General features: G+C 39.5%; 1 protein-coding gene across 3 annotated transcripts; it reads right to left on the bottom strand.

Moving 5' to 3' along the window:
• Positions 1-23,456: 23,456 nt before the first annotated feature.
• LRIG3 (leucine rich repeats and immunoglobulin like domains 3) lies at positions 23,457-69,391 on the bottom strand. Of its 3 annotated transcripts, none has more exons than XM_025883064.2 (19): positions 68,869-69,391; positions 63,163-63,234; positions 62,888-62,962; positions 41,182-41,313; positions 40,491-40,634; positions 39,347-39,490; positions 38,889-39,032; positions 38,340-38,483; positions 37,356-37,436; positions 36,375-36,446; positions 34,127-34,198; positions 33,481-33,644; positions 31,200-31,520; positions 29,779-30,060; positions 28,397-28,849; positions 27,446-27,604; positions 25,686-25,829; positions 25,312-25,587; positions 23,457-24,109 (listed from the first exon to the last, which is right to left on the bottom strand). In XM_025883064.2, exons 1-19 carry the CDS (start codon positions 69,111-69,113, stop codon positions 23,865-23,867), a joined length of 3,369 nt encoding a protein of 1,122 aa, XP_025738849.1. In that variant the 5' UTR covers positions 69,114-69,391; the 3' UTR covers positions 23,457-23,864. The 3 variants fall into 3 exon arrangements, with proteins under 3 accessions (XP_025738849.1, XP_073756853.1, XP_073756852.1); XM_073900752.1 differs by lacking the exon at positions 68,869-69,391 and adding an exon at positions 68,383-68,755; XM_073900751.1 differs by lacking the exon at positions 68,869-69,391 and adding an exon at positions 68,492-68,755.
• Positions 69,392-72,089: the final 2,698 nt, after the last annotated feature.

The raw sequence follows: 72,089 nt of genomic DNA, 5'->3' as shown, positions 1-72,089 counted from the left end.
ATTAGTGGTTTCTGGGGGCTAGGTTATAGAGGGAAAGGATTGGCTGTAAAGACACATGATGGGATTTTTTTTTTTTTTGAGTGATGAATAGGTTCTATGTCATGATTGTGATGATGATTATGCTACTGTGTACATTGGTAAAAATTCATCAAATTATACACTTAAATTGCTGAATTTTATTATATGTGAATTATACTTCACTAAAGCTGACCAAATGAAAAAAGAAATAGCAAATATTCTAAGAGTTGATCAGATATGAACTTGCTTGAATTTTGTTTTTCTCACAAACGTACTTTCATCTGTTCTCCTTCTTCCTTTCTTTCCTCAGACCATAATGTGACCCTTCTCATATTTAAGACCAAACTCTATCTTGACTTGACTTTATTCCTTCTGCTACATTGATTCTCTCCATTTCCTTCAGTATACTGTCTCTGTTCACTTTCTACACCCTTGGATCTTCCCCGGTTCCTCCCTCTTAGCCTTTAAACATGATAAAGCAACACGGAAACATACATCGGCCATAGTTTCAGGCAATCCTTGGAAAACAGGTCATTCTGTGTGTCTCGACTCACGCTCTTTCCTTGCCTAGAATTCCTTTCCTCATCCCTTCATCCGGCACCCTCCATTTTTACCTGATCAACACCACCTAAACAGTCAATGTTCTCAGTTCCTCTGGAATCTTTCCCTTATATCTTCTGCACCTTTGGCCCTGAATATTCCATTTTCTGTTCTCTGATTTGCTTATTCCACATTGCTTTAAAATCAACTCATTTTGAGGCTGTTTTAAGGGTATGGAATTGTGTCACTACATCTAGAATGTAGCAACTGTTTTGTGTTAAAAATGAATAATATAGTTTTGTAATATATAAAACATATGTAAGGGAGAGTCTTCATGTAAAGTGCTGATGGTGGGGAAAAAATAAAATGCTTATGGTGAGCCATTTATAGAAATTCAATTAAATTACCTTTGGGGCAAATTTAAAAAAAAAACCTCCAAAGATGGGTTACATACTTTGGAAATACTGATCTCCAGCAGAATTTGCAATATGCATTGTGTAATATTTAAAGCAATTGTCAGATTCTGAAGTTACATCATACAGATTAATTCCTTTAGAATTCTGGATAGACATGGCTTTTGTCATCTTCATTACACCTTGTAGGAGAACTACACACCTTTCAAAATGCTTTCATATATGCTTTGCCATTAGGTATGTTCAGCTGCGCTGTAGCAGAGCTAAGGCATGTATTGCCATGTTATATGGTTGTATCTACCTCAAGGTAGAGTAAAATTCCTGCCCCTGGAGGTGCTGGAGTTGAGGCTGGATGACAGACTGTTCCCACTGGGCCTTTCCCCATCTTCAAAAAGATACAGATTGACCACATAAAAGTCAGTGTCCTCTTGGCTGTTGACAGTGACCTTTCAGGAGGAGTTATTTTTTATATAGGTCATATGTAACATAAAACTTAAAGCTTTCATTTTTTTTCCTTCAGAATTAGAGAGCTATAATTTAATCCAAAGCAGTCATATGTCACCAGGCAGTCCTTCATGGAATTATGTAATCATAAATCACAGTTGTCCTTAGTATTTTAAAAACACGCCATAGTTGTGTTTTCATGTAGGTCTTCTTCCCTCCTTAAAGGCTTGCTATTTAAATTGGTCTGGGTTAAAATACAACTGCTGCTGGATTTGTGAACTGCCAATAAACTGGACAAACCAAATGCTCCTGGTATCAGATGTCCCATGAACACAGAGCTAGCAAGTACAATTTGCTGTAGACATGCTATTATTTAGAGCTCATATTGTTGACACAGGCACAAATCAATGCAGGTGGTAACAACAGGAAACACCCATGAGCATCTCTTGAACAATAGGTGTCACTTTTCCTCCTAAATCTGGCCCCTATTTGCTTTGGAAGAGCTAAGAAGTTTAGTTTTGTCATTTGCTGTTTGTAGATATTGTCTTCATAAGTCAAGTCTTTTATTAGCATGAATAGAAAATAGTGTTTCCCTTGTCACTTATAGACAATAATCACCCACTTTACAAATTGCTGATTGAAAAGATCATGGTCATTAACATTTGTTGAGCAGCCCCTGGGTACAATGGGCTATAACAGGAAGAAGAGAAAGGAGAAATGAATGAGAAAGTGAAGGGCAGGTTCCGGAGAGAGTATTTAAGCTGCCCATCAAGACTCTCAGACATACTGTGTGTGCTAGAAAGGCAATTTAATTTAGCAAGTATTTATTTGCTATTAACTGAAGCACTGGGATAGTTTTAAAAGATGATTTTAAAAGGCCCAGACATTGTATGCTCCCTCAAAGAATGAATGTCCAGCTATACAGACAGAACATAAGAATGTAAAAAGTAACTGACAATACCAGTCAGTAAATTAGGTTAAATGAGTAATGAAGAGTATAAAGGCTACAGATGTGGACAGCTGTATAAGGAAGAATATATATGACTTAGGAGAAATCGATTTTGAGGTGGATCTCTAAAAATGGGCAACATTTGATTGCAGGGAGGAGAGTGAGGGAGGCTGTACTGAGAGTCAGTGATAGGTTTCTACCTCTACCATGCTGGAGAGGATGTAGAAGTTGTTCCGGAATAATGGGAGGCAGCCACCAGAAGATGGTTTGTGGCATGACTGTGGAAAACTCTGAGTAATAATAAATACATTTTGCTTTAATGGATTCTGCAAGACAAAAATAAAGGGATGAAAAAATATTTTTTACTTTCCTTTTTGTGCTTGGTAGTTGGTTTTCCTATGGTCTTTATTAACTTCCCCAAACACTGACTCGTATTTCAACTAACCCGCATATCTCGGTAACTACTCTGAAAGGCAGAAGGCCAGGTAACAAAACTGTGCTCAACAGCTTACTCTGGGAAAATAGATACCTGGAACACGAATCACTCTAATCAAGGCCAGTGTACCCTTATCTGTGTAAGAGAGGTTTCAGGTGAGCTGGGATTCAGATAAGGAAGAATTTGTATCCTGCTGAAGGCATCAGCATACATATATCCTACACTTGTGTCGTCTTAGTGACTGAGATGGCACCACCACTTGAGTCTGAGAACTCTTCCAAAGGTTCTTTGCATAACCAAAAAAGAGCTGTCAAAACTCAAGAAGTGGTGCCATTTCAGGCTCTATGATCAAAAATTGAGAAGATATTGAAGATGAGTACTATCTCTGAGATATCTGACATCTTTCTCTTTGGGTGACTGCCACTCTGTCTGACTAGACTCATCGAAGCCCAAGGAATCCTTACCTCTGCTCTCTGTCAACAGTAGACTGAGCATTTGAGCAAACCTGTGTGCCTCTGAGTCATGCACGTGGGTAAGACCATGGGGTCTTCAGGTCACAAGAAGTAGAGTCTGCACAGGTCCCTCTCAGGGCTGCTAGTGATCCGGTATCAATGCCTTCCTGTTTGGGAAAATGTTTACATCGGCTTTCATATTCAGAAGAAAAGTACTCCACTGACTTTTTGAAGAATATATTTATTATTGAAGAGAGGGAATAGGGAGAACTGGCTACTTAGTAGACACAGGGAAGAATTGCCCCTAGGTGCCAAAAAAGTCTTCGTTCCTTCAAAGAGTTAAAATATCGATCTGTTTTAGAAGTAGCACTACAAATTAAATGTGAATTGACAAAATAATTTCTCTTTTATTCAGTCATTGTAAGTAAAGAAATTGTTTTCCACAATTAGTGTTTTAAAATGATGATTCAATGCTTGTCATCTACTATGGCAACTGAAAAACATCGGCATAGTGGTTTTTGGTTAATTAAATATTTTTCATAAAAATTTGTTTCTTTTGCACGAATGATCTTAGCTATAGGGTGGGCAAATATTATGCTTCCTTCTTTTATTACAAAAGAAAGACCATGAAAAGTACAGTGTAGGGAATATAGTCAACAATCTTATAATACTGTTGTATGGTAAATAATAATAATAATAACCCAAACAAAAGAAAGAAAACCAAGAAGTTGCTTGGCTAGAATTCTATATCTAGTCAGTCCAAAACCCATATTCTTTCCAAATCACAGCACTAAGACTCATAAAATGACACTTTGAAATATGCCTTTCCAAAATGAAGGGGGGTTAAAAATCTAGGAACTGATTTGAGTAGACATAAGAATTTACTATGTGATAAAGGAAGCATTTTGTATCAGTAGAAAAGGAAGGGATAGTTTATGAATGGTCATGGAACACTGTTAAATCATCTGAAAAAAATGGTAGGTCCCTTCCTCACATCAACATAAATTCCAGATGGACTAACAATTTCAATGCAAAAGGTGAACCCCTGAAAGAACTAGAAGAAAATAGGTGGCTATTTCTGTACCTCTCGTATGAAGATCACTTGCTAAATATTACAGGAGAGCAAAAGCCATGAAAGAAGCAACTTTCTTCTTTTCAAAAAAAAAAGAAAAAAAGCAAGTGATGTATTTGATTATATAAATTATAAGACTTCTTTAAGCCAAGTTACCATATACAGAATTAAGATGAATGATTCACCAGAGAAACATTTGCAAACTATATCACAAAATGATTTTATGGTTGATATACAAATAGTTCTTACATATCAATAAAAGATGAACACCTTAAATAACAATGGGAAAATGTCTTCGATAGTAAATCCATAAAAGTAAAAGAAAGAACCAATAAACATCTACAAAATTCAGTCTCACTGTCATAGGGATTAACTAAGCTCAAAGCTGGACTGTGTATGTTCCAAATCCAGGCGTGGCTACAAAGCTAAACTTTTTTTGACCTAAGATAAATTATTTACTTTAACATTTTAATCCATGAAACGGACTTAACATTTTTGTGCCTCATTTTCCTTGCCTTTATTACGGTAGTATTAATAGGGCATACCTTATAGTATCTACTTCATAGGATTAATGTGAGGATCAAATAATGTAATTCATTTTAAGTGCTCTAAAAAGTGTTCTTTTAAATCGGAGGGGGAGACAAACCATGAGAGACTATGGACTCTGAGAAACAAACTGAGGGTTCTAGAGGGGAGGGGGGGATGGCTTAGCCTGGTGATGGGTATTAAAGAGGGCACATATTGAGTGGAGCACTGGGTGTTATACGCAAACAATGAATCATGGAACACTACATCAAAAACTAATGATGTAATGTATGGTGATTAACATAACATAAAAAAAGTGTCTTTTTATAGCAAATATTGGAGAATTTTTGTGTAAATTAAAATAGCAATAGAAAAAAAATAAAATAGCAATAGGAATCCATTTTTTACTTTTCGGATTGTCAAAAATTTATAGACATCATAATACTTCTGGTTAAGACTGGGAAATTAGTCCCTCATATACACTGCCAATTGAGGGTAAATTGATGAACTCTTTCAAAAGAATATATCAAGCTTTAAAATGCATAAATCCTCTGATCTAATATTTCCTTTTCTAGACATTTGTTCTGAGTAAATGAGTAATGTTTGTTAACATGTTATTTTCATTAGGGAAAAATTAAGTAACTTAAATGTCCAACAATATGAAAATAGTTAAATAAATTATGATACATATATTCTTTTTATTGAGGTATAATTGAAATATTATATTAGTTTCAGGTATACAACATAATGACTTGTTACTTGTATATATTGTGAAATGCTCACCACAGTAAATCTAATTATATTCTTTAAAAGTATACATGTGTTAAGTATATACATGTAATATATATATGTATATATACAGGTATGCTATATTTAATGCTATATATATAATTTGTATATATGATGTTCTATGTGGAAAACAAGGCACAAAATTATGATCAGATTATATGTAGATAATACATGAATATGATGTACACACAGGCTTATCACTGAACAGGGGAATGACAAATGATTTGAACTTTCTTAACTATTGTTTCTTAAAGCTTTACAACGATTACTTTTATAATAAGAACAACAATAATAAGTGCATTGCTGCTGTTTTCCTTAAAAAGACAAAGGAGATGTGGGGAATATAATAGGCATGTAGGGGAAGTTGGTTTTAGTATCTATGTGGTTCAAATTCTAACATGGTAAGTGGGAGCATTATCTCTAGGGCTGCACCTCATCCAAGTGATGAGTGCCAACCCAGCCCTTGTTCATGGATTTTTAACTAACTAGACTGAACGGTTCTTAAAACAAAGGGAGAGGCTGTGAATGTCCTGAGCTAAGACAAAAGGCAACTTCTTGACTTTCCCATTGACATCATTTAAACTTTAGCAAATCACCACCTAAATGCATATGAATTAGTAACTCACATGGATAATAGAAAAATTGCATTTGGTTTTCTGACAAACATTTATTGAACATCTAATTCCATGCCAGTGCTTTGCTAGGCCTCAGGGATGCTACAGAAAAGAATAAAGGCTCTGACCTGCTCTGGCAAACTGCTCTCTCAGATGAAGCAGAGAGACATGTAACAAGTACTGGCTGTAGAGTAAGGCAGATGTTATGATGAGGGAAGGGCCGCATGTTGCTATTCACTAGATATTTACAGAGCGTTTACTATGTGCAAGGTGCTGCCACACACACTGAGGATATAGCCATGAACCTACTGATCCCTGCCTTTGCGGGGCTTACACTCTAGTGAAAGAAGAGAGAAAAAATAAAAGAAAAATATAAACTACAATGTAGGGAAGATGGTGGGAAGTTGTAAAGAAAGCCTAAAGCCAGGAAAAATGGTAGGGGAGCTGTTGTAATTAGATAAAGGATAAGGGGAGCCTGCCAGCGAACATAATATTTGACTGAAGACCCAGTGGAGTGAAAGGAGTGAGCCATGTCAATATTTAGGGTAGGATCATTTTGGAAGAGGGAAAGGAAATAGAGGGAGAGTCAAGCAGAAGCAGAGGACCCAGCAAGGGCAAAGACTCTGAAGTGAGAGCATAGTGGTCCTTTTCAAGGGCTGTAGATGGCCCATGTGCTTAGAGGTAGTGAGGGAGGAGCAAATATAGTAGGTGATGGTGTTAGAGAGGTAAGGGTAATAATTCAGATTCTATATGGCCTTGTAGACAAATGTCAAAGTCTTTGCCTTTCACTGTGAAGTCACTGCAGTGCTTTGAGCATAGGAAGGGCATGATCCATATATGACAGTAGGATTGCTGTGTCATTTTCTTGCAAATACAAAAACAAGGATGCCAAATATGAGTATATTGCAGTGATTTAGGTGAGGATGGAGGTAGATTGGAACAGGTTGGAGGCAAGGGATAAAGTGAGAAGTTGCTGGATCCTGGATATATTTTGAAAGCCAAGTCAACAGAATTTGCCGATGGATTGGAAATAGGGTATCACAGAAAGAAACCAGTTAAAAGTGACTATTTTTTAAACATGAGTAATGAAAGAATGGAGTTGCCATTAAATAAAATGGGGAGCAACTTTCGAGAGTGGAAGGTAGGAGTTCAGTGCCTGACATGTAAAGACTGAGATTACTGAAAGCCATCTAAAACGAGATGTCAAAGAGGCAGAGGAGTAACAGCTCAGGGCAGGGATTAGGGCTGGGGTACAGATATGAGCGTCATCAGCATTTAGATGGTATTCAAAGTGATAAGATAGGATAACATTCAGAAAGACTGGGTGCAGACAGAGATGACAAGAGGTTCAGACTCCAATGTTAAGAGACTGGGAGTACGAGATGGAGCCACCACAGGAGAGTGAGAAGGAGCAGTCCTGGGGGTAGAGGGAAAACGATCTGGAAGCCAAGAGAGGAGAATGCTCTAAAGAGGGGGAGATTGATCAACTGTCAAGTGCTGTTGGTAGGACTGAGAAGTGGGCCCTAGATTTGGAAACGTGGAAGTCATAGGTGACCATAAACCATAAAAGGGCAATTTTAGAGAAGAGATGGGTATAGAAACATGAAGGACGTGGGTCCATGAAAGGGCAGGAGGTGAGGAGTTAGATACAACTGTTCCGAGAGTTCTGTGGTTTAAAAAAATAGAAAAAGAAAAAAAAAAAAGGAGGAAAATTGAAGCATATGGAGAAGGAAATGGTGTCCAGATGGCATCCAGATTTTTATTTTTAATATGAGAGAAATAACACTGGTCTGTATCCTCATTTTAAAAATCCAGAATAGAGAGAAAAATTGATGATGCAGGAGAGGAGAAATTACTAGATCACGGGCATTGAGAAGGCAAGGGAAGATGGAGTGTCTTAGTGCTGTTCTCTAGAAAAACAAAGTTTCATATGTTCATATTCTACTGGAAGGGTGAAATCACAAGGAAGCAGAAATGAGGATAAAGGGCATGTGGTGGGGAAGGAAAGAAAACAAATATAAGAGAATATTACCGATCTGACCACAGCTTTCTGACAAACTGATTGCTCAGTCTTGCAGGACATCTTCAGAGATGCCATATCAGAGAAGTTAGGAAGTCCCCACACAGTGCAGAATTTGTTCGACGGTTCACACCTCTCCTCTGAAAACTCAGGCTAGGAAGAAAGAGGTGTGCATGCATCGAAAAGAAGTAAGGAAGTTGCCAGTGGGTTGTGCCCACAATGACTCTGGAAGCTGGGAGCATGCCCCAAGTGGGCCTCTTGTCTGGAACAGTAGTGGTGGTGGCAGCAGGAACCTAGTTCTTTGGTTGTGTAAACTGTGGTTACATTGCTCCTGCCAGAGGAGCACTGGTCAGTGCCTTGATCTGAGGTGATGCATAAACTGGAAATAGGACAGAAGGTTCCGGCTTTTGACTGGAGAACTGATAAGTCCTCCAAAATAACAAGAATGACAGGAAGTTGTTTGGGCATAGATGCATATAGGTGGGTAGTGGTGGAGTTTGTGAAAATTCTCTTCTGTTTCCTTCTGTTTTGTCAACAAAATCAGCTGGGTGAGAACAGGGGATTGATGAAGTTGGGAGGCTCATGGAGAGAGGAGGTTAAAATGATCATCCAGGAGAGTGGGAGGCATAAAAAAGCCGGGGAGCCTGGGAGCACTCATCTTGTCTAGGGAGTCTGCAAAGCTTCCTGGAGAAAGGGATCTGGAAATTGAGATGTTAAGAATGAGCTGGAGTTAATCAAATGGGCAGGGGACCTATCTTCTGGAAAAGGGAATATAGTATGTGATGAGACCTAGGGAGGAGAAAAAGCATAACACATATAAATATTACTGACCATAGCGCACAATGAGCAAAGCATAGGAATTGAGTTTGTAGAAGTAGATGGGTAGAAGATTCGCTTTTCAGGTCTTATATTTCGTGGGGGTTTGGTCTTGTCAACATTGATAATAAAAATACTTGGTGAATTAGGATGGTTGAAGTGCAAGTCAAGGGCTAAGAAATTTATACCTACTTGTGAAATCAGATACACTGGGAGTTCCTGATGTCCCCAGGGAAAGTCACAATTAGTCCCATGAACAAAAAAGTAAGCATAACTGCAATTCACAATTATGGAAAGTGTTAATCATTTTGCAAATAAGAGACTACATTATCTTCATTCAGCTCCTCTGTAATATCTCTATGGCTATTACATCAGAGAGGAATTTGATAATATACTTATGATACTTAGTATCTTCAACAGAAGATCCTAAGAGCACACTCGGAATTACACAAACACAGATCTATGCACATACATAGATATTCATATAATTGGCAGGGAAGCTAGATAAAATGTGAAATGGAAGAACATAAAAATAAAAACAATTACTATCTTGGCAATAAGAGTTCTTTCACTCTGCTTAGCATCTCTCTGAAAATAAGAGTATGCATTAGCATCAGTTCAGATAGTAATATGTTCTGATACTTATATCTCTAGGAGGCTTTTATCCTTCCCACAAATAATCGAAAGATACTTGGACATAATGACATCTTAAACTGTAGAGAATTAAGAGCAAGTATGACAAAGTAATAAGACTCCATTTTTTAAAGAGTCACACTTGGGGCATATTCAGATTTTAGGTCTTCAACTAAACTTGCTAACACTTGCTAAGTGTCCTACTTATCTAGTATGTCCTGAAATCGTGCATCATCGAGGACATCCCTTTGATTTTATTCATTCCTCACTGTCACATTGACGTGTCTACAATGTTCTCAGAGTTAGGTTAAAAGCTACGGAGAATGCTAAAAGAAGTACCTACCCTTGGGAAGATTCCCAGAGAAAACTCATGAGAACTACAGTTCTGCTTTCATCCCCCACTCAAGTAAGGTAATTGGCTTAAGTCCGTGAGGCTTCTCAAAGTGAAAGAAGGGTCTGGTAGAACCACATGAATCATGAGTGCTTCCATCATTAGCCATTAAAATACAGTGGAAAATTTAAGTCACCACATGCATGACATGCTGTGGTCCACAGAGGGGGAGAAGTGGTATGCTTCCTTTAATTACTCCCACAGAACTGAGCACATGTCTAGCCATGGTCTTGTCTTTTACTATTTTTCAAATAATGAGTACTCTAATTGCTTCAGTTGGAGCGGCCCTTGCTCATTTTAATGGTTGGCTGCCAGTGTTCTTTCTCTTTCTTCCTTCCCTCTATTCTCTACACACACAGTCTCCCCTCCCTCCCTCGTTTTTGGTCTGAATTTGATGAAAGTCTGGTTTTTACTCCCTGAAAGTTTAAGTGGTTAAATTAAATCACAACTTGCTTTGGTCAATCATCTAGGGAGCTCTTTAGGAATTGGGGAAACATTTTATTTACGACTCAGCTTTCCACCTGTGCTGACATGGCATGGAATTTACAGCTATATTGAAAGCGTTATAGCCAGCACCTCAGAAATTCCACATTCTCCTGAGCTGCATTATTATGGAACATTTGTCAGGCAGCCAATTGCTGTGTCAGCCCCTAATTGATTTATATTAGCGTCTGTAGGAATGAGGTGGAGGGTGGGGGTGAGCCTGGGCTCACTTCAGACTACCCAATTGCTGAGTCTCCTATGGACATGAGAGATTTGCAAACAGAATTGAATGTAGACACTGTATTTTCCTTTTGTTTTATTTTTAGGCAACACGTTTAAAATTGCAGATGTTAACAAGGCCAGTATAAACTTTTACTACTTTGTGAAAAGTTTGGGGAGCTTAACTCCCTATCACTCAATTGTAAAGAACGCCTCCCCCCCCCCCCCCCCCGAGGAATGGGGTGGGACGGGGAGTGGATAAAGAAAGCTAGAAACACCTTCAAAATGTTTTTCTCTGTCAGCCTTCATTTACAAATAAAAGAGTTAGCTCTAATGGCTCTTTTTTTACACTTAGATTCCCCTCCTCCTGGATTAGAAACAAGTCTATATTACTCATTTGGAAACACCTGGACTGAGGTTAGGTCCAAGTTGAGGGAACCTGAAGAAATCAGCAAAAGGGATCATAGAGAGAATGCCCAAGACACTCATTCACCACCACATTGGTTCTCAGGTACAAATCCTTTACGCAAGAGCTCCCAAACAGTGGTGCTCCCAAAGTGTCTTGGACAATATGATTTTAGATGTGAACATCCTTGATGGGCACCACACTCCCTGCCACTTCCTAATGTATCATATGTGGTTCATTGCACACGTTTAGATTATGTGCCTGGTCCCTGTTGCTATATGAATTTGCAACGATTCACGCACTGCCATCGTGAAACTTCAGCAAGAGGTATAGGGCAGGGATCAAGGATGATAGGAAGTGGCTGTGATGTGAGTGTGGAGAACACAAAGCTATATCATGAAAGGGAGGAATTCCTTAGATTCATCTAGGCTTTTGGTTACGGGGCAACCACAGCTGAGAGTGACTTTAGGAAAGGCCTGCCTCTTTCTACTGGCCACAGAGAATGTGACTGGCTGGTCAGCAGAGGTCCTGATGGCAGGGCTGGGCTCAGAGTGCCTCAGGCTCGCAGAGCTCACAGAGCTCACAGTGTTCCTTGATCTCCATGTGTCTGGGTTATAGAAAACTTTGTTCACAGCATGCCTGTGTCACAATGTACCACGTGCCTTGATCACAACCTACTTCAGTTTCACGCCGTAGACTTGACACACCTTGGTCAGAAGGCACCTTGGTCACACCATGCTTGTGCCATAGTGCTCCTTGATCCCCACATGTCTCAGTCCCTGCATATTGGTCACAGAACCCCTCTCAACATGGTACATCTTTGTTGCGGCACAGTGTGCTTTGGTCATAGTATATCTTGGCCACAGTATGCTTTTCTTCTTGTGCCTATGTCTATGCGGATGGGTCACAGCAGCCCTTGGTCATTGTGGGCCTCTGTCTCTATGGTCTTGGGTCACAGGCACTCTGTGGTCACTGGGTGCCTGAATCATGCCTCATCTGGGTCATAGCATTATGGTGGTTACAATGTGACTTCTGTTTACAAAGTAATGGTAATTAGAAATCATCTCTTAGCATGTATATGTTCTCATGGGAGGTGGAGAGATGGGCGGGATTCCAGAAGCCAAGTAAGAGAGGCATCATAGAGCCAGTAAGATAGGTTCTCAAAATCAGGTTGATACACGTAGCAACAGAATCTGTGTCCCAGAATGTTGAAGTGGGCACTTTAAAAACTATCTCTATGCTAATGACTCCTGAATTTATGAATTCTCCCAGACTCATATATCCATCTGCTAGTTTGACATTACCACTTTTATGTCACTCAGAATTGATGCAGCTCCAAAACTGGGCTGACATGCTCTTCTAACCTGATCGTCCTGCAGTCTTCCGCATCTGAGATCAGACACCTCCCTTCCTCAGGTTGTTCAGACCAAAACTATGATCATTCTTGACTTTACTTTTTCTTGTACCCCACTTCCAACACATCAGCAAATCCTGTTGACTCTAAATTCAAAATACGTACACAGTATAATCCTCCTTACCTTCATTTATAGCTATAACTCTAGTCCAAAGGCCATCTTGCCTAGATTATTAAAATAGTCACATAATCTCTTACCCTCTTTGTCTACTATCAACAGAGATACTAGATGAACCTGTTAACATAGAAGTCTTTCCTCTGGTGAAAACCCTTCAAAGTCTATGCCTGCTGCACTGGGAAAAGGCCAAAGTCTTTGCAATGACTTCGAAGGCCCCACAGTCTGACCTGTGTGACCTCTCTGGTGTTCTCTCCTGCTCTTTTCGCCCTTGGCCACCCCCTTCCGGCTATCTGCTCCTGCTTGGACACCTTTGCACTTGTACTTTTTCTGTTCCATGTGGAGCCCTCTGCCCCCAGATATCAACAGTGCTGAATCCCTCACTTGTTTTCAGCACTTAGCTCAAATGATCCTGAATATTGTCTTACTGCTAAGCACATTCCCTTGCTTTATTTTTCTTTTTAGAATTTGCCACTATGTAACATAGCACGTATTGTACTCATTTTGCTTATTGCCCATCCTCCACAGTCAATTCAGGGAAGGCAGCAACTTTTTTAGTGTGTCCTGGTATTCCCTGCTAGTGGAACAATGCTTGACATATGAAAAAGTGCTTAATGCATGTTTGCTGGTTGAATGAATATTAGGCAATTACTGCAGTTTAAATTTCATTTCGGCTCTTTGTTTTTCTTTTACCCTTCTGAAAACTCTTTTGAGGCTTCAATGTTAATCCCATGTTACCTGTTTGGTCCCCTACACTTTTGGCTCTTTTATTTACTCCACCTACAAACTCTTACATCTCATACCTCTCAGGACTTAGACTAATGTACATGCTAATCATTCACATCTCTTCATCAAGCACACTTTTCACTCTCCTGACCTTTCTACTCTCTTTCTAATAGCCCGTTGCAATTTCCATGTGGTTTTCTAATAAGGTCCTTAAATTGTATAAAATAAAATTCATTGCATTCTACCAAACTTGTCATGTTCTAGAGCTCAGTTAATGGTGCTACAATCTATCTAATCACAAAAGCTAGAACTTTGGTGTCTTCTGCAGTTTCTCCATGATAGTTACTTCTAACTTCAATTAGAAGACCTCTTTTTGGTCAGGATGACATTTTGATTTCTTGTTTCAATCTTCACCTAGCAAATATAAACAGCTATGTAAGCATCTATGGGCATATGTGTATAAGATATGTACACACAGAGAGCACACAACAATAACAGAGTCTAAAGTCATGGTTCTTTTTTTTTAATTTAAATTCAATTAGCCAGTATATAGTAAGTACATCATTAGTTTTTGTTCTATTAAGCTCTAAGTCAGAAAACGGGTAGATAGAACCAGAAGTTTGACCAAGAGCCAAAAGTTCCTCAGGTGTCAAAGGGAATGAAGCCAGGCTCACTGCATGAAAGTGGACACTGGGGCAGGGCTCTCTACTTGTAAATACAATGGAAAAAGCATTGACTGCTGACCAGGGTGAAGGTGTTTTTTTCAAGCTATACACTTGCAGCACTTGAAGGAGATAGACTGGACTTGAACCAAGCTGCCAGCCAGCTCCCATGACCGAATTCGCTAAGTGCAGCATATCACTCATAGCTTCTACTCTAAGAACTTCTTCTGGACTACGGGTCCAGCAGTGTCCCCAAGGCAACCATAAAAAAACACTGTAGAGAAAAAAAGTGGTCCTAAAGGGAGCAAAGGAAAATTATAAACCTGTAAACAAAAATTCCAAAGCACATAGCTAAAACTAACTAAAAGAGACAGTCAATAATATTGACAAGTGGGAGACTGTGTCTTGAAAAAATAAAAATAATAGAACAATCTATATGTGATTTTGAAATCCTTTTGTTTAAGATTCTCAAAGCCACAAAAAAGTAAGACCCAGGGAAGAAAAATTGTGAAATGTCAATTAGCAGATATAACTCAAGAAGAAGTGGTTAAAAACAGACACAACTAGCAATCATGTATATATAGAGAGAGTCTTGACTTTAAAAAAAGAGGACCTTTTAGAATGTAGTCAAAGAATTAGAGAATTCAGACACCACTGAGCATCTGCCTAGAATGAACACAGGAGAGTAAATGAAAAATGTAAAAGATAATTTGAAGTTCCAAATTACATCCTAAAGAATTTGAGAATTCAAAAACAAACAGAAAGGCGTATAAGCAGTTTTTTAGAAAATAATTTTCCAGAATTGAGGACAGGAGTTTTCATACAAAAGTGCATCCTTAGTTTCAGGTATGGTAAATAAAAACAAACCAAAATCTACACACAGTACAGTGAAATTGAAAAGCATAAAAGATAAAATAAAAAGTTTCAAAAGTTATGAGAGAAAAGATGGGTTAGCAGCAAAAGAATGACAATTATACTTAGAATTGATTTCAACAGATGATTCTGGAAGACAATGGAGTACTATCTCTGAAATGTCAAGAGAAAACTACCATCAATTTAATGCTTTATACCAAGTTAACCCCAATTCAAGAGTGAGGATAAGATGAAGATATTTCTAGACTCATAAAGGCCATGAAAATATACCTTCCAGCAAGTTAAAAGAACTCTTAAGGGATAGAATTCCTTGATAAGAAAAATGAATCAAAATTAATGAAATCAAATATTAAAGCAAAAATGATTGAAGGAATGGTACAATTATGTTGGGCAATCTATAAGCCATGTGAAAGAAAATTCTAGAAACACGATTGAAGATAGTGGGGGTGGTAGGAAGTGGTAGGAACTCAGTGTGTAGGAAAAATGTATTAAAGTCATTAAGAGAAGGACAAAGAAGCTTCACCTCTTGTTAGAAAAAAACGAGAGAGAAATGCATGTTAAAATTTTAGTAGTAAATTCCCAAAGAATGAAAATACAAACAATAGGTTGAAATTAGCAAGGGAAAAAAAGAAGTGAACAAGAAAAATTTCAGCCAGGGGAAAAATGAAGAAAGCATAGGAAACAGAAACAAAATAAAATGGTAAAAATAATTCCAAATATATTAGCCACCTCAAATGGTAACAGTTGAACTTCTCTATTAAAAACTAAAAACCATGTTGGGGAAAAATTTCAAGTATGTTCTGATTAGAAAAGATACACTTTTTTATTGTGGCAAAAAAACCCCAAAATTTAGCCTCTTAACCATTTTTAAGTGTACAGCTCAACAGCGCTAAGTGTATTCACATTGTTATGGAACAGATTTCCAGAACTTTTTCATCTTGTCAGTCTGAAACTCTACTTATTAGAGTAGAGCAATTCTTCCCCTAACCCTGGTAACCATCATTCTACTTTCTGTTTCTATGAATTTGATTACTTTGGATACATCAGATAAGTGAAATTATACTTTTAAAATCACACAGAAAATTGGAAAATGACAGGGTTGGAAAAGATACACTAAGCAAATAGAAAATTAATTGGTGTAGAATAGATAAATATTGGACACTCCAATCAGCTTAAGCCTTGAGCAACACTGCTTTTTAAGGAGTGGGGCGTGGAAGAAGTATCCATGGAGGAGACCAAGAAAAAAATGATTGGCAGAAAAGGAGTAGAATAAGAAGAATGTAGAGATTCAGAAAGTAAGGGTTATGCAACAATATATTAGGTCAATCCAGTGAGGACCTAAACACATGAGGAAATTTGGAAGTTTGGAGTACTGGTGATCTCTATTGGTGATCTTGGCAAGAGCAATTTCAATTGAATTTGAGCAAATTCCTCTCTCTTAGATTGAAAAGGAATTATGCTTTTGAGAAGTTGGAGAAAAATAGGAGAGATGATAATCTAGAGGTGAGGCTGAGGGAAGATAAATATTGCTTTATAGGACTATCGATGAATATCGATAGATTGAGGGCAAAGGGATTAAGATGGAGGGGTGGCAACTTGTCTCTCCAGCTGCATCTCATTAGCCCCCACCTAGATTACATTTTCTTTAAGAGGGGGCCCTTCACTGGTCCCTGAACAGCCCCATACCTTCACCTTTCTTTGATAACAGTTACTGTTTCCAGGGCCTAAAATTTCCTTTCCCTCTTTTGCTGCTTCCTACTCATCTCCTTAGGCTTAGCTCAAATATTCCCTCCTTTGTTAAATCTTCTCTGACTCTCCTATGGGAACCAAACCCTCATTCCATTGTATTCATTGATAATATGATAATAAGATAAATATGTTATATATATATGGAATATGGTTATAATAAGTTTTTAAACACCCTATCTATAAGTTCTATTATCTATGTCATTTTTAGGTATGATTTTAAGCATGGAATTCCACCCCCCTTTTACAAGTCATATTTTTTCTGCTTCTTTATACACTTGGTAATTTTTTATTCTATATCAAATATTATGAATTTGAAATTGTTGAGTGCTGGATAGTTTGGTATTTCTGTAAATATTCTTGAGTTTTGTTTTCAAAGACAGATAAGTTACTTGGAAGTAGCTTGATCCTTTTGAGCCTTGATCCTTTTAGGTGGGACCAGAGCAGTCTTTAGGGCTAATTTTGTCCCATTACTGAGGCAATGTCCTGAGTACTCTACGTGATGCCCAATGAATTATGAGGTTTTCCACTCTGGTTAGTAGGACCAACTACTGGCCCTGTGGGAACCTCAGGAACTGTTCCTTCTAATCCTTTCAGATGGTTCTTCTTTCCCTGGCCTTGGGTAGTTGCCTCACATGCATGTGCTAATGGGTGTTCAACTAAAGACTCAAGGGAGATGCTCTGCAGATCTCTGGAATTCTCTGCGTAGTCCTCTCTTGTGTAGTACCCTAGACTCCCAGCTATGTCTCCTTGACTCAGATAGATGGCTGGGCTCCATTTGGCCCTTTCTTCCTGAGCCATGGCCTGGTATTATAGGGTTCACCTCATTAATTTTTATTTTCTTAGGGTCCATTCCCTTTGTGATTCCCAGTGTCTAATGTCTGAAAATGATTGTTTCAATAATCAGTATGTTTCAATGAGGAAAAAAATAGGAAAGCTAGGAGCATGGTTTTCAGATTAAAAAAACTGTAAATCGGGATGCCTGGGTGGCTCAGTTCGTTAAGTGGCTGCCTTCGGCCCGGGTCATGATCCCAGGGTTCTGGGATCGAGTCCCACATCAGGCTCCTTGCTCAGCAGGGAGCCTGCTTCTCCCTCTCTCTCCTTCTGCTTGTGCTCTGTCAAATAAATAAAATCTTAAAAAAAAAGTAAATAAAAAAACTGTCAATAGTAAAGTTTTTAAAATTATAAACGCATAGCTATAAATTTAAACATTACCGATTAAATTCTAACTTTGAATCACAATGAGATTTTGCATAGATTTAATGGCTTCTCTTTTCCTGTACAGCTATTATTATTATTAGCATAGAGCTTTTTGGATATTAGCATCCATGTAATATAATATGTAAACTATAAGGCCACTTAAAGGAGCTATGCTGTGTGGACAACGGTCCTTTATTTTCTGGTAGTGATCAGATTATAACCAGTTGTTTCCTGAGAAAGGCAAATCACATCCACTGATTTATTATATTAATATCTACTTTCATTGTGAATTTTACCATAAGAAAATCATCATTTTATCAGGGTATGACTTTCTCAAGAGAAGAATTCTTCAGGGATCCAGGCCATGTCTCATTCATTTTTGATATCCCAAGAGCCTATCACATTGCTGGTACTCATATATTGTTAGGTGCTAAGAGACATTGAAACACAGTTGCAAAAATCTGGATAACCAAGTATACTCAATAAGCCTCTTTTAAAACTGTATCCACAGTTGGGATGGAAATAGGACATTGTAACAGCTGCAGGATGTACTACTGCAAGAGGATATTCAGTAAATGCTAGTGGGGTCAAAGGCTTAGTGAACTACAGCAACAGTGGAACCCAGGTCCTGGCATCTGTGTTGGGGCTGCTCATTGAGGCCAAACCGTTCATTTTTAAAAGGGAGCTTTAGAAATTAATGAAGAACAAAGTCAATAAGAATCTTGGGCAGTTCTTCACAATAAAATTACTATTTCAAGTTGGGGCGGGACAAGCTGTTTTAAGTACACTCAAAATACAATGTTCAAGTGCAATAAACAATTTTTCCTCACTTACATTAAGTTAGGCTTCAAAGCAAATACTCTGGGTTTAGGGGGGAGACCATATTCCATATAGTTGTTCAGAGACCCAGTCTCTTCAAGTGAGGTCAAGAAAGAGTAGCTCTGGGCTATGGCTTTCCAATCAGGTAGCTGCAGGAAAAGGACATGGAAGGGTGTGTGTAAAGGTTTTGTGGACCGGGCTTGAACGCAGCACTTTACACCTCTGTTCACATTCCACTGGGGCAAGAAGTCACACGGCTACAGATGCACCTAAATGCAAGGTGACTGAGAAATACCTGGTAGCTGGGCAGCGATACATGCAGTTCCAACCAACCAAAAAAAAAAAAAAAAAAAAAAAAAATCTGTTGACACACCTGGCCGTCTGTTTACTTTTAGTAAACTGAACAGGAATTGATATTCCTACTGACTGTTAGGCCATATCATCTGGTGATCGTTTAAAAAAAATACAGATCTTTTGACTTCCTTTATTTCTTCCTAGATGTCCTATTGGCATACAGGTTAACCGTTCTTAGTATTTCTCATACAGTGACATCTCAGCTGGCTTTGTACCTAACAGCTTCCCTCTGACTTTCTCATGACAGTTCATATAAAGTTCTATGGGAAATCATTGCTATGTGCGGGGCAAAAAAGAAAAGTTTGCTTTTCCAAGTTTCTGGATTCTAACAAAGAAAAAAAAAAACATTTCAGGGCAATAATTTATCATGTGTCTAGGAGTTTCTTTGGGGAAGAAAATTTAAGAATATTTTAGTATTTCTTAATAGCCCAAACATCTAAGAGGATCTAGCACAGTAGATACTCAAAAAAGTGTTTGCTAAAACAAAAATGAGAAAATATGCACAAGGACAAGTGTGCTTTTGCCAAATTTCAACTTTGAGCTGCACATAGGTCAGCATAAAGTCACAGAGGTGCATAGGGGCTGGTCAGGGGTACTGTTCTGTACGGTGAACAGTTGGGGGGTTGGGGGTTACATATGGGGTATGGCTTGAAGGGTGGGCTGGATCAATGAGTGAAAGGTCCTATACACCAAACTGGGATTTCAATCGTAGCCATCAGTGGTTTTTAAACAGGAAAGTGACAAATTCAGATCTATTTTAGAAAAATAATTCTGTGAAACAATGAATTGGGTAAGAGAGAGACAAAGGACAAGACACTGATGCAAGAGACAGATAAGGGTCTGAACTTATCTGTGGCAATGGGCTAAGAAGGGAGGCATAAACAATCTTGAGGACATTCAGGTGCCAAATCCACAGGAGTGGTGGTTACTCATAATTAAGCATGGAAGGGAGTACCAGAATGGCAACTGTTCTGGGATGCAGATGGAAAAATCCAGATAATCGACTTGTTCTAGGACATGCGGAGTGAAGTGCATGTAACACTTCTAGGTAGTTCAATTAGAATTAGAGACAAAATTAGTGTCAGTTTCAGGGGCCCTACTAAGCTATAGCACTTAACACAGTGTACTATAAATATTTATGAGCCTGATTCCTGTCCCACTGATCATTAGGACAAGGATCATTTTACTTGTTCCTATATCACCTATTCAAAATATACAACTAAGTATATATGAAATGTTTGACAACTGATAGTGTGCTATCATATGTCAGTTCCGAGCAGTAGATAGATCAAAACAAACCATATGTAGAAGCATCAAAGTGACTACCAAAACAATGGCAATAATCTCATGAAGGCATTAGGTGTTATGTTCAAACAGGATTTAAAAAAAGTTAAACTTGTCGAAAGCCAAAATCAACCATTAAACCCAATAAAGATATGAGAAAATTATAGCAATACAAGAGTGAAATTGTAAGTTGTGAATTGCTTTGCCTTATTCCTTAAAAGGAATTCTCAAAAATTCTTTAATTAAAAAATCTAATTCTAATAAAAAGCTACAAGTGAATACTGGTTATAATTTCTGTGTTCATGGATATCAATCATTATATGGGAGGATACAGAATTCAGACCCTTGACACTAAATAAGAATAAGAAATTAACTTGCAATTTTTATAGCAGTGAGAATTTGAGAAATTGTACACATTTCAATCTATAATATAGACTTTCATGTTTTTTATCTTGGTAATATATTTCAAGTAAAATCAAACATCTTTATTAAAAGACACCCATCACTATCAGATTTCTCAAAAAAAAAAACCCCAACAAATTACCCCAAATATTGGGATAACTCAGTAAATATATGTTGGCAAACCCTCTTTTCTCTTAAAAGAAAATCCCAACTGAAGTACCTCTGTGCCATTTTTGGACAAATCTAAAACCTCTTGAGATTCTTTCAGAACTTTCTTTTTATACATTAGTTTAAGAAATACCTCATGGAAAAGATAAATTCTGGTAACTGGATATTTCTAGAATATTGAAATTATTCAATTCATGAGGAAACTGTACCCCTCTTTGAAGACTCTAATAGTTTTTTTGGCAGGACACTGAGTTATTCAATGTGTTAATAGAATGCTGTCTTAAAAAATAATGAGTTCTAAATTATCGTATTACACAAGTCTGACCACTGCAGATTCCAAGAGTGGGAGGCACAGAAAGGGCGCTCTGCGGTAACATTTGGTTCTCATTCACTTTGAAAAATACCACATCTATTGTAATATTGGTTATGAATTACTTCCTATCACATTAAATCAAAAAGACCAAAACCCCTCAGGTGTGTACAAACACCAAGGCACTTTCTTTTTTTTTGTATCAAGTTTTTAAAAATAGTACCATTGGCTTTATTCTGAGAAATAACTTTTGGTTTCTTTCTGTAAGAAGACTATGAAAATAAGTTTGTTAATGTTCCAGAGATTATATTTTATAAAATTCTGCCTGCCACAATTAAGGAATATTCGTCTCCCAATATCTTAAAAAACAGACAAGATTATACCTAGTAACAATGTTATCATTAGCGTTAGTAATGAAGAAAAAACAGTGCCAAAGTTGGGCGAATATCTATTAAGATACATTGTACATGAATTGGTTTTTATCAGAAAGCAGAGAAAGATTAAATTGAAAATTTTAAGCATTTCTTCTCATAAATAAGCCAAATGATTTGATATTTTTTCTGAAGTCCATATTGTTATTTTAATACCTACTAGATAAAATGGAGTAGACTCCATTTTAATATGGAGTCTCAATATCATATATATATTATTTTCCTGCAAACGTCAGTGAAAAATTGAGCTCCTCCTGTTTCTCCATACAGCTAAAATTCTATGTAATCCATAGGTTTCAGCACACAGAGTGAAAGGGAAACGTCGTATTAATGTAGGGTGAATCTAATTTTTGAATTTCAAGTGCTAATGATTTAAACCTTTGTGGCTAAGTCCGGAAAAATTAAATTCTTTAAAATAGGTTCAAAATCATTGAATAGAACCCTATCAATGCTTGCATCACATCTGGCAATAATGAAGACAAATTAACAGTAAGATTTTGAAAATCTGGCAAGATGATAAAGCCACAGCATACAAAATCATTTCTCTGCACTTAGTCACTTGTGGTTCAGGGAAGGATCAACTTCCTGGACTCTGGTGTCCATATCAAAGGAGGAAAATCTTACTGCAATCTGGGTTCCAGGTTTCTGGCTCACAAACAACAAGGCCGTACACTCACAAAGCAGGAAAACGACACCTGAGAGGAACCCGCTTTTCTAATATCTGCTTTCACTTTAGTTCAAAGAACTGACAATGGCATAAATTCACACCTTCATCACGTTAGATTTTAAAGCTTAATGTGCGATGTTAACTCTTCCCACTCATATTTAATTTCTCTTGGCCAAGAAGATTTGTCTTTAAACTACAGATGTAGACAAGAATTTGCTTAAAGAAAAAAAAAACAAAACAGTTGAATTATTAAACTTGTTTATGTCTATTACTTGAAACAATGTCACTTAATTTTAAAAATGACTGTATTCATTTTCTGTGTGTATATATGCCAGTCATGTAATGCCAATTTCATCTAAATACTGTTTAAAACAAATATTTTAAATAGCTTAAGTAACAGATTTGGTACTTAGTTTTTAACAAGTAGAGCAGGATGACCAAATTCGAAAAATATTTTGATTCTTAAAGAATGTTGCAGAATAGTTTAAAAGTATCTTTTCTATTAGAACTGCTCATCTAGCAGAAAATCAGTAAGAATAGCCAAGAATTCCATCAACATCCCATTATCACCTGCAACAGATGAAAATGCACCTGTTATAGCCATTTTAACTATAGAAATGTGCAATAAACTACGCTCTTGTTATAATTAAAGGGATGGTGAATGTGAAACTATTTGGAAAAGCACAAGGCATTAGACCACATAGGCATTATTATAATTAAAGAAAGATGCTTTGAACAGTGATTTAAGCAATGGTGGCTGTGCTACATTATACCAGATTATACCAACAAATCTTTTTTTATTTGTAAAGTTAGGGATAAATTAATGCACCTCTAATCTTTGTAGCTCTTCTTCATTTGCAATGTGCTTTCACATATACTCATCTGATTTGAGTCCGTATTACCTCAACCCTGTGTGTTAGGCAGAAAGGTCATTTTTTCACTCATATTTTAATGTGCTGAGTATAATTTCCATCAATTTGAGACATGATAATATGAAATTATTAAGCCTAAAATGTGTTGAAAACAATAATAACTGTAATTGTATAGATGGGGCTTGGGATCAAAATGACACATTTTATTAAATGCAATGTGCAAAATAAAATTAAGTGAACTCTATTCAAAAAGGGTACAAGACAGGTATTATTTAAAATGCTTTAGTACTCGTTTTCAATAAAAAGAAATCTGGCATTATAAAAATACATAAAATAGTCATGGATTCATACCATTAATTTACATAAGATTTTTTTTTTTTTGCATAAAACAAAGTTAAAATAGTTTAAAAAGGTATTCTTATATGAAAGTTACTCCCAGTATAAAATTTTTATAATTTTTTGTAATTTTGGTCCATCTATATAAATAAGACACTGTATCCTTTTAAAATTCATAACTCCATTTAAAAACATAGGATTCTCTCTTTTAAATAAAAGTCCACTTGAGGTAGTATGTTCGAGCTCTTCTTTGCTCCCATTCAGTCTATGTGTCCAAGTCATAAGACTGAAAATGTGGAGTCCTGTGGTTTTCTAAAGTCTGTTTATAGGTACACGTGTGATTTTCTTGCTGAAAATCTGTCCTTTCTTTCCCATATTCCTCTGACTCAGAGTCCAAGTCTGGGGAAGAACGAGCTTTCAGGTGAAATGCTCTTGGCTGACAATCCGCTGGCTGTCCAAAGCTTGAAAAGGCATCCAGATGAGCTCTCTTCAGCGGCTTTCCAAATGTTCCTGTAAGAAAGAAACCCCTTGAGCATATGGGTCCTTTGGCTAGCATGTAAATCAAAACACATTTCAAATGAAGAAGCATCTTAGCCTGTAAGCACGATTAAGTGTTTTCTACAAGTCACTTATGGTATCGGGTGTATGTGCATCCATGTTACGGAGAAAGAACTTACAGAATGGAGCTGGGGAATGAATACATATGTCCCACTCTTTATCATATTTCATCACCTGGAGTAATAGTAATCATTGAGCAGTGAAGTTCCCCAATATTATTTCTTCCAAATCCTGGCTTTAGTTCTTGACAGTCCACAATTCTCTACGAAGGAGATCTGGATTGTTGGTTCCAAGTAAATTGTGCCTGGATATGGAAAGTTTCTTTCCAAATAATCCTTATGTCTTGCCCTTTCTTCTTTACTGGCAAAATATTATTTAACTGACTCAAATTCTTGTCACAGTCACATAAAAGATATTTTCATTTTTTAAAAAAGGGAATATAAATAATTATACTGTGACAAAATTTCTTAAAAGCTGCATAAAATATTTTAAAATTCCCTTTTTTTAACCAGACAATTTGTGGTTCATTTTCCCATATCTCCATTCAGTGAAAAGATGATCTCAGTTCTTCCATCCGTTATCCCCATGCACTAGACAAAAAAAATTCACAGACGAGTCTTGGCGCTAGCCAGCGTCTAACTACCACCAACTTGGGCTTTAAGGTTCTGGCAGTCTCCTCCACCAAAGCCGTCCAGCTTGGCTGACAAGAGGTTGTTGCCAGGTGGGACACTGTCCACCCTTGGACTGTGGTCGAAGGGTGACCCACCAGACATCCCAAACCACAATCATGCAGCGCATACAACTCCACCCCAAAAGCTGCTGTAGACCAAAACCACTTTTTCCACATGGCTGACAAATGGAGCTCCTAAGTCACTCCCAAAACTTTTCTTCTAGATGATGCCACACACAGAGCTAACCAGAAAGCTCCTAAGGCTTAGTTTCGGATTAAACACATAATCAAGTAAAATCCCCCATGTCTGACTTTGCATTTAGGAACACGTATGCTAACTCATAGGATGTCATGACAACATGATTAAAAAAAAAACCACAACAAACATTTTTCACAAGTTTGGCATTTTATACTCATTGCTCTCCCACATGCAACTTGGAATAGGAATCCTGAGTCAAGGTGTCTAATAATTTAATAAACTTACCCATGAAAGAATTACTTAAAGTAACTGATGCTGGCTCTGGACTTGGACTAAAATCTAAAGAGGACTTGTTTAGACACAAACTTCTCATTCCAGGTCCTTCATTTTGAGAGTAAGTAGAGCTGATTAACTTCCTCATGTGTGAAGGCCATCCTATGTCACTGACACTCTGTTCACAGGATTCTTCTGAAGGATAAGGACTTGGGTAGCACTCCTTTTTCTTTATGTAACTGGGCTCACAGTGGTCCATTAAGGCTGTTCTCAGGTCAGGGCCACAACCTTTTAAATTTGGGGACAATATCAGAAAGAGACAGACTTAGGGCTTCTGGAAGTCCCTCCAGGGAACAGAACAGAACTCGGGTAAGAAAACCACATACCTGTATGATAGGCTTCAAACGGATCTGAGCCGTACATATTCCCCTTCAAATACACCGGGCCTGAGGACCCCAAAAAGGGACAAAGGAACGGATCTGTGGCAACTTCCACGTCGGCTTCACTACTATTGTCAATATGGCATGTCCCTGTAAAACAGGTATCTCAGTCACTGAATGGACTTGATTCAAGTACCCTTCAACATTCTCTCCACTTGGGGGATTTCCCATATTTATAGATAAAAATTTTGGATAGAATAGTATATAAAAGAAAAAACTGGAGAAATTTATCGTAGGGTTTTTAAACATTTACTGAGGCCTATGGATTAGTAACTGACTAAATCTGTGCCATCTTACAGAGGGGACTCCATGAACCATTGTACTGGATGCGTTCACCTGGGCGCTGCCCCCCAGTGGCTTCCAAGAGAAACTGATCTGTATATGCACACTGCAGCTAAAGCGGCCATGGTCCGAAACACACAATGCCATCAGCACTGCTCCCTTCAGATGAGCAGGACCAGGAAGTGGCATTCAACAAATCATCTCTGAATGCCCAGCTCAAAGATGAGCTTGGCCAAAAAAACAAAAAACAAAAAACAACCCCCCCCCCCCAAAAACAAAAAACCACTATTGTGAGTATCTAAGCCAAACAACCCAGAAATGATGTGCCAGGTAGGAGTCGCCACAGCAGTTGAAGGACGAGAGATGCAGTGCAGGTGAGAGATGCCGCGATGGGCCATGTGCCTGGGAAGCAGGGGAACCGGGCAGTCCCAGAAGGGCTGTGCAAGACGTGATCACTAGGGCTGGTGGCCCCTAGATCTGCTCACAGCTGACAGATCCCCAGCCCCAGCGTCCAAACAACACATTATGTTCCAGTTCTGTCACTTTACACTTTCCCAAATGTCTTTTCAGTAAACCCTGCTACATTTGAACAAGCTTGCAACCAAATGAGCCTAACCAGAACACCCACCTGTATGTGCAAATCTTCTATCTCTACACCCTCTGTCACTGCCTTGCCAAACACTTTGTGACTATTTGTTGCAATTTTCATCTCACTACTGCCCACACTATGAGACTGAAAACAAATATTCTTCCCTCTCAACTACAGGGTCCACCATGGAGCAGATATTCAATAAATGCTTGTGGAAAAAGATGGTAAAATGCTTGAAGAGAATGTCAATAGTCTCCTCTTTTGGAGCCCTTAGTATGTGCCAAGCACCATGCAGTTTTCCAACATCATTTTATTTAATTTCACAACCTAATAAGGAAGTACTATGTAATTGCCCAAGGATACACAGTTAAGTGTCAGAAGCAGGTCTTGAACCAAGCTTGTGTGCGTGTATTACGGTGCCTCCATGATTATTCTTAAACCATGCAGTTCTTAAAGCAAGAGTCAGAATTTGATTTCTCTAATAGAGTTTTAAGTCATTTGACTTTTAAGACCATACATGAAACCAGTTAATGTCATTTAAGAAAGGGGAACATTCAGGGCCAAAGAGCATTTATAGCATAAAGAAAGTATCACGTTGCATGGAGAAATTAAACCTTAATTCTCCCACTTGTCTTCTCTTATTATCAGAAACAAAGATTTTTCTGATATTTAAGAAAAAGGCATAACAGTATTTAATTTCAGCTTTGCCAATGGTCTTAGGCCAGTTCCTTAATAGACGAGTGTATCAATTGCTCGTGAAAATTAATACTGTATTTGAGCCTTCCATCAGATTATTTCGAGACAACCACAGCCTGTGTTCATTTTAAACACTTACCACTGCTGTCATGTTGTGGTAAGAAAAACCCGCCTCCTGAAGACGTGACAAACTGGTGGTGGCTTCCACTTTCTGAGGAGATGTACCCATCCTGTCTGTCGGCTAAGGTTCCCTGAGATGACAAGTAACTAGGGATATCTGCTGGCAAGTTGGTCTCATCTAAAATCCAACAACAGCATTCTGTTAACCACGAATGACCATACATACCCGACAGCCTTCCCTGATGAACAGTATGTACTGTTTTGGCTTCTGTACCAATCAAATAAATCTACTCCTGAAAACCCACCTTGACTGTCTCGTCTTCAGGTAAGGAAGATGAGGGCTCTGCTGCTCTGGGAAGCACAAGCCACTTCTCTATCTTATCTTCTATTGGATGCCCCTCCCAAATGTCAAAAACAGATGATTCAAAAGATAGAGCCTTAGGAATTTTCATGGGGTAGTATCTAAGCTCTTGAATTAAGCTTGATTTCTGCCATATTTCTGACTTAATATCTATCGATATAGGAGTTTGCACATATTAGTCAAGTCACAGCCCCCTCCCACTAGTAACAGAATCCTCCCTAGACGCCTGCACACACATATGCACACGGGTACACATGTGACAAGAGAGAGCTACGTCAGAGAGTAACCTCGTAAATGAAGGGCTGCTCCTATTCTCCATCACCTGTGTGTGAAGGAGTGAGGCTGTTTTACTCCGTGTTTTGGACTATATCCTACAGCCAACAGGATCTCCTGATAAGGTTTTAACAAAAAAGGATTAATCTTTAAACATCGGCTTTATTTTGGGCTGGGGTGTTATTTTTAGCTAACCATATTCCTGCAGCTTGAAGCAAATGAGTCACCCTTCTCACAGGGCCTCGGGCTATGAGACACACATTCTGGAAGAAAATTACCACAGGACCACAAACACACATGACTATGGCACCCCGTGCCAAGCTTCTGTTTACACACCTGTGTTGGTAATGCTGCAATCTTCATTCCTCCGCCTTGTGTGGTATATGATGACCACCCACACGAGCGATGTGCCCACCACACAGCAAACCACCGCTATGATCACGACACCCACGGTGGCCCATCCGTCATCGTCTAAGGACGAGGCGGTCATCTGAGGGGAGTCACAGGTGGGAGTGGGCATTACGCTGAGACGCACGTTGCCTCTCTCAGTGCCGAGGGTGTTAGACATTTCACATGTGTATTTCCCGGCATCACTGACATCAGAGTCCACAATGATCAGCAGCTGATTGCCTGCTGCAAAAAAGTGCCTTTCGGTGACCACCAAGGGGCTGTCATCCTTGGTCCAGTTCAATCTGGGAGGAGGGCTGCCTCCAGCGATGCACTGCAGGACAGCTGTTTCTCCCTTGGTTACGGTTCGGTCCAACAGGGGCCGCAAAAATGATGGTGTTTCTGAAATGACAAGTTATGTCCTGAATCTCCTGAATGAAATTAGGTTCTGCATATGGTAAGACCTACCACTTGAATTTACTAAAATTGGAACCCAACATCGTATTCTTCCACGGCTTCATGTGTATGCTTCTATAAGCCCAAACATGCATACAACATTCAGAATTTCATTTCATTATTTGCCTGTCATTTGTTGTAACACCTGCTAAGGATAAGGTTTACTGTTTTTTAAACCTCAATCTCTCTCACTCTTGACAAGATTGGGAATGGTGGAAGAGGGGCAATGCAAAAATTCTAGACATTTCTTAGAAATAGAAAATGTATAAAAGTAATTTCAAGCATGGGGGTATGCTGATGGATAAAAAAAAGTCAGAATGTTTAAATTTTTAAAGGGAAACTTTCTAGTGCTAGATGACCAAACCTATACATAAATTCTGAAAGTACTTTGATTAATTTGGTGTTCATAGGTTACTTTGCTCAACTCTTCCAAAGATACACATATGATGAACATGTTCACATTTTTTAAAAAGCTCCTGTTCGGGCAAAAGATAAAAGACAAACTCTGATTTCCTGAATGGAAGGGTAGGCCAAGAAAAGAGTAGATTTTTCCCAATCTGCTCGCATGTTTTAGATTCTTGTATGGGTTTTATAGTGTGAAGACTACTGGTAGCAGAGTAGAGGAAGGGGGAGGCAACAAAGCATTTACTTTTCCCTGCCCCTTGGAAAAGAGGAAGCGGATTCATCTCACCGGCCACAGACTTAAAGAGGTAATGCACTCCCGACTTCAAAGCTCCTGAGAAGCCCTCTGTTCTCTCTAGGGAAGGGCAGTGTCCTATGGATTACCTCTCACCCTTACAACTCCTGACACTTAGGGCCTTTGGGTGAGCTAGTATCTTTAATTTCTATCACAGAATCAGACAGTAGCCACTCACCTAGGACAGTCAGAGTTGCATTTGCAGAAATGCTTCCTGCACTGTTCTGAGCTGTGCAGCTATAAACCCCGATGTCCTCGATCTTCACATCCACGATAAAGAACACATCATCCTCAGGCATAACATGCATGCGTCTCTCCCTCGCGGCGGGGAAGTCTGTGCCCCCATCCTTTTGCCAGGCTATCTGCGGGGCTGGATGTCCCAGGGCAGCGCACTCCAAGCGCGCCATGGCCCCGGCGCGGATGGTAAGGTCCATGGGGGTCTTGGTGAAGGAAGGGAGCACTGAAATCAGAGAAAGAATGTGGGCATTAGCACTATAGAGTTCTAGAGGTTCATTTTCATTGTTTTTGTTTTTTGTTTTTTTTTAATATATACTTACAAATGCCCCTGCCATAGGTCAGGCTGGGGTTATTTCTGATTGCAAGACAAGGAATCTGAAGTTGAGATGAAGAGATCCCCTCAAGGTTACACACAGGTACAGAAATGATGAAGTCAGGCCGAGACACAGGTCACCTCCTGTACAGACTGAAGGTCTTTCTCCTATTTTCCAGTTACTTTTTAGTTTCCTCAGTAATTATCTGTGAGATCTTGGGCAAATCAATTAATCTCTTTGTACCCTGACCACTCACTTCATCATCATCATCATCATCATATTTTTTTTTAAGTCCCTCCTGGCTCTAACATTCTATGACTTTAGATCTGTGTTTTGTCCTACAATTTTAAACTCAAAATTGTTCTATGCATCAGACCTCAGCAATCATTTATAAAATGAATGCATTAATGAATCATATACAGGAATCTTCTACCATGGAAGGTACAAATGATTAAATAATACAGTGGTGAGGTTCCTGTCATAAAAGAATGTATTTGGGTCACACAGAGCAAACAATTACATATTTTTATTAACAGCAGCTAATACTTATTGCATTGGGTGAGCATTCACTGTATTCCAGGCTAAGTCCTTTACACCAATTATTTTATCTAATTATCATATCTCTGTAAGGTAGGTACTATTGTTCCTAATAGATAGATGTGGAAATGGAGGCACATGAAGGTTAAGTAACTTGATAAGAGTCACACAGCTATAAGCAGGAGTGGCAGGAATCAAACCCAGATCTCTGAATTAAAGGTGGTGTGCTGGAATGCTTCACGGCCTCCCACATCCGACTAATATATTGTGAACTCCCGAAGAGCACAACCCATGGGTGGCTCATCTCTGTGCTACCCGCCACGATGGGGTCCTAAATGCAAGCAACTGCTCACGTAGATACCAAGAATCTTAGTTTTGTGGAGAGAGAGGCAGAGAAAGGGAGGATGAGGTGGGTAGCTGTGAACAGAAGATGAGTTAGGAATAAGAGAAAGAGAGAAAACCAAACCTAAAAGGTGTCTTTAAATGCAAATGGAAAAGTTAGATCACATACTGTTTACTGTAAGCTTGGCTTTGACAGAGTAGGATGAACCGAAGTGATTGGAGATGACACACTGATATTTCCCTTCACTGGTAAATTCCACGTTGCGGAGCCGGAGAATGGTAGTATACTCCATCACCTCGCCACCTTGGGCCCGCAGGTGTGCATAGTTTTCCATTTCGGCATCATGCAGCAGTTCATTGTCTTTTTTCCAAGCAAAAGTCATCGGGGAGTCGCTGCTGCTGGCGGCTGAGCAGATAAAACTCAAATTGGAACCTTTTATTGCCGACTGTGTTTCTGGCTGGACAGTGATCTGGGGTTTAGGAAAATCATCTGTTCAAGATGGAGAGGGGGAAACAGGACAATTTTAAGGCCTAGGAGTCCAAACACTACTCAGTTTTTAATATCAAGAAACTCAAAACAAGTGAGGGCTTAGGTTTTACCCTTTGTGTATGTTTCATAGATGGGCTAACAGTCCTCATGTTGAAATGATGGCCTGGGACAGTGTTTATATTCAAAAATAATAGTCTCATCTCAGTTAATGATTGATAAATAGGTGTCGATCTCTATTTGAAGTGAACAAATTAGTTTATAGTTTATCCTAGGCCCCTTATGCTTTTTAAAATATAAACACAAGAAAAAATCAGCTAAGAAACTTTTAGGCTCATGCATCATCCTTAAACGCTACCGGTAGGAAGTGCAATTTTTCCCATGTTACCCACAAATAAGCAGCAGAAAAATTAAGAAATCAATATCACTAAAGACAGCAATTAACACCCCATTTACCAAAAACAGAACCCATATTAAAGAGCAGTAATTTTTTAGATAGAGTTGAAACAGTCCTCAGCAAAAGAAAAACCATCTCTCAAACTCCCTGTTGAGACCCTGGCTTCAGCATGGGGTTGCGGGTGGACCATCAATCAGGCACTGTCAGAGCTGCATGATAATTAGAGCTGGGCAACTCTTTCATTCCTAACGGTTATTTTTAGTTCTCTGTGACTTTTCGGAGAAGTTACCTTTTTTGAACTGCAGTTTCTTGGAGATGGTCTAAACCCAAAAGGAAACAGCTTACATCTACCAAAATGTATTATCTGGGTGCTCTGGAAAAAGGACACTCGCATGCCTGTGTGTGTGCGTGCGCGCATGCATGCGTCTGAACGAACGGGCTTTGGGAATGCTCTGGAAACTCCAATGCTGCTCACTTCCAATAACATGTTGTCATCAAGATGGTTTTTTCTTCTGTATGATTATTCTAGAATTCTCATCTGATAAATCAATGTTTAGATTCACAATGGAGGGACTGAAAGAAAAATCTAAAGATACCATATACACGTCCCCATATAATAGAGTTCGTATCTTGGGACTAGAGAACTGCGAAATAAGCACCATGGGAAAGGCATGGCTCAGGCCCTTCTAGACAAATGCCAAAAGCTTATTTAGATCCAAAAGCTCCATCAGACATTTTATTTCCAGAAACTGTTGGCACTGTTTAATGCTGCAACCTAAAAAAAAAGTATTTTTCTTGTACTTGACTAAACAATCGTAGGCAAAGCAGTTTCAAATAAATTTTTAAAGGCCAACGTAAAATTAGGTTCTGTAATATCTTAACACACATGCTAAAATTTAAGCTAACTTTGATTTTGTGTTCTATATGCACATTTATTTTTACAAAGGTCTCCATGGCAGTGAAGAGTAAACAGCAGTGTAGTGTAGTCCACAGAAGCCTGCACTAGGAAGAGGAGAACCTGGGGTTTCGATCTGGATCTGCTGACTAGCTACGTGAGGTTTGAAATTTCTAGCGCTGAGATTCTTAGACGCTAAAACAATGGACCTTACGCTGACTGATAACAAATTCAAACTTTCTCTTACATGTAATGCTTTAACCACTAGGAGCAAAATTTTTAGCAGCCTGTAAATCACGCTGATAACTTTCTCCCTGTACCCCAACATGCAGCATTGATACGGGTTAGTTCAGTGTCTCCACAAGCCAGTCAGCAGACTTCCCACTTCATAGACGCAGATACTGAGATTTAGGGAGGAGGTGGGGTTGCAACTGCCCATCAGTTCTCCTAAGATCTAAGGTCCTCGCGTTCCACCCAACCCCCTGATGTCCAAACAAAGACATTTAAGGAAACTCTTTCTCATCTGTAACATTAAAATCATCAGCACGCTATAGATCCATTTTCATCTACCTCAGCAGATATAAAAGCTTCATTAAGAGAACATAAGCTTATTCAAGACCATTCATTGGAGGGAAAAAAAGAATGAAGGCAGAGGCAACAGTTACACTCACCACACACAAAGCCATCTGGGCTAACAGCAAAAATACTTCTTCCTTTTAGCAGCTGAGGATGGGCACAACTGGCATTTACAAAGCTCTGAAAGTTGTTCTCTGCCACCCACTGTGGGAGCCATTTTAGTTGGCAATCGCACAAAAGGCTTGATGTATTTAAATGCCTGAGGAGAGTAATTACGTTCAATTTGTTTTATATGAAATGCAGATTCTACGAGTAAACTAACTCAAGTAAATATTAACAAAGCAATGAATGTGGAAACAAAATACACACACACCCCATGCAATAAATATTCTCTAGTCCATCTTAAAATGTACGAAATGTATTAGCACCATGTTGTTTTTCTTACTGACCTACTATGAGGGAGAAATGCTGATATATTGAAAACACCTCACTCCTGAAGGCTTGCTATCATGATCAGGTCCCACAAATTTAAATTGCAAATTCATAACAGAAACAAAAAGAAACTTCTCAACAAAAGGAACAAATCACCAACTCCCTTTGCTTTCTGGTATGAAAATTAAGTAATGCTAAGAACGCAACAGATACGATTTATAGACACGTGATCTCGGCTGACATGCCCCCTGACGGCTTCCCTGACACCACGTTTCATTTGAAACTCTTGGAAAGAAAAGGAAAGCTTACAATTGCTGAAGTTTCTTCATTTGTGAAAATGCATTGCCTTGTAATGACATGATTGCGTTGTCACTCAGATCTCTGAAAACAACCAAATTGAATACATTAGAGGGAATCATGGTCACTGCCTGCCTCAGGCAAAAGCTGGGCCCACACTGTCCACCCCATTCAACAACCTACTCCATGTGCTGAAATGCACCAACTGGGCAACTCCAGAAGAACCCATTAGGAAGCTTGGATCAAAGAATACGAATATTTGTATCAGAGGCAGGTTCTGTTATAGTTAAAAAGATTTGCTTTATATCATCATGTCCAGGTGATTTGACTCATGGAGGCCTAAGCTGTTCTGTATTTTTTTTTATAGTTTTATGGTTTGTTCTGCCGTATTATTTTGTTGTGTTTCTCAATATCCAAGTTAGTAACCAATAGTAACTTTTAAATACACAAGTAAAATTTCTCATAGTTACGCTTTTTAAAAAACCCATCATGTATAAAATACTTTCTATGACATGCACTGCGTTAAATGATTTACACATTTACATAGTATTACATTTACTCCTCATAGCAACCCAAAAGAATATGGTTTTACTACCTCGTTCACCATGAAAGGGGAAGATGTGAACTCAATTATTTTCCATTTCAAAACCTACGCTCTTGGTCAGGAGCCCATTCTGCCACACGCAACTCACCCGTAGAGAGAGTAAGGCCTTCAGACAAGATGTACTCGCTAAAACACACTCTGGGTAGGACATTTATAAAACCAGAGAATATTCTAGGCTGACTTTATTTTTAACTAGTGCTTACAGGCAGTTTGAATTAAAGCACTCTCCACAATGGTTACTACTCTGTTTTTCTTTATGGGGTCAGAGTATACATAAAGGATTTTGAATGAGACGAAGGGTAACAGAGGACAAAGGTACCAGACACGGGCAGAGAGAGAGGCTGGGGGAGTCAAGACGGTTTAAAAAACCGCAGCAGAGGTTAATACTCCAATGATCCACTAATTCCACTTTCCCAGAAAGGGAATGGGTCAGATGACAAACCCTTTGGCTAGTTTCCCTTTGAAAATAATTTGTTTCAAGAAGTCCAGCAACACTGGTCCGCCCTTCCAAATTCTGCTTTGCGGAATCATCTGACTCCAGCCTGAATTGCTTCTGTCAGCATGACTAGCAATCCAAACCGCCCTCAAACGAATAAATGAGTCAGAAGACAACAAGGTGGTCACAGACAACGGCGAAACCGTCCCTCTCAACACACAGTGCAAATGTGGGTTTGCCCAAATGTGTTCCGAACTTCTTCTGTCCAAGTTAATAGATATTAAAACTTTTGGCTATAAACATGCCCTACTAGAGTGGAGATACTTTACATCACTTTGTACTTTTTCTGTACAAGTGGAAATAACCCCATGGTTTTGAGAAGCTGGTTGGTTGCGTGCTCATGCAGGTTTTGGCTCCTATCAAGGTTGGCTAGCTTGCCCTCCTAGTGGGTGGAAATATACCTGCGTCCCTAACTGTCATTTCAAAAACGTGTGAGGGGGTGGCGCAGAGGCTACGAAGACAAGAGCTAGTGTGGCACAAGGACACACACGGACAGTAGAGGCAGCCCTGGTGTGAGTCCTGCCTCGGGCAACTGCGAGCCGATGTGCTGGTAGCAGAACCGAGTAAGAGAAAGAACAAGGGTGGAAAAACAGGTTTTATGTTTTATAATTAAACAACAGCAATGACTCATAGAAGTCTCAAAGTAGTGTCACTACCCTCCTAATGTCACCCCTAAGGACCATGGGAAATTGCTTTTTTAATCTTTAAAATGCAAGTCACCATCTTAACTGTTCAGCAGAATCAATGGATACTCAAAACTTCCACTTCTTAAAAGTAAAGGTAACAGGAGCTACTGGATAATTTTCGTATGAGGATTAAATGAGACTATATATAAATACCTGGCATAATGCCTGATGTATAGTAAGTGCACAATAAATGGTAGGTTTTTGAAAATTACATATATCACTACTTAAGAAAAATAACTAACTCAAAGAAAACCCAATAATGTATAGTGATGTCCTCAAATGCAAAGGAAAATGTTTACCTATATACTTTCATATAGATACATAAATAAACTGGTAGAGAATAAGCAGATGTGTAAATATACTTTATGGTACAGAGAGAATGCCAACAAAATTAGATTCTAGTTTATCTTTCATGACACATAGATAGATAACCATCTTAGGCTCCTTTAGGGTAACGAAATTCCAGTCACTCACAGATGTTCTAATGCGTCCAAACCGGTAAAGGCTTTTTTGGTAATAGATCGAATCCGGTTTCCCTGGAGTATTCTGAGGGGGGGGGAAGAAAGTTACAATGGAAGAGTTAAAGCTCCATTTGGGGGTGGAATTCTCATCAAAAGAATTTCTTTTAAAATCAATAGGGGAAAAAAAATCATTGTGAACAATTCTATTTTCTTCAATTAAATGATATACCCTGTACAAACGTATTCATGCCATCTATTTCAGTAATATAATTCAGCATGGTCTCAAAGCATTCAACAGAGAACCAGCAAATATAGGTATTCAGTAAGTTAGTCCGGCGGTTAAACTAAAGACGTGATTTTCAAAGTCTTCTTAGGAGGAGGTAGAAACTTCCTTCCAGGTAAATGGTCTCAGAACTGTAATTAGTAAAACAGACAATAGTGGAGGTCTTCTCCTTACGCTCCCTCCCCATAGACAGTTTCATCATCCACGGAAGTTTAGGGCTATATGGAACTCGATTTGAAAACTTAAGACACAGGGTCTGGCCACGGACAGGGCCACTGTAAGGTGAACAGAAGCAGCTTTCTGCCTGTACTGCCTGGAGCCTACTGCAGTGTTACCAGTGGGCACTGGGGCTTGCCACTTACAGACTCTGTGACCAGAATGCAACGCTGAAAGTTCCAAAATGGTGAGATCAGGAGTGTCCTTCCACACAAGGATAATCCCAAGATTCTAAGCACTTGAAACAATTTAACATTCTGGGCTGGATATTAAAAGAAGTCACAACTCACCAAAGTGTTGAAGAAAACCGCCATACCAAGGAAGAAAAGCTAATTAATACCCATCTTGTATAACAACACTGATCTGGGGAGATGACCAAGGGAAGCGACCAGATTCAGCCTCTAGTTCTAAACTCTCTCAAATCTCAGCCTGCAGAATGGACTTCAATGGGTGTAGGTCAGACAGGGAGGCAACCATGAAGCAAATCCTACTCACAGCCGCCTCAGTTTGTCAAGCCCAGAGAAAGCACCGTTCATGTCTTCAATAGTCCAAGAAATTTCATTGTTCTTCAGATCCCTAATTATAAGAAGAAATGTTACTGAAACTGGTACCAGGCGCTTAACAAAAGATATAAGCATTCTCCTTAAAGAGATGCTCAGAAAGCTAAGATTGCCACCCAGGTGGCATGTAATTCGTAATAAATTCCTCATAATCCCCCACATCATCTCCACCCGTTTCAAAACAATAGAAGACGCCTTCCCTCTCCCAACACTAAGTTTTTGCCCCAAATCAGGACAGTTGATTCTGTCCCATTAATTCCTCTATCAAGATGACTCAATTCTGAAAGACCTGAACAATCTGAAAAATACATTAAACTTTAAAAACCACTGCTCCAACCACACAAGTAGGAGCTGGCCAAAGCACACAGCTTGTCTTTCAATTATGTAATGCTTCAAATAGTGAACAGAGCAAAAGTTTCTGACAGTGCAAAAACAAAAAGCCCGTTGCACAACATTAAAATGAACATTTCAGAGATTCTTCAAAGGTCAATTAATCTAACTCTGTCTTCTTCCTCTTAGGACGGAGATCAAGTCTGGATATGATAAACAGGCATCTTCTTTTGCTGCCCTTTGTATATCTTTTATGTTCTGTGTACTTTTACTTAATCTGCATTTTTATAAAGAAAAATCAGTGGATTTGAAATCGTTTCCCTTTTGAGCAGTTACCAACTTCCTGGAGATCCTGAGAAGGCTAAGTGTAATCACCAAACCAATCTGATCATTGTCCTTTTTAATCCCTCTAAGAAACACATATGGATGAAATGGACTGATTCTAATCAAACTGATCTGGGAAAGATTAAGACACTACTTTCTGAGTCTGTACATATTTCCTTCACAACAAAGGAAATCTGCTTGGAGAAAAGTGGGCACGTTTAGGAACCAATTAGGTTCATGTATGGAGAACAAAATGTGTACTTACAAAGTCTTTAAACTGGAAAGCCCCCGGAAGGCACAATCAGCAATGTAGCTGACTTTGTTATTCCCAATGTGCAGTGTATTTAGTAAGCTTAGGCCCAGGAAGCTTGAATCATCCAACCTCGACAAGTGATTGAAAGTTAGGTCCCTGTAAAAACAAAAAACGAAAATCAAAAACAAATAATAGCCTTTATTTTCCTATTCAACACAATGATTTGTTTTCAAACAACAGGTAATATATGTAACCACAATAAGCCTTATTTTAACACTCTGCCTTCTTCATAATACTCAGGTAAACATTATTTCTAATACTAGTAATTAAAAAAATTCTCTTTATTTGAAAATAACCATCACTGATTTAGCCCATGTGCCCTAGAACTCAAGTAGCACAGTTGGCTTCAACTTATCACAACAAAAATATGACTAGGTTGCATGTGAAAAAAGCTGTCACCTTGGAAACTTTGTTATGAAAATTTCACAGATCAGTGGTAAGAAGCTCATGCTCTGGCATGATCCCTGCTTTCGAACCTGAGGAGAATAAAAGGCAACTCACAGCTCACTGAGTTTCTGGCAGAACTCCCAGGCATCAGGGCTGATCCTGTTGATGGCATTTTGGCTGAGATGAAGTTCCTGCAGCATCAGCAAGCCGTAAAGCCAGCCTTTGGTAATCTCTGTTAGGTTGTTATGGTCCAGCTGCCTACATTTACAATAAGAATCAAAAGCAGGATCAAAAGTTCATTATCTAGTCTCTTCAAAGGAGACATATGATTACAACCTATTACATATTCCTATTGTTACAAGATGTTTAGCTTTTGCTACATAAAGACCTCAGCAAAAAATACCATGGCTTATAAATTCTTGGTCATGTTACCTGAAACAAAACCGAGTATTAAATTATAAGATTGTAAATTATGAGATTTTAACATAGGATTTCAAATAAAGCTAGTGCATGTTCACCGAGCACTCCACGATCATACTACCGAAGCAGGAATTGTGATAAGCCACACTTACAAGATCTCCATGTTGCTCAGCCCCCAAAAAGCTCCATCCATAAGTTTTGTTACTCCATTTCTTTGCATTTTCAGAGACTTCAGAGCACCGAGCCCTTGGAATGTGAGCCCATCTACGTTTTTAATCTTGTTCCGGTTCAGTTCACTGCATTGGATAGAACAGTTAAACAGCTTGTATGACAAAATTCTGGAGGTGGTAATAAAATGTGACATTACTACAATATAGTTAAACCAGCCCGTATTAAATTACATAGAAGGTTTTAAATTTCTAAACATTTTTATTGAGAAGAATTTGGATTTATTAGCAGGGAGTGAATTTCCTCCTGAAATGTGTGATATATTTTTGGAATAGTGAAATATTGAAACTAGACTACGCTTTACTTTCTAAAATGCTTATCAACTCAGTGTATTTGTTTTTAGATTATCCAGAGGGAGTATACTGAATATTATGTTAAAACATGAAGTCTATTCAGGGGCAGGGCTTATTCTGCTTACAAAAGTTGGTTACTCTCTCTTTCACGGTTCTTTTTCTGTTTAATGCTTTCTCTTCAAGGCAGTCATTTTCAACCTTGGGTGCACACTGAAATTGCCTGGAGAGTTTTAAAAATTACCGAAGCCTGGATCTTACCCCCAGAGGTTCCCATAGAATTGGTCTAGGGTGTGGCCTGGACATTGGGATTTTTAAAAGCTCCCCAGTGCCTATAATGTGAAGCCGAGGTTGAAAACCACTATATCGTAGGAGCCTGTTCACAGATCATTCCACCACTATTAACGAGACAGCTCTTTGCAGCCACTTAAGCTATGAGAGCCTCCTGGAGCTGCCGGTGTTATTTTCATGAACCGCAGCTGTTGGGCGTCACCATGATTTCGCCAGTGCCACAATGATGCCTTTGTATGGAGATCGTTCAATGATGACACTGTTCATTCCTTCAGTACCAATCGAACCTGCCCCGTCAGGCAGGAGTTTGCACTAGGTGACTGTGAAGGCTCTTTCCGATTCAGAAGTTCGGCCACTCTAGTTCTCACAGGGAAGAGAGCCACACCTTGCTTCTAAACTCCTTCGGTCACGTTGTGGATTTTAGGCAACAGACCCCAAGGGTTTAGAGGAGATGAAGAAACACTGTCTAGGAGAACATCTTACTTACAGGTGCTGCAGTCGGGGCAGTTTAAACATCTTCGGTGGGATAGCTGAGATGCGGTTCCTGTTCAGTTTCAACACCAGGAGCGTGCTGGCCAGATGGTCAAAATACCCGGGTTCCATTAAAGTGACTCGGTTGCTGTTGAGATACCTGTTAAAAGGGTGAAGATGAGCTTCTCCTTCTGGCTCTTTGGAAAGTTAAAACACATACATTCTCTGTGTTATAATCTCCAGAGGACCTAACCATCATTTGTATCAATGGGCACTAAAAAATTAAGTCTTTGGGTCCTTGTGGACCAACGTTGACTACGATTCACGCGTACTGCTAAGGAAAGGGTGACTGGAGTACTTGAAAGGTGTGAGAATTTGTTACAGACGCTTATCCAACTTTTAGAAAATTCACTTATTAATGAAACGGAGTGGTTTAATTTTTTAAAGAGGCACTTTTAATTCCACATGGTTTTTCTAACAAAGGATGCCTAATTTTTTGTAATCCGAAAAGTGCAACAACAAAATAAAGACTGTGGTTATTTGGGTTTACGGTAAATTACACATCAGTAAGAAAGTTATGTTATTGATAACCAGCAGTTAAAGAAAAAGGCAGATTTTGTTACATCTTAAAGTTGATTTTTTTTTATTATTATGACATGGTATTTTCATCATAGGTGAGTATTTTTGTTAAAGAAGACTTGACTTACAGATATTTGAGCTGTAGAGGCAGAAGGGGAGTTTTAAGCTCTGTAATATTATTGCTGCTCAGGTCCAAAGTTTCGAGGGACTGAAATTGTTTCAGATGTTCAGGTAATATTTCAACAATTCTGTTTCCAGCTCTGGAATTTAAGGATGGCACAGGTGACAGGGTTAATAATAATACAACAATCTGAAAGGTGAGAAATATTTTCTATTCCTAATTTGTTCTTCAGAAATAATGGAAAACTACAGTTCTAAAACTGTACTTTTAGAAGTTAAACAGCAATTTTTGTCACTTTAATTTCACCTTAAATAGTAAATCATATTAGAATGTATGAAAGCAATCCCATATAAATCTGGGTGTGTTTAACAGCTGTGGTTATCCAAACGCTAAGCACTTAAAAACCGTCTGATTTTTATCTTTTTTTTTTTTTTTATGGTCACCAGTCCATCTTCCTTATCATTTTATTAAATGGTATATAAATTGACTAACACTGAGTTGGTATTCCAGGCACTGATGTGTTAGTTCCCTATTCTTTTTCTTGATTCCTAATCTATTTCTACTTCTTCTCCTGAACAGTACCCATATGACAGGTACCAACGAACTTAAAATACTCATCAGATTGGGTTTTTTCTTTTCTTAAGCCGTGCGAGAGAGCTCTCTCTTCAAGAAATAGCAAGTTTCAGGGTATTGCCATAGTCTTCGAAACCAGTGGATATGCTCCAGGGCTTTGAATATTATAAAGGTTATTACATAAAAGCACACCAGTCTAAATAATCTCTATTTAATTAGATTAATACAGTTTGACATTAACAGTCTTAAACACCAGACCATGATGACCAATATGGTAGCCACAGGTAGCACTTTAAAAATTAAAATTAAAGGTTAAAATTCAGTTCCTTAATCACAGTAGCCACATTTCAGGTTCTCAACACCCACATGTGCTTGGTGGCTGTCAAATGGGTCAGTGCACATACAGAACATTTCATCACTGAAAGTTCCATTGGTGAGCCCTATACTACACCACAGATGAAAAACAAAACAAAACAAAAGAGGCCAAGTCAAATCTCTTAAAAGGTCAACAGTACAACAGCTTTCAAGGGGAAATTCAACACTAAATGACAATCTTGCGAGAAAACAGGAATCAAACTGATGTGCAAGCCATCTTATTTGTCATATTAGATCAGGGAGCCTGGACTTTTTAGACCATCATTTGGCAGGGGAAAACAACATGTCAACGTGGCAAGGCCAGGAGGAAAACAAAGTCCACTTCCAAAGAAGGTCTCTTTACAAACCCATGGAACGATGAAACAACCTGAAGGCTCTAGGCAGAACTCTATACGTGATATGTCACACACTGCTGTTTTTATACACAGTCTATGGGTAAGCCTCATTTAATGAGAAAACTTAGGAAATACATCTCATGTGTGTGTCTTTCTACCAATACCGTATTTCTATAGTGCTTTGAGAGTTTCATTATAACACACAGGCCTCTCACCATCTCAGAAGGTCCTTGAGTTAAGAGTACCTCGTGTATTTTTCACAAAAATCCTATGCTGCGTTCTGACACAGCACTTTCACGCTGCTGGTCTTCTCTGCCATACTCTGAACTCCTCTGAAGTAGGGGGATAGGTCTCTACCCCTCTGTCCTGGACTGCATATGAAACCTAAGAACGTTGAGAACACCTCAAATGTCAAGCTGAGGCTAAGCATTGTTCATATAGTATGCCATTTAATCACAGAAATGTCTCTCTAGTAATTATAGATAATTGTAAAATTAGGAAACTAGAGCTTTTAACCTACGAAGGCATATTGGTCCCAAAGCAATTGCTGAAGGCTTGTTTCATAGAATACACTGTCAAATATATTTTGGCAATTAAGTTCTTATTGGAGATGCACCCCCAGAAAGGGCCACAACTTCTCACCCTTGCAGAAATGCTGAACTTCTGGTTTCAAACTAATGTGGGAATCAACACTGGCTCATGGAGCCATCACCATGCCAACGCTAAGGATGCCCTGGAAATAGGGTCTCCCCAGTCTTGCTTGCACCCCAGGAAGACAACCCAGGGGTGTGCATATGTTTGCCATCCACCAGAGGAGAAGACCAACTTCCTGAATACGTGCCAATGTCAGGTGCTGACTTCCCCACAAGAACGAACAATAAAGGGAGAAAACAGGTTGGACCTTTTCTATTTAAACAACAAACAAAACTTCTCAAAACATTGTTAAAATCCTCCAATATGTTATTTTTAAGGACTGCAGGGAATCATGTGTTTTGATCCAAGTCATCAGGGAATCTAACTCTACATTCTGAAGTTATCCTATACAAGGTAACAGGCATAGGTGATATATCTTAAAAGCTGAATTTGTGATTACAGTAAGGTTAAAAAAAAGGGGGGGAGGGGATTTAACAGTACTATTTACAAGTAACAAATATCAAACCCCTTAGTCTCCCATAAAGTCTTACAGACTTTGTTTAGAGTCAAGTCAGCCATGACCTCTGATTTTGACCATTTCCCACATCTGGATTTGCCAGTGTATAAACTCCTTGATCTAGTTGTGAGGTACAGGGTAATGCAAGCGAGACAATTAGTCAGTTTCTAGATCCCGGAGATGGATTTAGTCCAAGAGAGAAGCCACGGGGCCTTAGGGTCAGGGTGTGTGGGTTAAACAAAACCACACTTTAGGGGACAAAAATGCTCTCTTAAACACATAACCCAAATGTTTGCATTACCAGGATGTCCTCCCACAAACAGCAGAGTAACCCTGAAATGCTCCCCTCTCTCCAATGCCCTCCCCTGTGCCTAGTCACTGCCTCCCATCAAACTCTGCATCTGGTTGTGGCCCCCAGGCTGTCTGAGGCTTGTACAGCCACACTCAACATTTAGCAACACAAAGAAAGTGCTCAGCTAGAGATTTTTGCAATAAATTGAACAAACTGGTTTTTTGTGGGAGAGAGAGGGAGACCCACAGGTGTCTATCACGTTGGTCAAATAAGGCTACGAGTTAGATAACAGGCCATACAATCTTTGGTTTATATGTTCGTTTGTTTATTAAGTAATTATGAACAAGGTATTAAAACTGCCAATTACTTGAGTGACGAATAAAATTTTCCTTGCAGTTAAAGTATGCTCCAGCCAAAGCCAGCAATTTCCTGAACTGCACACTTCCTAAATTGCAGTGTGAAAGTGCTCAGTTACAGATGGAGCGTGCACAGTGCCCTCTTTGTCAGACCTGCTTCCTTGCACAAAAATCCCTTACAACTGCCAGGATAATAGTCCCTGTATCACAGAATTCTAACTCTGTGCTAATGGAACTGAATTATATCCAAATACCAGCTTCATATTAGCTCTCAGACTAACTGACAAATAACCACCTGATTTGTCCCAGTTAACAAAACAAACTTGCTCTATATCATGCAAAAGTTTTTAAAAAAGGAGACAACGCCATTAAAACTAGATTGAAAAATCTTTTTAATCACCTAAAACCCTCAAAATAAACATAATTCTAATAGAGTTGGTCATGAATAGCCGCTTCTAAAAGACAAAGATTCAATTCAACTCCAGCTTTAATTTTTCTCCAAATACGGATAAATGCCAAAACTGACGAACACACTGAAAGCACTGCGGTTAATTAATATTTTTGGCAGGATGTACAATGCTTTAAGAAAACAAACAAACTGTGTGAATACCTTTTTCCATGACTTGATGTGGAAGTACCATCTTTCCATTGTTCAAAAATCACAGTATGTAAGTCGTGTAAGTATTGGAAGGCATTGCAACCTTGTGCAAATCCACCTCAAAAGGACACCGAACATTTTGGTCATCTGTGTCTGCTGACAGTACAAGGCGGTCCAGGGTCAAATCACTGCCGAGGTCAAGTAGAATTAGTCCCTTATGGGCACGCACACACCTGGGGGCTTGGTCTGTAGGAGCACAGATGGTTCCCTCAGGCATCCAAGAGGCCACAGGAAAAACAGGAGTCCCAGGTAGTTCACTCAGCCTTCGCTTCTCAGGCTCAACCATAACGGTTTCACTGTGCTGCTAATTTCCCCTTTCAACCCACTTTGCCAAATACCTTTAAAATGCAGAACCAATCAGAGCCTGCCATTTTCTTACGGTGGTATTTGCTCTGAGAGTGCTGGAGAGCTAATGAGGAACAAGATGGATACGGTCCCTGACCTCAGGGAGCTTATGTTCTAGTGGGGAGAAGAGGCCGGCAGATGGAAGCGGTCACCACGGCGATAAGTGCCGTGCTACGGGGGCAGTGGAAGAAGAAGCAACAGCCTCCCAAAAAGTGGTGGGAGGGGTCAGCAAAACTTACTACAGCAAGGAGACAGGCTAGTGTTCCAAGCAGAAGCAAGTGTGCGGAAGGGAAGGCTTCCCTTTGAGGAAATGGAAGAAAGCCCTGATGGCTGGAGTAGAGAGTTCATGGGTGAAGACTGGGGAGAAGATGAAGTCCATGGGTGAGGTAGCTGAGGGAGGAATGTAGGTTAAGTGGGACCCTGTAAACCTCGCAGGCACTGGGCCTTTATCTTGGGGGAGCAGGGCAGAAGATTTCAGATATGGGGTGACAATATCAGACACGCAGTTTAGAAAGTGTGCTCTGGCAGTAGTGGGTAGAAACACTGGCGGGGGACAGGCATGACCAGGTGCAGGAGCACCAGCAGGTGCAGGGGACCAATGACAATTTGTTGGGACAACAATGACCTTCTGCCTAGCGATCCACTTTGGGGGTGAAGCACCACTCTGCATCTGGTTCCCCAGAGCACAGGGTGTGCTCTTCTCCCTGCTTGACACAGAGGCTCAGGTTTCCAGCTCTGCAGCCTCTGGACACTGAAACCCAGTTCGGCACTACTAGAGTTCCCACCCACTCTCCATTACCGCTTCTGTGTGTGTTGCTGACGTGGAAGGCCTTCTAAAGTGTGTGGTGCAGACTGGGATTCCAGCTGGCTCAGGTGTGAGATGCTACTGACCATTTTAATGTCTGTTGTCACTGGGAAAATGGACAAGTGTGTTATTCCCATATACAAGATTGTGCTCATTTGTTCTGATCCTCTGAACGCCTGCACTGAGTGTAAACCCAGACTAAATTATAACAGTAAAATAAAAGTTATGAGGTTAGTGACGTATCACTCGGTAAGATGATGATTGGTTTTACTGTCTGACTCACTCCTATCTCCACAAAGCCTAAGAGTCTCAAAAGAATTTCATGGACCCTAAAGTGGATATAAAACGGTGTCAGTTCATTTCCAGAGTCTAAAAGGAGAGTGGAATATTCTTTGTGAGGAACCAGAATATCGGGTTTTTTCCTACTGGAATTCCTGAACCAATTAAACTGCAGCCTCTTGATGAATAAGAAATATCTGTCAATAGTTTCAACTGTCTCCTACCTATTATAGATGTTAACAGGCAGCTTAAAGCTTTGCCACTGTGATGTGTGAAGAAAGACGTGTAATCTTAGCTATGTAAGAGAAAGTTATGTGCGTGTGGCATTGACCTTTTAGAGAAGGTGTGCACAGCGAAGCTTACTTTGAAACCATTTTTTATATGTTGCAATGCCCTCTCTTCTTAGAATGCATCACTCTAACCACACCCCTTGAGTCCAATTCAGTTAGTGTAGCTAACAAATGGCTGAAGCTGTGGTCATTCTACACAGCCATAGAGAAAGCATACTAACTGTATTGACTGGGACAGTCAGCCTGGCTCCCAGGAAATACTGATTTCTATATATAACTTGCAAGCAAACACGTTAGCACCCATTTATAAAAGAATTACAAGTTGTTAAAGAAAACACTACATTTTTGCAAATACATTAAAAAAGAAAAGGTCACTTACATTTCCAACAATAACTTCTTCATCCCCCAACTAAATGCTTCCTTGAAAACCACCGTGGCTGGAATAACTAACACCCGATAATGTTAGGCTTCTTTTAACAGAGAGACTTGGCAAGCAAAAGAACCTCTCCCATGCAGATAAAAATAAACTGTCTCTGCTCATCTTTTTTCTAAAAAGATAATTAAGAAGTTTCATTAAAAGAACACATGTTCAGACTGGTCCATTGGCACTGTGGCATCAAAGAATAAAGCCAACTGAGGGAACTTTTGCAAGGAGAAAGATTCTTGATTAAGAACTAATGATACTAAGCAGCAAATGGGCCACTGTAAGGAGCAAAGAGTCCGTTCTTTCAGCTAAAAGCCAGGTCAACATAAAATATAATTGCCCTTTGGATCAACAACATGAATAAAGATGGTCGTAATATTTTAATACAGACATCCTACAACCATCAGGGCCATATTTATGTGCCAATTATAATACATGTTAAAAATGAAAAAAGAAAGAGGGGTCAAAAGCCCATTTTCACCACGTAGAAAACAACACTTTTGGATCCCCAAGTGTGAATTCAATTTAGTTCTTTATGTAAACACAAATTTAAGGGTGAATCCCTTAAAATTTAAGATGCCAAAGATACTTACTGAACAAGTATTTTAATCTGAAATGATTTAATTATGTACAATAAAAATTAACTGTGACCAGTGCTTCATCCAGAAATTCTAGATCAAGCTTTAGAATGGCTGGTAAGGATTTATCCGAAGTGTGGTTCAAGATGTACATGTACATCAGAAAACGGTACGACCATTACAGCTACCGGCCAAAAGAAGGTAAAACTGCCATTCCAGACATTAACCGACCAGTTAAAAGTAGGATCTTGTTGAAAGAGCAATTCCAATCACAGTTCCCTAGCAAGGGGATTTTGATTCTCTTCTCGGTTGTATTTTGATTTACTAGACTTTGTGGACCTTGATTTTCTCACCTGTCAAGCAGGGGGACATTGAATGGAATGATCTCAGGCACGCCTAAGGAGCTGTGATTCTGGATTTGGATGACAAGCCCTGCAGAAGACCAGATTTGCTACAATGGCTCAGGCAACCATTATGTAGAAAATGGAGTGTCTTGCAGAACCCGCCTTGCTCTGGGGGGACTTCACCTCTGTTGGAAGTCCCACTGCCTGGCTGCCCATCTTCATCCTTGGTTTCCTCCCTCATTTTCCTGGAGCATATCCTCCACTAGCGTTCCAAGAACCCATAAGCAGAGGTACGTCCCTCAATGTTTGGAAATGTCTTTATAGGACTGACAGTTTGAGTGCATATAGAATTTAGAAGCCATTCTCCCTTGGCATTTTGAAGACACTGTTTTGCTCTATCCACAGCACTCATGGAAGTACTGAATGAGGAGCCAGAGGCCATTCTGATTCTCTCTCCCCGTGTTTCTCAAACGTGGGCAGGCATAGGAGCCAGGGGGCGGGGGCTTCTCTTCCAGCAGGTTAGATGGAACCTGAGAATCTGCATTTCTACCAAGTTCCCAGGTGATGCAGATGTCGCTGGCAGCACAATGAGGAGAACCACCGTCAACCCCTGCAGGTGACCTGTGTTGTGTTCTATTTTTTTTTCCTCCTCTCAGAGCTTCTCTTTACTCCTGATATTCTGAAACTGTCCAGTGATGTCTCCAGTGTAGGTCCTGTTTCAATTGCTGGCACTCAGTAGGGCCCTTCAACCTAGAGACGTGTTTCTCAGTTCCGGGATACTTTTTTTTGTATGTCTGATAATGTCCTCCATTCTAGTTCCACAGACGTCTCTGTGGAATTCCAATTAGATAGGTGTTAGACTTCTGCCTGATCTTCCTATTTTCTCATTTTTTCCTCTCCCATTTCCCATCCCTTTGTTTTTGGTTCTTGTTTTGGAGAAACTTTTCAACTTTCTTCCAACACTTCTATTACCTTTTAAAGCATCTGTTATATTTTTAACTTCCAAGAGTTCATCCTTTTCTATATATATTATATATATATTATATATTATTCCTTATATAATAAGGAATAATATTCCTTATTATTATTACTACTACTGATTTACCATTCTTTACTTGTTTTATGGATATCACATCTCTTTTCTTTCTGCACATATTAGGTGGTTCAGAGGTTCCCTTTTCCTTCCACTGTCTTTGGTTCTCTTTTTCCATTTATTTCAGACACTGATCTTATTTATTTTTTTAATTTTAGAGAGGGGGAGAGGAGGAGCGGGGGCAGAGGGAGAGACAGAATCTTAAGCAGGCTCCACACCCAGCGGGGAGCCTGACGTGGGGCTCGATCTCCCAACCCTGAGATCATGACCTAAGATGAAATCAAGAGTCGGACGCTTAACTGACTGAGCCACCCAGGTGCCCCGTAGACACTTGATCTTATTTGAAACTTCTACAGAAGTCTGGTGATCACTGGGCTAACCATTCATATTTAATAAAAAGCACTCAAAAGCTTACTGAGGACTGTGTGCAGAACAGACTTGTTGACTGGTGAGTCCCACCACAGACGGCAGAGAGGGGACCTATTTCATGATGGGATCTTCACATGTCTTATTGCTCCAATCTTCCAGTCTCTGGTCTGGTGGGTCTAAGCATGACTGCTAATATCTGGGAGGGCTCACAGGTGAACAAGCTGGGGCAAGGGAGTGTCATCCTCAGGGTTCAGATAAGATTTAATTTCTGTGATTGCAGAATATGCTACCCTCAATCCCCACCCCTTCCTTGCCCAGCTGGGCTTGTGTCCCAAATTCTAGAGACTGTTTCAACTCTCCAGAGGGTAACTTCTAGTCGTCTGCCTATGACAGTCACTAGGATTTGAGTTTTGGAGGATGAGTACGGAGGAGAAACCTGGAGGTCTCATTGCTTCTTATAAAAGAGTTTTAACCTTTCCCCCATTTTCAGTCCTACTCTGCACCCCTACCCTTATGGGCTTTGAATTTCCGAACTCAGAATGGTTCTGCAGAAAAAACAATATGCTGCTTTTGGGATCCACTCCATTTTCTTTTAAGTCAGTTGCAATTTGTCCATTTGCTTGCAAAATGTTTATGACATTTCTTATCTGGACTGTCTTCTTACCTATTTTATCTTTGTTCCTGTCTGTGTGCAGTTTTTTTAGAACTTACTTCCATTTTAAGGGAGTTTTAAGAAAGAGCAGAGTGAAATGAATACATTCAGTCCACTATGCTTAATAGGAAGTCTTCAATAGATATCAAATTAATGAATAAAAATGGCTTTTCTCTAAAAAGCAAAATAAACCACAAAACCTTCCCTCAGAAGAGCTCCTATAATTTTTTACCCCAAAATTCACCCAACTTAAGCTTTGTATATTTTAATGAAAAATTAGCCTATATATAGGATTTTCATTTAAGATTACAGTACAAACCAGAAAACATGACTTTATTGTTCTGAACCTCAAAGTAATAAACAGTTCTCATACAGAAGATTAATTCTTTATGTGAACACATCAGGTTAAATTAATGTTATTTTATTTTCTGATATGGTTCACAGACCAATGGACTAAGAACATCACATTTAACCAAGTATTTAAATTGTTCTTGTGAATAAAACATAGATAATATGGTGATGATGACCAAAAAGGCAGGCAAGCTCATATCCCTTCTCTTTATCTGTAGACTGACACGAACCTTTAAAGGAAGTTGCTAAGATACAAATCACTGTACAAAATTTGATGCATTACAAGCTAATAATGAAACAGCAAAAAAAGAAATTAAGAAAACAATCCCATTTGCAATTGCACCAGAAATAATAAAATGCCTAGGAATAAATTAACCAAAGAGTTGAAAGAACTATACTCTGAAAACCATAAAACACTGATGAAAGAAATTGAAGACATGGAAAGATATTTTCAGCTCACGGACTGGAAAAACAAATATTGTTAAAATAGCTATACTACTGAAAGGAATCTACAGGTTTAATATTACCCTTCTGAAAATACCAACAGCATTTTTCACAGAACTGAGCAAACATCCTAAAATTTATATGGAACTACAAAGACCCTGAATAGCCAAAGCAATCTTAAAAAAGGAAAACAAAACTAGAGGTATCACAATCCCAGAGTTCAAGATATACTACAAAGCTACAGTCATCAAAATAGTGTGGTACTGGCCCAAAAAGAGACACATAGATCAATGGAACCGAACAGAAAGCCCAGAAATAAACCCCAATTATATGGTCAATTAATCTTCAAAAAAGGAGGTAAGTATAAGTAACAGGAAAAAGTCTCTTCAACAAATGGTGTTGGGAAAACTGGACAGATGACATGCAAAAGAATGAAACTGGACCACCTTCTTATACCATACACAAAAACAAATTCGAAATGGATTAAAGATCTAAATGAGAGACCTGAAATCATAAAAATCCTAGAACACAGGCAGTAATTCTCTGACACTGACCATAGCAAGATCTATATGGGTCTCCTGAGGCAAGGGAAGCAGCAGCAAAAATAAACTATTGGGACTACATGAAAAATAAAAGGCTTCTGCACAGGGGAGGAAACAATCAACACAATTAAAAGACAACCTACTGAATGGGAGAAGGTATTTGCAAACAACATATCTGATAAAGGATTAGTATCCAAAATATATTAACAACTTATATAACTCAACATCCAAAAACCAGATGATCCAATTAAAAAATGAGCAGAAGACATGAACAGACATTTCCCCAAAGAAGACATCCAGATGGCCAACAGACCCATGAAAAGATGCTCAACATCACTGATCATCCAGAAACGCAAATCAAAACTACAACGAGATATCATCTCACACCTGTCAGAATGGCTAAAATCAGAAACGCAAGAAATAACAAGGCTGGTGAGGATGAGGAGAAAAAGGAACCCTTGTGCACTGTTGGTGGGAATGCACACTAGGCAGCCACTATGGAAAACAGTACAGAGGTTCCACAAAAAGTTAAAAATAGAGCTACCCTACAATCCACTAATTAATCGTACTGCTGGATATTTACCCAAAGAATATGAAAACACTAATTCAAAGGGATACACGCACTCCTGTTTATTGCAGCATTATTTACAATAGCCAAACTACAGAAGCAGCCCAAATGTCCATCGATAGATGGATAAAGAGATGGTGTGTACACGTACGTACACACACACAGTGGAATATTACTCAGCCAAAAAAAGAATGAAATTTTGCCATTTGCAATGACATGGATGGAGCTAGAGAGTATTATGCTAAGGGAAATAAGTCAGTCAGAGAAAGACAAATACCATAATTTAACTTATATGTGGAATTTAAAAAACAAAACAAATGAGCAAAGGAAAGAAAGAAAGAGACACAAACCAAGAAACAGATTCATAACTACAGAGAACAAACTGCTGGTTATCAGAGGGGATGTGGGTGGGGGAAGGGCAAATAGGTGATGGGGATTAAAAGTACACTTATCTTGATGTGTACTGGGTAATATGGAATTGCTGAATCACTAAATTGTGATAATATATCACAACTGAAACTAATATTACACTGCTAACTACGCTGGAATTAAAATTAAAAAAAAAAGAAAAGGAAGCTGCTAGTGGGTGCGGCTGCGTCTGTGGCCCTTGTGCTGGGGCATGGACAGAGGTGGGCGTAATGAAGTGCAAATGTCACAGAACTACATGCCTAGCTAGCTCATCTATTCAATGAATCAGGATCCCAAACCTCTTGATGTACTAAAATGATGGTCTAGAAGCAACCAGAGAAATTAAGTTGGGATAAGGCAGTGTTTTGAATTTTTAATCAGTCATTTTTAAAAGGCCTATGTGAAAGCAATTCTTATGAAAATGACAATAGACCTGGGGAGCTTGGATGACCACAACTCAACAGGAGCCAATAATACAACACGGTCCTTAAAGGCTAACATAATTTTAAGCTTCATTAATGTCCAGTATTCTGGTGAACAGGCATGGTCCCACCATATATTTTTTTTTAATTTAAATTCAATTTAGTTAACATATAGTGTATTATTAGTTTCAGGGGCAGAATTCAGTGATTCATCAGTTGCATGTAACACCCAGTGCTCATTATATCCACTGCCCTCCTTCATGCCCATCCCCCAGTTAGCCCCTCCCCTCCAGCAACCTTCAGTTTGTTCTTTATTGTTAAGAGTCTTTTATGGTTTGCCTCCCTCTGTTTTTATATTATTTTATTTTTCCTTCCCTTCCCCCCTGTTCATCTGTTTTGTTTCTTAAATTCCACATATGAGTGAAATCATAGGGTATTTGTCTTTCTCTGACTTATTTTGCTTAGCGTATCTTGTTTGGGTACCATATTTTACACTGTCATGCTAGATGAAGTGTATATGGGAGGACCTTAAGAGTCTAGACCTGCATTGTTCAGGACAATAGCCACTGGCCATGTGTAGCTACTTAAATTTAAATGAAATAAAATTAAAAACGGAATTCTTCAGTATACTAGCCACATTTCAAGTGTTCAATATCTATGTGTCTAATAGCTACCACAGCGAACAGCACAGATATAGAACATTTCCATCACTGCGGAAAGTGCCACTACATAACCCTGGTCTAGACTGAGTATCATATAGAAAAGGGTAATTGGGATTTGAGCCAGGAAAAAGAGAAGGCTTTAAGAAAACCTTGTATTTTAAGACTTACAGGTATTAATCTGCAGAAAAGAGAACAAAGTTGTTCTCTCCAACACACAGAACTAAGACAAGAGGTAAAGGTAGGGGAAGAGTTCAGCTTAACAAAAAGTCCTAGTAATTAGGACTATTCACAATGGAACTGTTTATCACCAAGAAGTAAGCTTTGTCCCTGAAAGTGCTCAAGGGAAGGCTGGATAACCTCTTTTTTCCAGAGATCTCTCCATAGGGAGAAATGTCCCTTCCCATTCTAAGCTACCAGGATTGCATGCACTCAAAACCACTACCAACAAAAAAAATTGGTTTTGGCCAGTTATACAATCTACCAAACCATTTCTAATTCCTCTCATCCTTTAGCTGATACTTAAATGGGGATGATGGTGAGGAAGTGAAAGCAAAAAAGAGGAGGAGAATAAGAGAAAGAAGGATTTATACAATTGACTACATTTCCTGATTTTGTAAACATCCACTCATCTTTAAAGAGTACTGCTTCTATTCGTAGGCCAGTGCCTTGTGCAGGATTACATGGCAATTAGTGATTAACTTCAAAAAGCATCTTATTTTTTTTCTAAAAAAGAAATGCTCATTTTGATTCTATTCCAATGTTTGTTTTGAAATAAAAACATTTAAAATTGCTCATGCACAGTAAAACTGACAGTCCAAGAATGTACACCATGTTTATCCTGTGCTGTAGGGTACTTGCAGCATGAATATTACCTTGATATTTCATTTTGCCTTCTGCCTCGTTCTAGAGACTGCTCTATTTGCCAGCTAAAGCTTCACAGGGAGGACGGGAGACTGTCAGGCAGGTGATTTTAGAAAGGAAGCGCTTATACTTTTAACTGCCTTTCCTTTCATGTTTTGAATTTAGTACTTAAGCAACTTTCAGCCAAGGAAAGAAGTGGTGCTACAGGTTAGCAGCCTGTTTCATTGTTTTGGTCTCTCTACCCAACTAGAGCCCGGAGCCTCTCATCTATGGAAGATGGCAGAGATATTAAAATGAGGACGAGGCGGAGGAAAAGGAACCTGGGCCAGGGGAGAGACATGTTGACTCTTGCTACCCCATCATGAAAAGCAACTGGCTGTAACTTTATGGTTTTGTCTGTCTTGGCAGCACAAGGCTTGCTCAGCACAGAAACGTCTCCGGCAGAAGTTGCACTAGATACTTCAAAGCAGCAATCAAAATGGCTAGCATGATGTTGAGGGGAGAGATGAGAAAATGGTGCAGGTTCAGGATAAACACTGGTAATACAGAAGGCTTTGTGGCAAGCTATGCTGGAAGGTCAAGTTCAAGGGAGTGGGGGTCAAGTTTATGGGCTCTGAGAACCGCTGCTGAACAAAGTTGTCTGCTGGGTCACTATGTCATATCTAACAATGTTGTTACCTTGGAAAAAGCAAGTTTTAGTAATGAAAAAGATTTTCAGTGCATGTGGAGAGGCTTGAACAGAAAGGTTAGCTGAACAGTTTTTTCTACAATTAACTATATACAGTATTAATTGGGACTGGGCTACCCAGTCATTCATTCAATAACCACGCACTCCCTCCCAGGTGCCAGACACTGAGCTACAGGCTAGCGTTGCAGTGGGAATGAAACCACACATGCGCTCAGCCTTTAGGAAGTTTCATTCTGGTGGGGGAAATGGACATTAAAGAATCACAAATATACAACTGATAAATGTCACTGCGTGTATGATAATAACGTGGACACTGTACATAAGGGTGATAGGAAAATGTGTCAGGTGACACGAAGTCTGGCTAGCAAACGCTGTGCAAGGGTAAGCACTGTAGGCAGAGAGAAAAGTCTGTAACGGGACCTGACACAGAGCAAGCTGACACACTGCTAGAAGTGAGAAATGAGTCCAGAGGCGGCTCAGTGGGGAAAGAGGATTCTGATCATCCAGAGCATCATAGGTCTTGTCAAGGATTCTGGTCTTAACCTAAGAGCCACGACAGGATCACAAATTTATGTTTCAATTAAACTGACAATTTGTACACCTAGCAAACTTGTATTGTGGGGACCAGTTTATGATTAATTGTGAAGATAAACATAGAGGGTAAAGAATACATCTCTGTGTATAAACTCTTTTATGTGCAAATCACGTATAAACACTTTAAAATCCAATAAGAGAATACAACTTATATTACGATGCTTATGTGTTTATTTTGTAAGACGCGCTTTATGAGCTTATTTCCATTAAACACAATAACATCTGGTTTGTTTATACTGGTGGAGGCTGCAACCCTCTGATGCAATGTCCTTTAAACACAAAGACGCTAGTCCATTCATCCACATCAGCAGTGCATACATTCGGGAATGAATTTTTTAGTTAAGGGGGTCAAATTCTATGGGATCCTCTATACCCACAAATGGGTAAAGAGGAGATATGGTTTATGTCCACTTAATCAGAACAAAGCTCCCTGATTCCCCAGAAACTTAAATTCTAATTTTGACTAAACCTTCTCCTCACTTCCCTACTCAATATGACACACTGGTAACCTCCTTTCAAATGCTAATTTAGATAGGTTTGGTTTAAAAACAAACAACTATTTGAACGTTACAAAATTACTTAGCTACATCATCACTTGAAAACCTACGTAACATTTATCTTCCTTATATGAAGCTGTGTCTCTGAGCTGTGAACTACTAAAATATCAATGCTTTAAAAATGCTTTAAAAATCACAAAGTAAGTTTGATGAATTATTTAAATAAACTCTGCTATACAACCAAGCAATAGTCTCTTAAACCACTGTCTCCCAAGATGATTTTTTTATTAGGCTGATTTTTGAAATGTTCAATGAAAAATGCATGCTTATGGATGAAGTTCCCACCTAATATGGTGCTGGGGTCAATATACTGATAACAGAATACTGCAGATCTGATTTCTAATCACACGCTCAACTCCACTCTTTTCATCATACATAAGTCAATGCTTATACGACACCCACCCTATGGTCAATTTCCTTTTGTGGGGACAAAGAAAGATGTGGCCCTAACATACAGCAAGGCTCAGAGCTCAGGACTGTTCTAAGGATGAATGGATAGCAGGTATTTGGCAAGTCCTAATTGTTTATGATCAAAAAAGCACGTTATTTGTCTTCATGGCATTTGATTTTGAAAATGAACATGGTTTAAAGACTACTTGAAAACAAGGAGAGATGAGGATTCTATGCTTCAATGAAATGTACTCATTTCATTCCCCTGCTTAACAAAAACATCCCCCAAACCTTTAAAACACCTAAGTGCACCACTACAATGTACCCCCATGTCCTTTCCTTCTCTAGACCTCACACACCCTTGCCCTCTGCATACTCGGAAGCTGCAGCCCTCTTCTGCACTGGCCCAGTCAGGCGTCTGTCTCCCCATCACCCTACATGGAGGTGGAGCATGTCTTTGTTGTCTATTTTCCCGTTATTCATTATTCAAAGCCACCTGAGGGCAGAGGCCAAGCTCTACTTTTCTTTGTTCCCCAGCACTTAGCACATAGTAGGTGGTGTTGCTGGGCACCTAAAACAGCTCAAAATCCACCTTATAGATGCACGAGCCCTTGGGCTAGAAATGCTGCTCAGTTATTAATTATAACTGAGTGTTCACCAACTCTTTGAACTATCTGAAGAGAGCAAAAGTTTTCCAGATAACCCACTCCAGATGCAAGTTCTTTCTCCCTCCCTCGTCTACTGCTGCCAGGAGAAGGTTTCTAAATCGTGCCTTCCTCCTTTGACCCAGCTGCTGTGGCTCACACTTCTCAGAGTCCTCACCTGCGCACCATGCCATTCGATTCTGTGACAGAACTACCTGAGATAGAGGCGCAGACATCTCACACTGTTCTTACAGATAAACAAAGAGGGGGTAATGAAGTATGCCTGAGGTCAGACAAGTCACTAGTGCGAGACAAGACAGCAACATGTATGCCCTGTTTCCAGCTCGGGTCTCTCCCTCGTCCACTCACATACTTAATGGAACCTCCTATGGGCCAAATTCTGGCCTGGGCCGCTGAGGGGACGGACAGCTCAGTAAGACCTTAGTTCTACCCTGGAATGAGACATGTGACAAATGCCACTGAAGAACCTGCAGGAGTTTCAAAACTGAAGGCAAAAAGTCACCACTCTTCTCAGAATTCTACAATATTGTTCAGGCCACACAAGCTGCCCACATTCTCTGCCACCCAGGACTTTTCTCTGTAGCATGTAAATCACATTGGACCTCAGGAAAGGACATAACTCCCATACTTCCCTGTATCCCAGAGCATCCCCAATACAGGAAGACACGTGATGTGACGGACCACATCTCACACCGCATGAAGCCAGTGCACGAGGGGAAAACATCTACCACAAATCACCCTTGAAGATCCCTTATAACACCAGCAAAATATTCTTATGCAAACATATTCTCCTTCCCTCTCCCTCTCTGAGTCCTACAGGGCCAGTTTTGACTTAAGTGTTGGAACAGATCGATTTTGTGTTTTTTTTTTTTTTTATTTTGAATTTTTAGTTCAGGACCCGATGAAGTAGTTCACATGTGTGCTGGGCACAGGGTCAATGAAAAACCCGTATCTCTGAAGACCAAAGTCATCCCTGGTGGGTTGAGATACTCAAGCTTTTAAAAAAGGGAAATACAAAAGGGGACTTTTATTTCCCACACACTTGCATTGCAAACACACTGCAAGGTGTGTACGTGCTCACTGGTGAGAGTGGTGAGCTGAATCCCTTCCCTACTTAAAACTACTTCTTTTACTTATTATTGTTGCTGTTAAAATTTATTATTATTATTTACCAAGCATGGAGAGCTGAACATAAGTAAAATGTAGGCATGCTCTGTTTCCACTGTAAGTTTTAGCCACTAGCACAAACTTAAGAGGAGAGCTACCTGAATAATGCTAAGTGTGTGTGGCTTTCCGTAAATATTCCTTAATTGTTATACCTAGCACCAACTATATGCCGTACACCTGCATTAAGTGCTGGGGAAAAGGAGAGGTAGCCACAAGCCCTAAAGTATAGCATGGGAGAAAAATACAAACAAAATCATTTCATTACCATGTAAGAGTTGGACACTAATAGGCAGGTTGGGCCTGGACAGGGCAGGGGAGGCTTAAGGAGATGACCTTCACCCCCAAGATGCTGCACATGACCCTTCCCTCCCCCTTCCCTGATTCAAGTGTCACCTTCCTAGCAAGCCCCTCCCTGCATCCCCATTTAAAACTGTCAAACCCCATTCTGCCACACACTCCTCTGCCTCCTCTCTGCTTTTTCCACCCTAGCACTCACCACCTTCTGACCCCATCTCTTATTTATTTGACTTTTTGTCTTTCTCCTTCCATGAGAAGGCAGCTCTGTGAGGGCAGGGATTTCGTCTCTGTTCACTGCTGAATCTCAACCTTAGACCAGTGCCCAGCACATAGTAGGATTTGGTAAATACTCAGAAGCCTTCCTGGACCACATTAAAGGGCAACTGCCAGGGCTCTTCTAGTCCTCCTCGCTTTTCCTTGACAACATTTATCAAGAACCTGAAATCATCTTTTTAAAAAAATTTGTTACTTATTGTTCTTTTACTCCTCACTAGAATGGAAACTTCATAAGAGTGAGTTGTCTGCTTTATTTACTGCAGTGTCCCCAGCCCTTAAAACAGAGCCTGGCACTGCTCATTTATTCAATGATTTTCACTTGAGTGTGTGATCATCATCATCATGATCACAGCTCATAGTCACTGAGCACTCAGCATATGCCAGATGGTTTTATCTGCATTCTCTTTCCAAATCCTCACAACAACCTATGAGGTGGACACTGTTACGTTGTCTCATTTTGTAGATGAAGAAACACAGACAGTAACTTGCCCAAGATCTCAAACCTAGCAAAGGGAAGACCCAGCAAATAATTCCAAGCCATCCAACTTGAGCTTTGCTTTAATCACTGTTCCACTGCTGTGACACAATGCTGTTCACTCTGGGCTCCTGTAGTGGTCCCCCACCCCACCAACCACAGTCATCTGCCCTCTCTACACCACCCTCGGGCACCGCTAGGACATCCTCCACACTAAAGCCAGAATGACACTGTCAAATAGCAAAACTGATCACCTCACTCAGCTTTAAATCTCTTCACTGGCTGTCCATTGGTAGAGCACACATTTTGGGGTCGCTCCAGCAAAGTGATCAATATTTATAATAACCACTCTGGAAGATGACATTGCCATTTCCAGAAAAATTAGAGACGATGAAGAACATGATGGATGTGGGAGAAATGCTCTACCGTTGAGATAAGAAATAATGAGAAAAGGCTTATTTGATTATAACAAACTGGAGTCTATCAGTAGTTCCAGAAATATTTATGCAATATCTAATCAGAACCGGTAAGGTAGATGTGTTAAAATAGATATTCCTGGGTCCCACCTGATCCCATTAATTCAGAATCTCTAGGGATAGGGTCAGGAGATCTACATTTTTTAACTAGTAATCTGGGTACTCCTTTGACATTCGGGGACCTAAATCCTTTCAATTCTAACTTACAGGCAAGTACTTACATGTTGGGCAATATTATATAAACCATCAATGTCAAGACGAAGACCCTAACCAGCTTTCTTTAATGAACAGTGAGAACTCTCTTGTTCAACAATAATGTTATAGGACTCGTGGAGTCAAACCTCTCCTAACTCAAGTCACAGTTTTCAAAACTGTCCAATGCTTGCGTGGTTCATGCCACCTCACAGGAAGCCAAAACTACCACATCTGATAAAATCAACTTACTTATGTTAATGGGGGAGTTCAATGCTCATTCAACCACCATCCCAAGACCCTGGTATTTTATCAGGCTTCCCTGACATTATCAGAAATGGTCTGCACATTATCAGATGTTCTTCTCTGGATATGGGGTGTCATATGCTCCTGAAGATGAGCAAAGAAGAAGGTCTCACCAGGTGAATGTCCCTGCCTCCAGCTGGGAAGGGTCCCCACAGCACAGACCAGCAACGGGATGGAGCACCAACATTAAATCTTTTGCTTAAGACTCCAACTGATTTTCCTTTAACATATTTTCAAATGATTTAACTTGTGCAAATGACCCCAAAAATCTGTCTCCTCCACGAAATGTGAAAAACAAAACTAAACAAAAAACCCTTGATCAAATAAAAGTCAAACAGTCCCGAGAGCTGCTTGGAAAGACATGGTGTTTAACCGTGGTGCCATAGCAATTTTCTAACCTAAGCCATGGTATGTAGTTTAACGATTTCTTTTGAAATTTCAGAAATATAAGTACTGATTTTTAGCTCTGATGTTCAAGTGCTTCTATATAAAAGAAAATGTTCTACCCTATATAACACAAGACAGAAATTAATGGTGCTTTAGAAACAATGACTGTGTATTGCAATATCCAAAGAGGCCTACAGGAGAAAACACATTTGTAGAAGAAAACAGCCAGAGAAATACATTTTCAACATATTTCATAGGTATGAAGACAATTTTTCACTACCCATATTGAATGAGCAGTCCCATCACATAAATAACCCTCTGCAGATGCTATGCAGTCTAGGTAATAAATAGGATCTACCATTACATAAAATGAACAAAATAATCCCTGGTCAGACGCAATGCAACAGATTAAGGAGAAAGAAAAGTGAGATTATTCAAGGTCAGTAAAGATTACTCAGCACTCACTAAAGTGAAACAAATGAAAATAGGGAGAACGGTTCAAATTTTGAAGGTTTCCATCTTTCCAGACTGCATTTCGGTTTTCTAATTATATACGAAAGCTTGGAAGTGTAAAATCACTAGGTTATTTATTTCCAATGGAAGTTTCTAATTTCCTTACAAGTTCTTAGGATTTCAACTCTATACCAAGCCAAGGGGAAGACTGTTTGCTCCACCCCACCCAGATTCCAAAACTCCACTGTGGACCCTCTCAGCCATGAAGCACGCAATGACCCCTCAACTCAAGACTCTCTTGAACATGCTGACAGAATCTGCCAATAATACTTAGGGCAAGAACAGCAGGGGGAAGCAGCATTCCCTGGGATTTAGAAAGGCCCCACTGGTCAAATGAGAATAGCTAAAGCTGTTTAAGATACCAAAACCAGTACTCCACTTAGACTCTAAATTCTTAAGCAAATGTGAAAGACAAAACAGATATTAATGCTAGCATAAAAATGTTTTTTAAATTTAGTGTTTATTTGTCAAATACCAACTCCTTTTTCTTTCATTCCTTTCTGTGTCTGATCTTTGGAAAAACCACATCAGTATCAAATGTCACTTAGTTCTTATTCAAACAGAGGAAAGCAGACACAGCGGCTGCACCCATGACTTAGGTGACCTGGGCCCTCCGTAAAAACCACCCTCTATAAATCACCAGATGTAAGCAATTGGGTAGTGATCACTTTAATTAATTGAACAGCTTTCCTGAAATTTACTATATAATTTTAACCCCCACGACACCTTTCCCAGAAGAACCAACAATGGTGGGCTTTTCTTGTTTAAGGAAGGAAAACATTTTAACCTCGGTGGCTTAGATATATTTTTAAATTATTCAAGATTAAGGTGGCAAGCTACTTAAATTTTAGAAATCAAATACTGCACATTCTAAATGCTACCCTTAAGTGCCGAAAGTCAAAATTATTCCAAAACATCTTCAATGTGTGACACTAAACATGTTATCTGTCCTAAAAATACAGAAAATTTAGCAGAATTTTAATTTTATTTGAAAACTCATCTTTGCAAAACAACATGCAATGGTACTTATAACTTCAATCACATACCTAATTTTAACTGTATAAAGTTGATATTTTTGATGTTTCTGAGCCTCGGTTTTTATTACAGGTGCCACACTTAAAAGAGAATACTCCAGTGCCTTATTACCAACTCCCACTTTCTCTCACAAAACAGCCCCGATCACCCTCCACTAGGAACTGTGTAATACCTAACCCACAGATCCCATGCCAGCCACTGAGTAATAAGCAGAATTAGTCCTAGTCTGCAGGACATAATCAAACACATGTCTCTATGAAGTGAAGGCAGTGTCTCTGAACCTGGGATACCAGGTCAGCAATGACAGCAACATGGAAAGTTTGTTGTTACAACGCTACTTAAAATTTAGGAAAGAAAGAGGCTGGGAAACAAGTCAACCAATTTAAAAAACGCTTCTCCATTATCTACAGAAGGAAGTATTCATATTTTTGCTTGTAAGACCTTTACTCTAGCCCATATGGAACTGCTACCCATGGTCCCTGCAAACATACATGCAAAATCCTGCTAACATTCACTTACAAGGACAGAAGTGTAATATTTGCTGAGACTGGTCCTAGATTTGGAATGGTCTCCAATTCATTGTTGTTCAGTTTCCTTTAAGTGCCAAAAAACAAAAACAAAAACAAAAACACAGAAAAAGGCTGATTAGGTCATCTGTAAATCACAGAGGTGAAAACTTTATAAAGTTACTTAAAAATACCTCCCAAGTTTTTAAATAATTTATTGTGATCCAAATGTTCTTTACAGTTAAATAGCATATTTTATTCAAATCTCAAATAGAAAGTAAAACTCACACTTCTCGAAGGTTTTGAAGGTGGCTCATGGAATTTGCCTTGATGAAAGACAATCTGTTGTGACTCAAGTCCCTACAAGAAAACAAAAGTCAAGTTGTAAGTAGTTTCCAAAAATCACTAATAGTGCTTAATGATGTGCAAGACAGAATGGGTTTATGAAATTCCTCTACGACACTAGTGACAATGTAAGAAATAATTGGTTCATCCTATCCCCAAACTAGATGGCAACGAAACTGCCAAAATCAAAAATACAAATTCTGAGGACAAAATTAGTTCAGGAAACTGGCAGATTCAAGGGCTTTAAGCCCACAGATTTCCAGGAGATGTGTTTCGGCACAGGGTGCACAGATCTCTTGTGAACTGGCTGTTTTGCTTCACCCTTCCCATCTCCTACCATCTCCTCACTTCCAACCTGATATGATGAAGTCATGTCCTATGAAAAGTGGCTAACTAGGAAGGCTGCTGAAACTCTAACGTCTAAAGAAACCTTTTTATTATCATAAAATTAAGCATCAGTGTTCTTATTACAGGCAAACAAAATAGAAATTGCTCTTCACACATATTTGTTTCTCTGGGTTCAGGCACCAAATTACTTAAGGTATCATGGTGTGTGTATGTGTTGAGAGAGTCAAAATCAACAATTCTGCTTTCCTGCATTCTCCAAATCTGAGTATCAGATAATATAATGTATAATTTAAACCACATAAACCACCTACAAAGTAGGCTATCTAGGAACCTATGATCAGATTTCTTTGCAATCATTAAATAAATCTGCTTCTTAGAGACTTCATCTAACTTATTAACAATTTCCCTAAGACATCGTTATTTAAAAAAAAAAGCAAAACAAAACTCCTACATATACAATATCCTAGACTAGGCCATCATCTTGGCATTTAAGACTCCACAATATTAAAGAAAGCCTGGTAAATATTTGCTTACATTTCTTTCTGCATGGACACACTAAGTGTGTGCCTGCCATGTGGTGAATTGAAAGTGAAATGGCTAGAACAGCTACTGAAAAACAGACTTACAAACAGTACGGCTGAAAGCTCTCCCCGCCAAAGAGGTTCACCAACGCTTACCAAATGAATTCTCTCAGTGTTTAAAAATGAAGGCTTTTAACTAACCAGCGTTTTAGAGAACCAAACTGGATTGGCACAAAGCATGAACCAAAAATGAAAGGCAGAAAAATAACACCCAGAGAAACAGTGTAACTTCATCTAGTCTCTGAAGTTAACAATTAGAAATCAGGGATCCTTTCAATCTTTGCATGCTTGTTTTGAGAATAAACCTGGATTTCTCTATTTCACCTAAAAAAAAAAAAATCTGCAAAGGTTTTATTTGAAACATGTTTGCCTAAAGACCTACCAGACAGTAACAGACATGAGTAGATTTGTTCTGGTAGAGTTATAACATGAAAAAAATCTGGCACAGTCTTTAAACTATAAAAATCCTGCAATTACAACCACCGCTGTGCATGCTCACCACGCTGGAGCCAGACACTTTCCCTCACAGCCCAGCTCACGTCCGTCTGGAGTTCATCAAGGAACCCGTGAGCCCAACAGCTCATGTTAGGATTCAAACAAAACCTGTGTGCTTTTAGCACCACAGACAGTCACAGATTTCCCACAGGGTTTCAAAAACAACCAGCGAAAAGAGTCCTTCACCTGGGAGGTTGCCTGAATCAACAGAAAGTCTCATTTGGATCCACTTAACTAAAGAACATTGAACAAGCAGAAAACTGCATCCCCTATTGTTTCAATGTTTAAAGGGAAAAGGGGAACCGATCTGGCATTTACATTTAATACAGGTGGTTTTCTTTTTAATTAGAAAAAAACGAAAACCACACTTCATTTTGAGGATTATTTCATAGGGCAATCCTATGAGAAAAGAGAGTGTTTAACTTTTTTTCCAACCAGTAATGGGATGAGATCTCCAACAAAAGACTTTTAAAATGAGAAACTGCCTTCCGAGAAATGTGCACGTGCTGGAGACCACTCATTTCTGATCCAGAAGTGGGAGCTGGCAACCTTAAATATTTTAGTTATTGCAACACACTTCCATTCCTGAGTTTTGTGTACTATTAAAACCACATTATATGTAGGAGAAAAAAAAATCACCTCTTAAGTGACTTTTACTGCTAAATACTTAAAGCCATGAAACTTTTAATGTGTCTAAATTTAGATTTAATACAGTTTATGTTTCAGAAATGATTACTTTCCAGTTAAAGGATGTCACATTTTCCTAAATCTTCCCTATATTGTTTTTATGGCTAGACCACATTAAAAACAAATACAAGTCGTACAATGTCGGTATTTTCTCAAACCCATGAGAACGTTCAGTAAGAAAAGCAGATTCTTCATTTTCAGAGTTCCATTAATGAACATCTTCCCCAGGAAACCTTTCCAAAAAACTTTGTGTAGTGAGGTTAATAAATGGGATAAGTGGTAAGGCGGGGAGGTGTTAACGATTTACCTAGAACTCAGCTGGCCAAATGCTAGAAAATCAAACTCCACAAGGTAGAAAAAAAAGTCTCTCCTCCTGCACATTAGCAAGTGAATAAATATATGTGAAAATAATTAATTTATAACATTTAGTTCCAGCCACCATTTTGCTCCTTTTCGCATTTGGAAATCTGACTTCCAAGTCAAATTTTAAAATGCAAATCCAGCACAGCTCCTTAATCAATCCCACTGGGGCCTGCAGAGCTGCTAATTCAGCAGAAATCTGGAAAGCTGAAAAACAAAAAGCCAGGCTGTAGCTGTTTTAAGACACTGATCCAAAGTGACTCATAAATCAGCCTGCTATGTTCAAGTTTTAGTCTGGAAAATATAGAAAAACAGCTGTGAAAACCGTAAGGACCATGACCCCCCACCCCAGCCCCAATTCTGGTACCGACCAGACGATTTATAACAGGAGAACGCTAAAGAAGGCACAGCAGCAGAAAGTACCTTTCGGACTTTCGCCTCAGCCCAGCTCATGCAAACATTTCTACGTGATAAGATAAATAATTCTGAAATTCCAGTGAAGTTTTAATACATTAAGCTCTCACTGGCAATTGAGCAACTTTTCCCTCTTTTGGCTAAGTAACATATTCCAACAAGCAACTCCTCTTTGGGTTCAGAACTCTTTGTAAGCACAAACTCTAGATGTAAACTCAAGTCTGCCTTTAACGGCAGTTGTAAGCAAAGCTTCAAATAGTTACTGTTTTAAAAGCCACTTTCATCAAAGTATTACAAGTCACTTTTTGAAAAGAGAACTACATTATTATTTTACAGCTCAAACTATTCAATTTTTCACATGTGAGATTAAGGCAATAAATTACAACTAAAAGTGAAAAAAATACACATGTAGAGAAATTTTTTTTTTAATTTGCAAATTCAACAAATGACACAAAAGATAAAGTTTGCTTAAATGGTGCTCTCATAAATTAGCCCTAAGGCAAATGTTTACTATCTTAATTACCCAAGAAAAAGTTAGGATATGGGAAAGAACAATATGTATTTTTCTACTTATTTCTGAACTCTGAAACAGTCTACCTAAACACTTTTATAATTATGTAAAATTTAAGAAACAGCTATCTTATGCCTCTTGTTCCAAACACCGAGTAACAGAGAATTAAAAGCCCAATTCCACGTGTTTTTCTGCTTTCAAAGGTGGAGAGAGGAGACCTCTAGAGCTTTAGGCACAAACAAAAGAAACATTTACAATAAAGAATTTAGACCACATGGTTTGGTGACAACTACAAAGTTGGTTAAAAGTCACACAAGTACAAGAATGACAGAGCTGTCCAATGAGTGATCACAGTGGGGCTTCTGACAACAGACCTAGTGCTTATTTATACAAGTGGAACTTATTTTCACATATATTTAAGGAATGTGGACTTGTATTGAGACAATTTACTGCTGGCGGAAATGTAATTAAAGATTGTGCTAACCAAATAAACTGTAATTTGTTTTTAGTGTGCCACCAAATTATCTGCAAAACAAAATCCTAATTAGGTCAGCTACTTTTAAGACAATATTTAAATAGGTATCAAAACCCTTTCGGTTTAACTTAACTTTTAATCAATACCAATAGTTGTTTTTTTAAAGACATCCAAATTCACACAAAAAATATATATTGTACACTGGCATGACCTAATAGGCTACTTGACAATGAGAAACTACTAATATAAGCTAAATTTGGTGAATCATTCAAGCATTTCTAAACACACCCCAGGAAGAGCTATTCATTTTCTTTTTCTCATCTCTCTATTATTCACACATGTTCACCTCCAGTCATTCAAATGTTCAGTTCCATATGTTGTCAATAGAGCCATTCACATTTCATGAATAAGGCAGCATGACCTCCACAAGAGGCAATTGAACAGAATTAGCCACAACTAATTGAAAGTCTTCCTGCTTCAGGTTAAAGCCCTTATCTCCTTCAATTATAAAACAAAACCAAAAAACTACTAAACAAGACATCCCATGATAAGAGATTAGAAAATCTAAAACTCTAATTCCACTTTTTTTTATTAAACTAAGGTTTATTAACACAAAGAATATGATTTTGATGGCTTACCATCCCATAATTCACAAAGATTTTGAGTAGCACAATGATTTAAAAACACAATTTCTTTAACTATGGCACCAAACTTCCTACTACTATTAGCAGGATGTTAGGATAGTCTAGTAGAATTGTTTTAAGAATGTAGAATTTCCATTGCAATTCTGCTAGGCCCAAATCTAAGGGTTAAGGATGGACTTCACTTTAATTTCTTTTAGACAAGATAACTTTTTTTTTCTAAAGAAACACAAGTTGTAATTGTTTACATTTTACAATAGTCCGCCAATTTTAACAAAACTAGGGCTGGGAGAGAATAAGGAGACGACGTTTGGAAAGAATCAGCCTTTCTAACTAAACTACATTTTCTTCCTTGTTCTTCCACGCAGTTGGCAGTGATTCAGGTTTTCAGACTTCACAGCTAGCATCCAAAAACTTGCATAACAGCGCCCAGTCCTCCTAAACTGCTGAGAAGCTACAGAAATCACGCCCTTCGTTCTGAAACCTCTAGCTCCTTTCCTTCCACACCTACTGATTAATTTCGCCAACTTCTTACTGGAACGAGGATGTGTTACAGTGTGGTTGAGGCTTTACGGAACTTCCTATAGCGACATTAAGCACGGGGGAGAGAACAACAAAACGATGTCTACTATAGCTTGGACAGTGACGGACCTTTGTTGAGGAGCCTTCTCAAACGAAAGGAGCTCATTCAATTACTGGTTGGGAACAGGAAAGGGGGCCTGAACCAGTTAGAAACTGTAGTTGAGCCACAGGACCTTACACTCTGGGAGAACTGCGAACTCTTGTAACCCGCAGATTGCCACCTCTCCTGTCCCGCCCTCGCAGGGGCGCGCATTTGAATCCACTTGGCAGGCTCTGGGCTCAGGACGTTGACTCTACTCCTCCGAGTTGTCAGTGGCTCCCTTCCCTCGCCCACCTGCGGCCAGCGAGGGGCAAGCCCAGGGCCCACTGCGCGGCCCGCTAGGCACTAGGGTAGGGCGACTGAGGCCTCGACGGCTCCTTTTCCATCTCCACCGAGCGCCGTTTGAGGCCTGGGTCAGGAGTAACTGCCCCAGAAAAGGCAACCGCGCGCCCAGCGCCCCGGCCCCTCGCGAATCTCGAGCGGCTCCCCCCTCTGCCCTCAAGGAGAATACTTACAGGCGAGCGACCCAGGGTGGGAGCGACTCGGGAAGGCGCGCCAGCCGCTGGCGGCTGCAGTCCAGGAGGTCCCCGAGGCAGCGGCAGGGAGCGGGACACAGGCGCTCGGCGGCGACCCCGGAAGGCTGCCCCAGCGCCCCCGGGCCGCCGCGACCGCTGCCCTCGGCCGGGCCCAGGCGTCCCAGCACCGCACCCAGCAGCAGTCCCAGTGCCACCGACGGCGCGCAGAGCCTCGGTGCGCCCATCGCGCTCTTGCGGCCTCTCGCTCTGCCCGGCGCTCCGCAGCCGGCGCGCGCTGGCGGCCCGGCACAAACTTGCAGCCGCGAGTGGCCGCCCGCGCTTGGAGCCGCGTGCAGGCGCCCTTTTCTTGCGGTCGCCGCCAAACTCCTTTCTTTTACGCCCAGCAGCTAAGCCCTTTCATGCCCCGGAGCAGCGAGAGGGAAACCAGAGAGGACGGCCAGCTGCGGCTGCCCTGCAGCCCGAGTGGCGTCGGCGCACCGAAGTCCCTCTCGCCCGCAAAGAAACTTTTTCGCCTCCTCCCTGCGTTAGTGCGCACAGTCCCGGCGCGGTGGAGTCGGGAGGTGGGGCTTGCGGGGCTGCCGCGCGTCCATTGGCCGGCCGGGCCCCGTCGCCCCGAGTCCACGTGACAACAACAGGGTTCCAGACCCCGGCGGGAGCGCGGGAGAAAGTGGAGCTGAGACTGTAGGAAATTTGGAGTTATATTTTCCAGCCTCTCTGGCCAGCAGTCTCCACTACGTCTTGGGAAACATATATCAAATGGAGTTGAAGAGAAAAAGGGAGTGTGCAAACAACTGAACAACTATTAGGCCAGCTTTCAGAGTTGGAGGGATTTTGGCAAACGTGAGGGGAGTAAAGTTAGCTCAGTTATCAGGAAAACTTTAAATTCCAAATTTTTTTAAAAAATTAGAAATTATCCTACCATCCACAGATGAAACAGTGGTTTCAGTGAAAATACAGTTGTTCTAACATTAGTATTGGTCGATTTTTCCCGTACATATCGGCTCAAAAAATAAAAACAGTAACATGTAAAAGTTTTTGGAAATGGTATATTGCGTTACAAATAGCCAGCTTTAGTGCACTGGATAGAGCTGGGGGCAAATTATGGGAAATTACCTTCTAATAAGTTGTGATGGCAATCATAGAGTGTATGCAATAGCTAGAAATAATAAAAATAGTCACAGTTATTTCAAGGCAAAATGAAAAGTAGGGCCTTTAAGGAAAAGATTAACATAGGCACCGTGGTCTACCTGGGCTTTGAGTGATGACAAATTCTGATTGAGAACGCTACCAGGCTAGAAGTACTTGTCTACCTGCGTGGGGTCGGCGTGGGGAGTGGATTCAGGCATATGGGACTTCCCCAGTGAAGTCTGTGTTCTAACTTAACTCTTATAGGTGATTAAACCCCAGAGTTCATCTGTGAATACCGTGCACCTCTAAGTGAGGATATATATATACCCAGAGAAAGTAACTAACCTGTTGTGGTAAAAAGAGGAAGCTTATTTTAAAATTCAACTTCTGCAGTGATTGTTTCTTATGCTGTCTGCCAAAGCATTCCTTTCTTTTTTTTTTTCCCCCTGCCAAAGCATTCCTTAGGGGCTGTTTAAACCTGTTCATTATTGAGGAGTGGAGATATTTTGTAGAGTGGAGACTTTAACTCCAATTCCAGTGCTTTTTAATTTCCACTGTAGCAAATCACCTGTAAAAGCTACCATTGGTGTTAACTCCACCACTTTTTTTTTTTTTGATGATGTACAACTAGGAAATATTTATAATGATGGCACCTTGGTTTTGAATGATCATTCTGCCTACTTGGAGTGGTCAAGAAATACCACAGTCATGCTATGGAATTTCCAGCTCAGTCTTCTCCATCTGTTTCATGTAAGGAAAGTCAAGCTTAGTGCATTGAAGTTTTTAAAAAGTAAATGCCTTTATGTATAAGTGTGGTGACTTACTAATTGACATATCACCCATATGACAGAGATAGTCAGAAATGGGCTACCATTTTGAGGACGTTTGGCTCAGTTTCTTTCCCCATTTTCCACTTCCTTTATTTCATTTTCTGTGAATTTTGTTCACACCTCTGTGCTGATATTGACCATATCCATATTTCTAGCCCACATCTTTCCCCTAAGCTCTAGACTTATATATTCAACCACTCTCTAACTGGATATTCAAATATAACATGTCTAGAATTAAATTTCCTCATCCCTGAGCCTTACTCCTTTTCCTCGTGAGTTTCTTATTTTGAGGAATGATACCTCCCTCTATCCGGATGTCAACTACTCCAGAAACTTCATTCACCCTTAATATTTCCTCATTGTCACCATCACCTCTACATTCAATCAATTAGCAAGTCCTAATGAAACTAGCAACTAAATATATATCTCCTCTCCGTCTCCATAGATGCAATGCAAACTCAGACCACCATCAGCTCTTGGTTGGATTACTGCTACAGCCTCCTTCCTAGCTGGCATTGCAGTCCTTTCTCCATAGTGCACTCAACGTGATAAGCCAAAAGCTCAAATCTGAGCCTGTGACTCAAAAGCCTAATTCCTACTATTCTCAGAGCAAAGTTTAAATTCTCTAGCATAACATAGTCTTTGTATTGGGCTTCTACTCGCCTCTTTAATTCATTTTATTTAATCATGTTCCTTTTATTCTAGGAACTACTGGCAATTCTTTTCCCATGCTGCCCTCATTGCCTTTGGCTCTCTTTCATCCCCATGCGCCTCTGTCTCTCTTCTGTCTGGTTGGTTTGCGCTTCAACTTAAGCATTCCTCTTTTTGAAGAAGGCTTCCTTGAATCCCCTTTTAACTATCCCTCACACTTTCAGCACATCCACTGTTCACTGGAATGTAATTGGCCATTTTCCTCTGCTACTTCCTAGATAATGCTTAGAATTTCCATATAATCATGTTTCCTATATATCCTTTAAGGATTTTAGCAGATTTGTGATGTTAATTAAGTTACTTAAAATTTCAGTACCTCAGTCTCTCCATCTGTAAGTTGCGAATACAATAAAAAATTTAAATTTAAAAATTTGATTTCCATTACGAGTTCACTGGATTAGCTGTCACTCTCTATTCCTTCTGTAAGATTTATTGACTAATACCTACAAGTAGTTGAAATCTAGAGGCTATCAGCCCCTCCCCAGTACATCCTTCACATGTTTGCTCCTTCTAATAGGATGTTGATCCATA

The sequence above is a fragment of the Callorhinus ursinus genome, unplaced genomic scaffold, assembly GCF_003265705.2.
Source record: "Callorhinus ursinus isolate GAN/ISIS: 27379988/994484 unplaced genomic scaffold, GSC_fseal_2.0 scaffold14, whole genome shotgun sequence".
Taxonomy (NCBI): domain Eukaryota; kingdom Metazoa; phylum Chordata; class Mammalia; order Carnivora; family Otariidae; genus Callorhinus; species Callorhinus ursinus.
Note: the sequence above shows the minus strand (reverse complement) of the source record. Positions and strands in the feature narration are given on the sequence as shown.

What these genes read in the sequence shown, in the direction of transcription:
- LRIG3 (XM_025883064.2), bottom strand. Translation starts at nt 69,113, where the DNA reads ATGGGCGCACCGAGGCTCTGCGCGCCGTCGGTGGCACTGGGACTGCTG. An exon ending in CTGCCCCGACTGCAGCACCT is followed by an intron (nt 39,491 to 40,490) that starts GTAAGTAAGATG and finishes TATCCAATGCAG; the next exon opens with TGAACTGAACCGGAACAAGA. An exon ending in TTGGACGCATTAGAACATCT is followed by an intron (nt 34,199 to 36,374) that starts GTGAGTGACTGG and finishes GGTTGTTTTCAG; the next exon opens with AGATCTGAGTGACAACGCAA.